Source organism: Hemiscyllium ocellatum (assembly GCF_020745735.1).
Source record: "Hemiscyllium ocellatum isolate sHemOce1 chromosome 27 unlocalized genomic scaffold, sHemOce1.pat.X.cur. SUPER_27_unloc_1, whole genome shotgun sequence".
NCBI classification, from domain to species: Eukaryota; Metazoa; Chordata; class Chondrichthyes; order Orectolobiformes; family Hemiscylliidae; genus Hemiscyllium; species Hemiscyllium ocellatum.
In genome coordinates, this window is record NW_026867476.1 from 3,262,402 (window position 1) to 3,334,490 (window position 72,089).

General features: G+C 45.1%; 1 protein-coding gene and 1 long non-coding RNA gene across 8 annotated transcripts; one reads left to right on the plus strand and one right to left on the minus strand.

Annotated features, from left to right (window-relative positions):
• Window positions 1-3,434: 3,434 nt before the first annotated feature.
• Window positions 3,435-20,421, plus strand: LOC132807029 (uncharacterized). Its single transcript, XR_009641916.1, has 5 exons — window positions 3,435-4,073; window positions 6,909-7,899; window positions 14,032-14,227; window positions 17,544-17,668; window positions 18,136-20,421. It is a non-coding gene; the product is annotated as an uncharacterized LOC132807029 (long non-coding RNA).
• LOC132807021 (zinc finger protein 271-like) lies at window positions 8,587-34,501 on the minus strand. Of its 7 annotated transcripts, none has more exons than XM_060821321.1 (3): window positions 28,379-28,589; window positions 27,236-27,320; window positions 8,587-11,815 (listed from the first exon to the last, which is right to left on the minus strand). In XM_060821321.1, the coding sequence occupies exon 3, from the start codon at window positions 11,447-11,449 to the stop codon at window positions 9,998-10,000; it is 1,452 nt and encodes a 483-aa protein (XP_060677304.1). In that variant the 5' UTR covers window positions 11,450-11,815; window positions 27,236-27,320; window positions 28,379-28,589; the 3' UTR covers window positions 8,587-9,997. The 7 variants fall into 7 exon arrangements, 4 of the variants coding, with proteins under 4 accessions (XP_060677304.1, XP_060677303.1, XP_060677305.1 ...); XM_060821320.1 differs by having other exon boundaries at window positions 28,265-28,589; XM_060821322.1 differs by lacking the exons at window positions 27,236-27,320; window positions 28,379-28,589 and adding an exon at window positions 34,344-34,501.
• Between the last annotated feature and the right edge of the window lie 37,588 nt (window positions 34,502-72,089).

The window sequence follows — 72,089 nt, forward strand, 5'->3', positions numbered from 1 at the left end:
ATTGGGGATATGTGAATTGATCCTTCCATAACAGCGGGTGGGTGAGATGTACTGTGCGCCCGGACAATCGAAACACTGCTGTTCTCGCAAGGGGCCCTTGCGGACTGTCCAGTATTCCTGACTGGCCTCAGCCACTCTCGGAGGCCACTGACCATGCTACTGAGCTGCCCACGTCTGTCCTTGTGGCGGTGACATGGATGTCGCCATCTATTACTCAATTCAGCACGACTGGTTAGCCAATGACGGGTAAGATCCCTCGGCCGAGGGACAACCTAAGACAGGCACAGTCGCGCATTGACATCGGAACGGGTGGCCTCCGTTCGTCTCCAATTGATGAGATTTCTGCCTGCTTGCATCCGTGTCGGACGGTTGGACAGCGCTGCTGCTCTCTGGAGCATACTGATCTACGGGACCACCGGGGCACAGTACAGTTTCACACTGGGTTTCAGATCTCTGGCGGGTACCTAACTGCTGGTACCAGGCTGTTCCTACTCCCTTTCCAAACTTACAACGCCTATTTACATTTGCCGGCTCCTTGGACTACAGACTTGCGTTTACTAAATGGCTTACTCATTCTAATGCACTCGCGTACATTTCGCCAGCTCTGAATGACTTATTGCAATGCTTGTCTAATCCTGTGCTTTTCGTTATTTCTGCAGACACTGCCTCAATTACTTCAATTATTAGTTTAGCTTACCATGCAGCTGAGACTATCTATTGCTTAATTGTGTAGCGGCGCGTTTTTCAGGGCACCCTTCATCCCCACATGACTGTCTCCTTAGAACCGGTGAGTCTGGTCGATACAACACCGGACACCGGTCGCCTTGTGGGGTTGCGTTCCTTACGGGATAAGGGGGTGTGGCCTCTTTCGAGGCCAAGGGAGGGAATGTTGGGAGAATCTGCTATCGGGGTACCTACATTGGGGCTAGGGAGGGGAGCACCATTATTAAAGCAGACACTGTCAGATACCAGCTAAAACACAGCCATGTAAAGTAAACCCAGCCACTGCAGGACTGTCTGCCTGGGGCCACATTCCTGGGGGATTAGAACATGTCCGTCAGTTTCAGATCATCCTGTTACACTCTCATTGTTAATAAAGGAAACCGGTAACTATCGGATAGTGTAAATCGCACCGATACTACACTTGATTGATAAAGTACTTGCTAATGCCTCCGCTGACGTCAAACTCATTCGGGTCCTATGTTAAATGATAATAACTGTATATTCAACTATGGAGAACTATTGTGTACGCCCAGACAGCCAGACGCATGGCAATGAGGAAACCCTTCCAAACAATAAACTTTTAATTTACAAGATCGGAAACTGCCGAACCCAGGATGTCTACCCATTGTTCAGCACAGCAGGAGTTGGACAGGTATTTCGGGGCAGCCAATAGAGACACTAATCCATTCATAGACAGGTGAACCGACCAATGAAAGAGCCGAACAAGGGGAACCTGACCGGGAACTCGAGGAAGCGCGAAGTATAACTGCACCAGATCCGAAGGGAGAGGGAGAACGCCTTCTTCAACGAATTTGCATGCTTTTGAATTCGTTGTATAGTTTGCCAGTCTTGATTCTGTAATAAACGGTGTTTTTGCTCCAAACTCTAGGCGGTTTGATCTCTCCTTCCAACGAACACGTAGAGACGAGACCATTCGGTTTCCGTCTCAACAGGTCTAAGGCGCTATATTTAAAGAGTGGCACGGTGGCTCAGTGGTTAGCACCAGGGTCCCAGGTTTGATTCCAGCCTCAGGCGACTGCCTGTGTGGAGTTTGCACATTCTCCCCATGTCTGCGTGGGTTTCCTCTGAGTACTCCGATTTCCTCCCATAGGTTCAAAAATGTGCAAGTCAGGTGAATTGGCCATGCTAAATTGCCCATAGTGTTCGGTGCATTAGCCAGAGGGAAATGGGACTGGGTGGATTATTCTTCGGAGGGTCGGTATGGACTTGTTGGGCCGAAGGGCCTGTTTACACACTGTAGGGAATCTAATCTAATATCCTAAGTTAATCTAGTCCCATTTGCTAGCATTTTGCCGATGTCCCTCTAAACCTTCCTATTCACATACCTGTGAGAAACAAACTCCACTTAATCAATAATTTTCAATCTGATTCAGAGTTCTGAAGCAGCATATTTATTCGAACATCTTTAAAGATGGGTGGCTCTACGCGGAGAGACACCCCCAACAGTAAAATAGAACTTTTTATACTTTTCTGGGGGTCTCTTGACACCCCTACACTGAGCAATAAACCTATCATAAGTGTCTATTTCATTCTCTCCCCTTATTTGATTATTACTTGCACCCATTATTCCTTCACTTGGTAATTCCCTGCACCCAAGCCTAAGCCTAACATACTAATGAATTACCTCACTTGTTTTTCTTTAAATCTGCCTTATTTGGCTGTCCTTGTTCATTACAGCCTTCCTGTTATTTTGTCCAGTTCCTCTTATCTTATCTAACCTTCTGACTTCTGAGATCATCCTTTACTATCTTGATAGTCCAAAAAGCGGACCTACAAACTACGAGCTTATTGCGAAATGCCCCTCCTGCTTATTTTTTTTCTTTGTGGTCAGCTACAACACTCAAAGTAATTTCTTAACTTAAAGCTATTTCTTAAAAGACCCTCTATATTCATTAAAGTCAACATACACCTAACAACCTGAAAATTTTCTCTCTCATACCCATCCAGGTGTCTTTTAAAAGTTGTAATTGTACCAGCTTTTACTATTTTCTCTGGCAGCTCATTCAATACACAGACCAACTTATACGTGAAAATTTTGCCCCTTACGTCCCGTTTAAATCTGTCCTCTGGTTCTGGACTCCTCCATCCCAGGGAAAAGACCTTATCTGTTTATCTTATCCATGCTCCTGATGATTTTATAAATTTCCATTAGGTCACCCCTCAGCCTCTAACGCTCCAGGGAAAACAGCCCCAGCCTGTTCAGCCTCTCCCTGTAGCTCAAACCCTCCAACCCTGGCAACATCCTTGTAAATAATTTCTGAGCCCTTTTAGGTTTCACAACCTCCTTCCTCATTACTCAGTAATAGGCTGTGAACAATCTATATTGTTCAGGATCTAAGACTGGGCTTTTCTTGAGGCGAATTAACCTTCACACTTTTTTCTCTAATCCTTAGGACACTTTTAAATCTTTCCCCTCTCACCCTAAACCTGTGCCTCTAGTTTGGGATTCTCCCTTCCCCTGAGGCAAAAGGACTGAGATGTGCAGCCACAGGGAACAACAATTGTGGCTCCCGCCTTTCTCACCCCAGATTGGCAATTGGACACAGGACCTGTCAATAACACCCAGCGCCGGCTACCATTGGTCAGGTGGAGTAAAGTATGCTCTGATTGGTGGAGGCGCGGATGACGCGCGTCACAGAAGGCGGAGACGGAAAGAAGCAGAAAAACAAAGATGGCGGTGCGCGGTGAATGGAGGTGACAGGTCGGAGCGGAGGGTGAAGCCCTCTCCACCAATCCCAATCCCTGCGGTCATTGCGGACTAATCGGAGAGCGACATTCGGCGGGGTGGGGTGGGACAAACGACGACCGCAAAGCCGGCCGCCATTGGTCAGCCGGAGTAAGGTGCGCTCTGATTGGAGGGGGCGCGGATGACGCGCGTCACTGAAGGAGAAGACGGAAAGAAGAAGAAAAACAAAGATGGCGGCGCGAGGCTGCGGTTTCTGACGGAGGGAGGGGGAGAGCAGACAGGCATCGTTTACCTCAGAAAATACCTTTAAAATACATTTCACATTAAAGCCGGAATTTTCCAAACTGAAGTTGTGAAGAAAGGAAACGGTCCCCGGTGGGGGTTTTATTGTTCATTTGTGTACAATTCCCGGGAAGGGGGAGGTGACGGTTACCGGGTGAACGGGAGAAACAAATTTAAAATGTCGGCGGTGGAGGAGAGAGAGCCGGCGCCCGCGGCTCCCACTGCAGCGGGAGGTGGAGGAGCGGCGGCGGCGGCGGCGGGCGGGGGGTGAAGTCCGGCGGAGCACAAGCTGGAGGAGAGGCTGCACTCGGTGCTGTGCTGGACCGTGTCCCTGGAGCTGCCCGCGGCTTCACTCTACCAGGTACCGGGCTGGGCTGGACAGGGCTGAGGGGGACAAGGCGGATCACCATTAACCTGGAGCCACAATCACTCCCGTTCCTAAAAACAAACATAATTTATATTAAAATCACCACCTTATTCTCCATACACCTTCTATAATCCCATCCCCATCCATGCAGGAGGTCACAGGCTGCACCATCTGACTGGACTGATCCTGTATTCATTTGTGTATAATGTGTAGTCACAGCGATGTACAGCATGGAAACAGACCCTTCAGTCCATCCCAACCCAATCTAGTCCCACCTGCCAGCACCCGGCCCATATCCCTCCAAACCCTTCCTATTCATGTCCCCATCCAAATGCCTCTTAAATGTTGCAGTTGTACCAGCCCCCACCACTTCCTCTGGCAGCTCATTTCATGCACGTACCACCCTCTGCGTGACAAAGTTGCCCCTTGGGTCTTTTTTAGATTACTTACAGTGTGGAAACAGGCCCTGCGGCCCAACAAGTCCACACCGACCCGCCGAAGCGCAACCCACCCATACCCCGACATATACCCCTTACCTAACACTACGGGCAATTTAGCTTGGCCAATTCACCTGACCCGCACATCTTTGGACTGTGGGAGGAAACCGGAGCACCCGGAGGAAACCCACGCAGACACGGGGAGAATGTGCAAACTCCACACAGTCAGTCGCCTGAGGCGGGAATTGAACCCAGGTCCCTGGCGCTGTGAGGCAGCAGTGCTAACCACCGTGCCACCGTGCCGCCACCACCGGGTCTCTTTTATATCTTTCCCCCCTCACCCTCTAGTTCTGGACTCCCCGACCCCGGGGAAAAGACTTTGCCTGTTCACCCTATCCATGCCCCTCAGAACTTTGTAAACCTCTGTCAGGTCACTCTTCAGCCTCCGACGTTCCAGGGAAAACAGCCCCAAGTCTGTTCAGCCTCTCTCCGTGGCTCAAATCCTCCACAACCCTGGTAACATCCTTGTCAATTTTTTTCCAAACCCTTTCAAGTTTCGCAACGTCCTTCTGATAGGAAGGAGACCAAAATTGCACACAACATTCCAAGAGGTCTAACCCTTTTTAAAAATATACAATGTTATTTATTACATTAGATTACTTACAGTGTGGAAACAGGCCCTTCGGCCCAACAAGTCCACACCATAGCGCAACCCACCCAGACCCATTCCCCTACATTTACCCCTTCACCTAACACTACGGGCAATTTAGCATAGCCAATTCACCGAACCTGCACATTTTTGGACTGTGGGAGGAAACCGGAGCACCTGGAGGAAACCCACGCGACATGGGGAGAATGTGCAAACTCCACATATTAGATATAAAATATTGCAATACTTCACAGTGCTGTAGAAAGTCACAGGCAATATAGTGTGCGAGAGCCTGTGTAAACCTCTGTGGTTATGTTTTATAAATGTGATTTGAGGTAATCACATTCAAAATGTGGTCACATGCAATCATTGGTTAGGTTTTTTTAATGTGTGTCTGATCATATGTTTTGTTCTCCCTGCATGGCAAATTGGACGTGTTTGATTTTTCTTTTCTTACAAGTATTGTGAAACGTAAGTTCTTCATAGATAACAGATCAATGTTTGTGAGTTGTGAGCGGGTTGTGAGTTCATGGAATGCCTTGTCAGTAGCAGTGGTGAACTCTCCCTCTTTATGGTCATTTAAGCGGGCATTGGATAAGCATATGGAGGTTATTGGGCTAGTGTAGGTTAGGTAGACTTTGGTCGGCGCAACATCGAGGGCCGAAGGGCCTCTACTGCGCTGTATTTTTCTATGTTCTATGAGTCAGACTGCTGGCCATCATGTCCTGCTCCAGCTTTGCAGTCTGCCGGTTGTTTGGCTCTGCACCCATCTGAAGAAGGGCTTATGCCCAAAACGTCAATTCTCCTGCTCTTTGGATGCTGCCTGGCCTGCTGTGTTTTTCCAGCACCACATTTTTCAACTCTGCACCCATCTTCCAGTCCGCTGGCTGTTAGTTCCGCTCTGAGTTTTCAGAATTACCATAATTTTTTTTTATTATTCAGTTGGGCTTCTGCTCAGGACAGGGTATGAATTTTGACAGGCACAAATTTCAGCCCCTCAAAAGTAGTATCCATGTAATAGTCGACTCCCTAAATTTATCCTTAAAAAGTAGTCAAAAAATTACTATTACTCGAGTATACATGGGATAAATTAATTGATGTTAATTGCTTCTTTGTTTTACGCTATTTCGGCTTATGAAAGGTTTCATGGGAAAGCACTACTTATGGATAGTGGGGGAAACCTGTATCAATACAATACAGCAGAGTCACTGGCCCTTCTTATTTGGTTTAGGCACCCCCACCACCAAGCTTGTGCCAATTCTTAATCCTTACTTAGACCCACTATTTATTGCCCATGCACAGTTTCTGTTCAGCTCCCATTCATGTATCAATCAAGATACGCTTGATAGTCATGATTTTGAGATGCTGGTGTTGGACTGGGGTGTACAGTTAAAAATCATACAATACCAGGTTATAGTCACGAATCCATGTAAGACTTTGTTAGCTCACGTTTTAGATTAGAATCAGTCTAAACATTATGGCACAGACAGGGAACACAGGGGGCTCACACCATCACCATCTTATCTGGCTGACACCAATTGTTACAGTTACATTCTAACTTTTTAAAAAAAGTTTTGTGATTTACATATGAAAGAAGTGAAACTATCATGGTCATTCTAACAGATGACAGACTCAACAAACAAATATTTTTCAATGTATTATTTCAGTTACATTATACTGTAAACTTTTGCTATAAATTCTGTGTCTTACAATTGTGTTTCTCCTTATCTCTGTTCCCTTTAGTCTAAGGCTGTGCCCTTGGGTCCTAGTCTCTCCTACCAATGGAAACAACTTTCCAACATGAATTCTATCTGGGCAGTTCAGTATCTTGCAGATTTCAATTGCATCTTCTCTCATCCTTCCAAACTCCATCAGGTATAGGCCCAGAGTCCTCAAACGTTCCTCATATGTTAAGCTTTTCATTCCTGGGACCATCCTCTTGAACCTCCTCCGAATGTGTTCTAAGGCCAGTACATCCTTGCTGAGATATGGGGCCCAAAACTGTGCACAATACTCCAAATGTGGCCTGACCAGAGCATCAGAAGAACATCCCTGCTTTTATATTCGTCTTGTCAAAATAAATGTCATTGTTGCATTTGCCTTCCGAACTCCTGACTCAGGAGAAAGTGAGGACTGCAGATGCTTGAGATCAGAGCTTTTCCAGCAACACATTTTTTAACTCCTGACTCAACCTGCATGTTTACCTTGAGACAATCCTGGACTGGAACTCCCAAGTCTCTTTGCGGTTTGGATTTCTTAATTTTCTCCCCATAATCCTTCTGTTCCAAGGGCGAGGATCTGGTGTCAGGGCAGCACCAGAGATTTCTCGACACACAGATTGTATTTGGGGATACCAAGGGATCTGAGGAACTGCCAGTATCTCAGGAAGAATTGTTATTCCTGGAGGAGGCAGAGAGGAAAATGGTATGGTCCTGTAAACTCCAGAACTTTCCTAACTTCACGAGTCAGCAATAACTCTTCCTGGGCCAAGAAATGAAAAGGCCAATGAGAAACTGCTACAAAGGAGTTACAAAACAAAATGCTAGTTAACCATCCCTGGGAAAGAGGAGACAAAACAACAAGCTGTTTCTTGCGACAGACAAGATAACTGTGTTTAATAACCTCATGACACAAGGACAAATAAGTCTGCCTGTAGAAAGGAGGTCCTGACATAAAGGGGTTAATTGCAGGACAGGCTGTTTCAAACACACAGCTAACCCTCAAGGATAAAAAGGTAAGCTACAGACCCAAGGTCTCCAGAAATATGGGGAGGTAGTGGTAGAATCTAAAGAAACATCACATCACAAATTTGAAAGTGAGGAAACCACCAGAATTCAACTCCAACAACAATGCAGCAGTAGTACTTGGAAGAAGTATTTCCAAATTCTGCATGTTTTGGTGGAAACCCAGCTAAATTCTGCCATCAATTGGGTGATAGCCAAGTTGGTGGGTGAGGCTAAACTTGTTTACTTGAGAGGTTTTAGTTTTGATTGCAATGTGCAAATAAAGTGTAAATCATAGTTTCAGCAGTCGAGTCTCTGTGTGGTTTCTGAGACAGTAGCCAAATAAAAGCGATTCACCCACAACCAGAGCGAGGGGCTGGGATTAATATTGACTCCATTGCATTCAGCAGGACGTCATGTCAATACTGTTATAAAGCAAAGGCTGACCTCCATCCTCCGCCACCTCCCCCCCCCCCCCCCCCCCCCCCCAACCACCAAGATCTTAAAGCGAAACACCCAAAGAGAAGCACATTGCCCTATAATCTTTGAAATTAGCATGAAAAATAGTGTAATCTGCTCTAGTGATAAAAAAAAATTGTTGACACTTTAAAATCAACAAAAAGCAATTTATTTATCCAACTATAAATGGTGAACAAATGGACTAAACTATTAACAAACCAAACAAATCCCTTCTAACTACTGACTATACCTGAATGAAATAAGATTCTTGTGGTATGTTATTCCAATAAATAAGAGTCCCAATGATACAACAAAAATATAGAATTTAGTCTCTCAGATTACAGCCATGTTACACGAGTTCTGGAATATTCAGCACCTTGTTCAATGGAGTATTCTGTCAGGAATGCCGTTGTCTTTTTTTTAAAAACGATGCTTTCTCTAATACGCAGATGACTGAAAGCCAACTTCTTTCTCTCGAGCTGAGGACTCTTAGCTCTAGCGATTTGGGGCTCTGTACAAATGCCCCTTTCTTTTCTACATTGATAAATCGATTTTTTTTTCAGTTGGGGGCTGTAAAAGATAGAGGTTCCAATTCATCTGGGATTGGGGACTTCGCAAATGGCTAACAGGTAATGACTGGGGCAATAATCAGGGAAAAGGTTTTTGAAGTTTCTTTTCTAAAAAGACTTGTATAATGAAAGGGCAGTTCTCCCTTTTTTCCCCTCGTCTGAAGCTGCTGGGGAAGAAAGGTTCCCTGATTCAACAGGTGTTTCTGCCTAACTCTCCTGTAAGAACCGGTGTTTGAACTGACCTTTTTTTTTAACCATAAACACACCCCTTTGGCAATGTTGCAGGAAATTGGAACAGTTCCTTTCTCGGTGGCATGTAAATAAATATTAGTTTTCCTGGAAGCCAAGTGGTTTAACCAACTGTTTGGGTCTGGGCTACCTGTTTTGAGGAGGTCAGGCCTGGTCCATATCACTGTAAACCTGCAAATTGTCTCCAGGAAGGATGTTGTGAAACTTGAAAAGGTTCACAAAAGATTTACAAGGATGTTGCTGGGGTTGGAGAGTGTTGAGTTATAGAGGCTGAATAAGTTGCAGGTATTTTCCCTGGAGCATCAGAGGTTGAGGGATAACCTTATAAGAGATTTATAAAATCACAAGAGGGGCACAGATAGGTGGAGGAATCCAAAACTAGAGGTTTAAGATGAGAGGGGAAAGATTTAAAAGGGACCTAAGGGGCAGCTTTTTTCATGCAGAGGGTAGTGTGTATATTGAATGAGCTGCCAGAGGAAGTGGTAGATATAACACATCCAGCCCCATTCTCCTACCCTATTAATCTATATTTACCCTTGACTAATGCATCACACCTACACATCCACTATGGGACAATTTAGCTTGACCAATTAACGCTAACCTGTACAGCTTTGAACTGTGGGAGGAAACCCATGCAAATAAGGGGTGAGAATGGGTGTGACTGCGTGGAGTTTGCACAGAGTGGAATAGAACCCAGGTATGCGAGCTGTGAGCCACTGTGCCACCCCTGAACCGTTGTGGGGGGTGGGCTGGGCTGGGTGTAGTCCAGCAGAAACCAAAAAAAAACCCACCGACTCTGCCACCACACCCACTGTCAGAACAGGCAGGAGGTTCAGTCTGGGGGGTGACCCAGAGCATTGTCACTGGCAGAAACTGATCTTTGGGAGCGCTGGTGTCCCTGCTGGTGCTTCCGCAAGTTGCAGGACAATGTGAACCTCCGCCCGCACTCGGGGCAGGCAAACGGCCTCTCCCCGGTGTGGACCCGCTGGTGCCTCAGCAGGTCAGAGGAATTGCTGAAGGCTTTCCTGCACTCCGGGCAGGGGAAGGGCCGCTCGCCAGTGTGGACCCGCTGGTGGGCCAGGAGGGCGGAGGCCTGGGTGAAGCCCTTCCTGCATTTGGGGCAGCTGTAGGGCTTCTCGCCCGTGTGGACCCGCCGGTGGGTCAGTAGGTTAGAGAAGCGGGTAAAGCCCTTCCCGCACTCAGGGCAGGAGAACGGCCTCTCCCCAGTGTGGACGTGCTGGTGCCTCAGCAGGCTGGAGGAATTGCTGAACGCCTTCCCGCACACGGAACAGCTGAAGGGCCTCTCCCCAGTGTGGACCCGCTGGTGGGTCTGGAGGTGGGAGGACTGGGTGAAGGCCTTCCCACACTCAGGGCAGCTGAAGGGCCTCTCCCCAGTGTGGACCCGACGGTGTCGCAGTAGGTGGGAGGAGACAGCAAAGCCCTTCCCACACTCGAGGCAGGGGAATGGCTTCTTGCCTGTGTGGACCCGCCAGTGGGTCTGGAGGTGGGAGGCCTGGCTGAAGCCCTTCCTGCACTCGGGGCATGAGAACAGCATCACCCTGGTGTGGACCCGACCATGCGCCACAAGGGTGGAGGCATGGGTAAACCCCTTCCCGCACTCAGGGCAATGGAAGGGCCTCTCCTCCACATGGACCCGCCAGTGCCTGAGCAGGCCTGAGGACTTGCTGAAGGCCTTCCCGCACTTGGGGCAGGAGAATGGGCTCTCCCCAGTGTGGATCCGCTGGTGGGTCAGCAGGATGGAGGAATCACTGAAGGCCTTCCCGCACTTAGGGTGGGAGAACGGCTTCTTGCCCATGTGGACCTGCCGGTGTCTCAGCAGATTGGAGGAATTGTTGAAGGCCTTCCTGCACTCAGGACAGTGGAAGGGCCTCTCCCCCGTGTGGATCCGCCGGTGGGCTAGTAGGTCGGAGGAATTGCTGAAGGTCTTCTTGCATTTGGGGCAAGAGAACGGCCTCTCCCCTGTGTGGACCCGCATGTGCCTCAGCAGGTTGGAGGAATCGCTGAAGGCCTTTCTGCACTCAGGGCAGCTGAAGGGCCTCTCCCCAGTGTGGACCCGCTGGTGGTCCAGCAGGTGGGAGGAGCGTGTAAAGCCTTTCCCACACTCAGGGCACGAGAATGGCCTCTCCCCAGTGTGACTGCGCCGATGAGTCTCCAGGGCAGATGGCACACAGAAGCCTTTCCCGCAGTCACCACACTTCCACGGTTTCTCCATGGGGCGGGATTCCTCGGGTTTCTCCATGGCTGAAGCTTCAGCTGCACACATACGTGTGTACAGCCCCTCCCCGCTGTGAATTCCTCTTAGACTGTATAACTGTTTCAGGCTCCACACTCAGGGCACTGCAATGGTAGGGTCCCACTGATGCTGGGAACGTACTGAAACAGGAACCATAGATCCTTGCTCCTTTTCTCTCAGAATCAGATGAAAATCGTTGCAGTCTTGATGGATTGAGTGACTGTCAAACATTGACATGAAAATGAGGACTGCAGACACTGGAGAGTCCGAGTTGAAAAATGCGGTGCTGGAAAAGCACAGCAGGTCAGGTAGCATCCGAGGAAGAGAGTCAACATTTTGGGCATAAACCCTTCATCTGTTGATTTTGAAACTTGCGTCTTCAGATCTTCAAATGTTCTGTAAAAAGAGGTTAAAAATGTCTCTGTCAGTCCAGGATAGAAATTCAGAACAAGCAATTCTACTTTCTGCGGAACATTCTTTTCTTTTGTTATTCCACAAAATTGAAAGCAACTCTCCCTCTATTCTCACTCCACTCGAACTAATTCTGCTGAAGGTCTTGTAGGGACAGAAAGGCAAAAATGACAAACTGACATCTTTTGAATTTTGGATAACTCCACCTGAAAGTTAATATCTTTCACGACATTTGGGATACTGCTGAGAGTGAGCAGGTCTGATTGTGGGAAGCAAAAAAAGTGTCAATTCAGGATGAACCTGCAACACAGCTTCAAAATCAAACAGACACAAAATGGAAATGAGACATCAAGGCACTGGCACCAGAGAGAAACTGAACATACAGATGTGACAAACGTTAGTGGCAAGCCAGAGTCAGAAATATACAGCACACAGTTCAATTCATCCATGCCGATTAGTTGCCTAACTAATCTATTCCCATTTGCCAGTACTTGGCCCATATGCCTCTAAACCCTTCCTATTCATCCACCCAGCCGGATGCCTTTTATGTCACTATTTTATGAGCCTCCACCCAGCGTATGCATGGGTTTCCTCCAGGTGCTCCAGTTTCCTCCCACATTCCAAAGATGTGCTAAATTGCCCATAATGTTAGGTGCATTATTCCAGGGTATGTATAGGGAAGAGGAATGGGTCTGGGTGGGTTACTCTTCGGAGCGTCTGTGTGGACTTGTTGGGAGGAAGGGCCTGTTTCCACACTGTAAGTAATCTAATCCACCACTTCCTCTGGCAGCTCATTCCTTTAGACACCACCCTCTGCATGAAAAAGCTGTCCCTTAGTTCCCTTTTACCCTTTCCCCGGCATCACACTAAACCTATTACCTTCAATGCCCGAAACGTCGATTCTCCTGTTCCTTGGATGCTTACCTGACCTGCTGGGCTTTTCCAGCAACACATTTTTAAGCTCTAGCATCTGCAGTTCTCACTTTCTCCTATTACCTTCTAGATCTGGACTCCCCCATCCCAAAAAAAAGACCTTATCTGTTTACCCTACCTGTCCCCCTCATGATTTTATAAACAATTTTATAAAGGTCACCCCTTGGCCTCCGGTACGCTCGGGAAAACAGCCCCAGCTTATTCTGCTCAAATCCTGGCAACATGCTTGTAAACCTTTTCTGAACATTTCAATTTTCACAAATCCTTCTGATAGGAGAAAGGCCAGAATTGCAAACAATATTCCAAAAGTGGCCTAACCAATGTTCTGTATAGCTGCAACATATCCTCCCAACTCCTATACTCAGAGGATTGGGAATGTTTTCTAAAACCCTCAAAAGGCAACCAGGAAAGAATGGAGGGACAAACCGAATTTTTGAGTGTCAGCTTGGAAGCATCAACATCTCGGGGCGGGAGTGGGATGGGGTAGGAAGCCAAATGCTCTGGAGCCAAGGTGGAAGAAGAACAGAGGATGCAAAAGCTTTGCAGCCGGCTTGAAGCTGCAATGAGGAATATTGCATGTGGTGTACTTGTACCTGTTGCATTTATTTATGGGAATCGGGTACATTTCAAAAATAAAAACAGAAAAGATTTCTCCCCCTCCCCAATCTCTATTATAACAAGAAATCAGAGCCATTATAACACCATGGGATTTAGCAGCATAAAATAGGCCATTCGGTCCATCAAGTTTGCTCCGCCATTCAATTATGGCTAACACATTTTTCAACTCCATTCTCCCGCTTGATCCCCTTGACAATCAAGAACTTATCTATCTCTGTTTTAAATATACTCAATGACCTGGCCTCCACCGCCTTCTGTGGTAATGAATTCCGCAGATTTACCGCTCTCTGGCTGCAGACGTTTCTCCTTACTTCTGTTCCAAAAGTGTTCCCTTTACTCTAAGGCAGTGCCCTTAAGTCCTAGTCTTTCCGGCCATTTGAGACATCTTCCCAATGGCCATTCTGTCCAGTAATCTGCAAGTTTTAATTATATTCCACCATCTTCCTTCATTGAGCATAGTCCCAGAGTCCTCAAACATTCCACATCTCTTCATCCCTGGGAACATTCTCGTGAATCTCCTCTAGATCTGCTTCCAGGCCAGGACATCCTGCCTGAGGTATGGGGCCCAAACTTGCTCACAATATTTTAAATGTGGTCTGAACCCCAGCTTTAATAGACCTCAAAAGTACATTCTTGCTTTTATATTCCAGCCCTCTCAAGATGAATGACAACATTGTGTCTGCCTTCCTAATCACCGACTCAGCCTGCAAGCCCGCTCTGAGAGAGAAACCTGGACTGGGATTTGCAAATCCATTGGCACTTCAGGTTTCTAAAGGGGAAGAAATTCAGAAAATAGTCCATGCCTCTATTCCTCCTACCCAAGTGCAGGATGAGTTAGAGTGAAAGGTAAGGCTGGTATGATTAAAGAACTGTGGATGAATAAAGATATTGAGGCGCTAGTGAAGAATGAAAAAAAATTCATATATTCTTGGATTCAAATGAATGTCTTATGGGGGATTTCTTCAGAGGGAGATCTGGAAGGCAAAAGACGATATGAGATAGCCTGATCTACAAAGGTTAAGGATAATCCAAAGAAATTCTCCAAATACATATGGAGCAAGAGAGCAATATGAGAGAGAGAAAGAGAGGGAGGGAGGGAGGGAGAGAGAGAGAGAGAGAGTGTGTGTGTGTGTGTTAGGCACCTTAAAGATTAAGGAGGTTATCTGTGTTGAAATGCAGCAGATGGGAGAGATATTAAATAAATATTTCACATCAGCTTTCAGGCCCCTACACTGCACCTTCTCTGGATGACCAGCGGGCTGGCCCGCACTGCCCTGCAGCAGAAAGGGAGGAGAACACAGTTTGCAAAAATCCTTTCCCTTCATAGAATCCCTGCAATGTGGAAGCAGACCACTCGGCCCAATGGGTCCACACTGACCCTCCAAAAGGGTAATCCATCCAGATCCATTCTCCTACCCCTATTGCTCTACATTTACCCCTGACTCATGCACCTAACCTGCACATCACTGGACACTGTGGGTAAATTAGCATTGCCAATCCACACATCCCTGGGCACCATGGGGCAACTTAGCACAGTCAATTCACCACTAACCTGCAAACCCTTGGAAAGCATGGGATAATTCAGCACAGCCAATTCACCCGAACCGACACATCCCTGGACACGATGGGGCAATTTAGCATGGCCAACTCATCCTGACCTGCACTTCTGAAAAGAGATATGTCCCCTGGCCCGGATGGGATTTATCCTGGGATTCATCCTGGGATTCTCTGGGAAGCCAGGGAGGAGATCGCCCAGCCTTTAATCTTTGTGTTATCGTTGTCTATAGGAGTAGTGCCAGAAGACTGGAGGATAGTAAATGTTATCCCCTTGTTCAAGATGAGGAGTAGAGACAATCCTGCTAATTACAGACCAGTGAGCTTTACTTCGGTTGTGGGTCAAGTGTTGGGTAGGTTATGAGATAGGATTTATAATCACCTAGAGAGGAATAAGTTGATTAGGGATAACCAACATGATTTTGTGAAGGGTAGGTTATGCCTCACAAACCTTAGAGTTGTTTAAGATTGTGACTGAACAGGTGGATGAGGATAAAGCGGTTGATGTGGTGTATTTGGATTTCAGTCAGACATTTGATAATGTTCCTCAGGGTAGGCTATTGCACAAAATACAGAGGCATGAGATTGAGGGTGATTTAGCAGTTTGGATCAGAAATTGGTGGTGGTTGATGGGTAATGTTCATCCTGGGGTACACCAAGGATCTGTTTTGGGGCCACTGTTGTTTGTCTATGAGTGCATGGAAGGTTAGTAAATTTGCAGATGACATTAAGGTCGGTGAAGTTGTGGATAGTGCTGAAGGATGTTGTAGGTTACAGAGAGACATAGATAAGCTGTCGAACTGGGCTGAGAGGTGGCAAATGGAATTTAATGCAGAAAATTGTGAGGTGATTCACTTTGGAAGGAGCAACAGGAATGCAGAGTACTGGGCTAATGTTAAGGTTCTTGGTGGTGTAGATGAGCAGAGAGATCGCAGTGTCCACCTACATAGATCCCTGAAAGTTGCCACCCAAGTTGATCGGGTTGTTAAGGTATATGGTGGGTTAGCTTTTATTGGTTGAGGGATTGAATTTTGGAGCTGCGAGGTTATGCTGCATCTGGAGAAAACTCTGGTGCGGCAGTACACGGAGTATTGTGTACAGTTCTGGTCACCGCATTATAGGAAGGATGTGGAAGCTTTGGAAAGGGTTCAGAGGAGATTTACCAGGATGTTGCCTGGTATGGAGGGAAGGTCTTATGAGAAAAGGCTGAGGGACTTGATGCTCTTTTCATGAGAGAGAAGAAGGAAGAGAGGTGACTTAATTGAGATATATAAGATAATCAAGATAAGGTTAGATAGGGTGGACATTGGTGAGAGCTTTTTTCCTCAGATGGTGATGACTAGCATGAGGGAACATAGCTTTAAATTGAGGGGTGATAGATACAGGATAGATGTCAGAGGTAGTTTCTTTACTCAGTAGTAGGGGGCATGGAACTCACCAATGTTAATGGCATTTAAATGGTCATTGGATAAATATATGGATGAAAATGGAATAGTGTAGGATAGGCAGGCTTCAGACTGGTTCCACATCAAGGTCAGCACAACATCAAGGACCAAAAGGGTCTGTACTGTGCTGTAATGTTTTAGTTTTGGATTGAGAGGGGAAACTGGAGGAAACCCACGCATTAATAATGTATTATGGTTTGGTTAATGTGACAATTAAATGCATCTATCTTTTCCAATGTGGCTGGACAGGCCACCCGAAATAATGAACTAATAATGCACAATGATAACCTTACCAGGGAGTGCCAAAAGATAGATAATGATCAGAGCGTGCTGGGAAACAGAACCCAACCTTGTCTAAACTGTCAATCCACATGCTGCAGAATGTAGACAGGCAAACTGGACAGCTGCAGACCCTGCAACACACACCTGAAGTTGGACTTGAATGGGACAATGGAGCATTGCCCTCGGGACAATCGGGAGCATTGAGTCATTCGCTAGTCACTGAGGCACCGAGTACCCTTATTTCGAGCAGGCTATGTGCATCCAGCACCAACATAATGGACACCTAAGAGCCACCTGCCATCAGTGTGCCAACACCTGACCGAGTCTGATCGATCAGGGTAATCAAACCTGACCAATCCATTGGCAGATCCTCAAGACCCTCCCAAAAGGGCACGAAGACTCGGAAGGAGAAGAATCGTCATAAAACCCCACTCAGCGCGGTGACTTGAGAATACCCACCCCCAAGGCCATTGGAACAAGAAAACATCGTCAACACCTGGAGCCCGGCTAAGGTCTAGTGTGGTGGTATCCAATCATACAAAGTTGAGTTAAAGCATAATGTAGTTTATTGTTAGTTGACAGCGTACTTTATTGTTCTGATATTAATTGTGTTCAATAAATGAATATTATTGTTTATGAGTCAACTCGTAGTTCTTTGCTTGGAGTATGAGTTCAAACACACAGTGTGGTAGGTATGACACCAAGAAGCAGGTGTAACCCTGGCCATAGTGATAAAGATGGAAAATAAGCCAAAACGTATTAGAAGTGATAATGAATGAATTGTCAGTACTTAGAGCTGACTAAAGCATTCACTTACTTTCTCTCACTACAGACACAGCTTAACTTGCTGAATTATTTGAGCATGTCCTGTTTTTTTTCAGATTTCAGCTGCTCCAGTATTTTGCTATTATTTTGTTGTTGGCATTTCTCACATCACGGAGTCTGGAAGCACAGATGCACCAACAATGAGCTGCTTCATACCAGGGGCAAGTGTTAGATACAGAAGGTAATCTCTAGCCTCCAGCATAAGTCCACTTTGAAATGGAGTCACAGAATTTGGATAATTTAGCCGAAGGGTAAATGCTCTATAAGGGTAGATCAGCTCACTCCACTCCCCAGCCCTTTCACGAACAATACTGGCAGATATTGTCAATCTCCAGTTGCCTGTGGAGAAGATGATGTTTGATCTTCTTGAACTGCTGCAGTCCATGTAGTGAAGCTGGTCCCAGGTTACTGCTCAGTGAGGAATGACAGGTTATTCACCTCGCAATGATGAGCAAATTGTCCAAATCAACAACAACAAATTGTATTTGTACAGCATCTTCACTATAACAGAATGCCCAAGATGATTGACAGGAGTGTGAAAAGTGATATTTGACACGGAGCCACTTAGAGATGTTTAGGCAGCTAACCAAGCATGTTTTTGCGGTTCTCTCTCAATTACTTATTTTATGTTTTAAATCAATTTTACAGGCGATTAGAAGGATTGATCTACAATCAGGAGATCTGGATCAAAGATCACAGCAAAGTCTGACAGAGTCAGTTCATTTTATCACAATCTGAACATCATGACGTTTTGAACATGAAAGGAAAAAACACCATTCAAAGTGGAGAGAAACTCTATACATGTTGTGACATCAGGCCTGGCAAGACAACTGGAATCACAAGGAGAAATGCTGGAAATGTTCAGGACTGTGGAAAGGGATTTAGATTTCCATCTGAATTGGAAACTCAACATCGCAGTCATACTGGAAACCTTTCACTTGCTCTGAATGTGGGAGGGGATTTACAAATTCTTCTGACCTGCAGACACCAGTAAATTCACATTGGCGAGAGACCATTCACCTGCTGTCTGTGGGAAGGGATTCACTGATTCCTTCGACCTGCAGATGTATTCGCGGGTTGACAGTGGGGAGACCCTATTCATTTGCTCTCAACGTGGGAAGGGATTCAGAGATTCCTCCATCTTATGTCCCATCAATGTGTTCACACTTATAGGGGACCATTCACATGCTCCCACTTTGGCATGAGGTTCAGGTGTTTTGCTGACCTCAGCAGACACAAGTGGACCCACACACCAGAGAGACCTGCCAAGAATATAGGAAGGGGTTCACTCAGTCAGTCATCTAGTCTGCTGACACCGGCGAATTCACGCGCCAGAGAGGCCATTCACCTGCTGTAAATGTGGGAAAGGATTCACTGATTCATCCAACCTCCGCACTCATCAGCAAGATCCCAGTGATGAGAGACCATTCAGATGCTCCCACTGTGGGTCTTGCTTCAAATGTTTATTTGAACTCACCAGTCACCAGCAGACTCACATTAGGGAGAGACCATTCACCTGACCTTAGTGTGGGAAGCAGTTCACCCAGTTATCCAGCCCACTGAGACACCAGGGAAACAGATTTTACTTGCTCTGAGTGTGGAGAGGGTTTACTCAGCTATCCAGGCTGCTGACACTGCAGGGAGTTCATACTGACGAGCGATTATTTAAATGCCCAGACTGTGGAAAGTGTCAAAGATTCCAGGGCATTGATGTCCCATCAATGTATTTACACTTATGAGAGACCGTTAAGGTGCTCTTACTGCGGGACTGTAGTCACACGGTCATTTCAATACATTAAACATCAGCAAATACACATTTGGGGAGAGGCCATTTAACTAAACATGTCTGAAGGAAGGGATTCATTCTATTATCCAACATGCTGAACCGTCAGTGATTTCATCAGTAATGACAGTGTTTGGATTTTGCTGTTAATCTCATACAAGATGGAGCCTTGTTCACTATGTCTGTATTAATGTTAATGAACCCCAGCCCAGTTATAGTTCAACTCACTGAAATCAGTCAACTGAAAGTTGTTCACAAACAGCACCTGGGTATTGCTGCAAACAGACGTATGTTGCAGATATTTTCTCTTACATTCATCGGGAGAATTTGTAAGAGTATAAATTTAACTACAGAACCAATGTTTATACTGTATGAGAAAAGAGCAAGAGTACTCTGGTGGAGGCATTGCCATGAAGGATGCTTCAGCTAACAATGATTGACATTTAACTGCCAGGGGTTGAAATGGGTGGAGTGCATATACATGCCCTCTCTGTCCATGATGAACAGAATTAATGATGTATATGTGGGCACAAATTCAGGTTGACTTATTTGATCGTGCTAATGTTTTAACGCATCTGCATATGTACAGACTGCCTTAGACACAACTAAAGCAGTCTCCCTTTTATGTTCTATTTCATTTTTGACCAGTTCTATATCACATAAAGGTGCATAAAGTGGTTGCACAAATTGCTGCAACCAATTGTCACCAAATTTTCCATTTCCACAGGGAAAACTTCTTCCCCTTTTGCAAAGCCCATATGTGATGTCAGTATATCTAGTAATGTAATGACCATGTGCTGAGTTGATATTGTGAGGCTATTCACCAATGAGCCATCGGCATCTGCACTGCAGCACCAGATTGAGGTGTTCTTGACACAGCAGCACCGTAAGAATCAGAAGTCATTGAATTTACAAGCTCGCAAATTGGCAGGACCAATTCTGGGTTTACCCTGTCAAACCTCTAAGAACCTGAAATTTTCAGCCTGATCTTCTGTCATTCTTCTAAACTCCAATGAGTACAGGCTCAGCCTGCTCCATCTCCTCTCCAAAGGATATCCTCTCATATCCAGGATCAATCGCCTGAACATTCTCGGAACTGCATTTCTTAAAAATAAGGAGACTAAAGCTGTTCACAGTATTCCAAGTGTAATCTTACTAGTACCTTGTACAGTTTTAGCAACACATTCCTATTTTTTACCTCATTCTCTTTAAATAAATGTCAAAAGATCTCTGATTACCTGCTGAGCTTGGGTGTGAGATTTTTGTCTTTCAAGCGCAAAGACTCACAATTTTGTCTGATTTGGAACTTCAGTGTTTTTCTTCGTTTAAATAATAGTCTCCGCTCCTAATCTTATGGTTAAAGTGCATAAGCTCCAGTTTTTCCCCACATTATAATCCAAGAGCTGAGTTTTTGTCCACTTGCTTATCCAGTCTCCTATCCCTCTGTGGTCTCCTTGTGCCACCCTCACTACTTGCCTCCATCTTTGTGTGTCATCTGCAAATTAGGCAACAGTACATTGACTTTGGTCATCTAAGTCGTTCATATAGATTGTAGATAACTTGGCCCCAGTATCGACACCTGTGGGACTCCACAAGTTACAATGTGTCATCATGAAAATACCCTTTTTATCTCAACTCTTGCCTTCAACTCATTACCTAATCCTTGATCAACGTTAATATATACCCCAAACAGTATGGGTTCAAAAGTTCTTATCTTCTGAAGTAGTCTTGTTATACAATACCTTACTGATCACATCTTGGCAAACCACATATTATGCCTTCTGGTTCCCTTTTATTTGTCTTGCTTGTTACCTCAAAATATTTTAACAAACTTGTCAGCTATGATTTCCTCTTCATAAAACCACAGTGACTCTGCTTGATTGTATAAATGTATTTGTAAATGCTCTGTTATTTCAATTTCTATAAGAGATCGCTAACATTTCGCCAATGACAGAGCAAATTGTGAAATTGAGTTAACTTAATTTGATAGTTTGTGTGGCTGGGCATTCAGAAAATGTGACTATGAAAGCTACCAATTGTCATTAAAAACCCAACTGGTTTATTTACACCCTTCAGGGATGGAACCTGCCACCGGTCTGGTCATAGACACTCTGACCTCCATGGAATGGTGGGGATTGGGGTGGGTGCAGGGGGAAAGAGAGAGGAGTGTGAGGAGGTTGTGGATGGGAGGGGTATTCACCAATAACTCAAATCATACTTTCACTAACCTTCCCAAAACTGCCACTTCCACCGCCACAAATGACTAGGGAGCAGGCGAATGTGACCATGACTACCTCGACGCTCCCTCCAAGTCACACAATGTCCCGCCATCTAATGCTGGATTAATAGAAATTTCCTCCAATCCAGTCTAGAACTAGGGGGCTTTGTCTGAAAATCAGGGCTGGACTGTTCAGGAGATGTTAGGAAGCAATGCCACTCACAAAAGAGTGGTGTTGGTTTGGATCTTTCCTCCAAAAAAAAACTGCAGTTGATACTTAGTTGTTTGTTTTAAATCTGAGATAGATAAACTTTTATTCAGTAAAAGTTGTTCAGGGATATGGGCCAAAAGGTGGCTTTATGCAATTAGGCCACAGATGAGCCGTGATTTTATTAAATGGTGGGACAGGCTCAAGGGACTGGAAAGTTAGGCAGGAATTTAGAAAGGAGGCCCTCAAGGGTAGTAATATCTGGATTGCTCCCAGTGCTTTGAGCTAGTGAGTATAGCGCAGATGAATGCGTGGCTGAGGAGCTAGTGCAGGGGAGAAGGTTTCACATTTTTGGATATTTGGAATCTCTTCTGGGGTAGAAGTGACCTGTACAAGAAGGACACATTACACTTAAATTGGATGGGGACTAATATACAGGCAGGGAGATTTGAGAGAGCTGCTCAGAAGGATGTAAACTAGTAAGGTGAGGGGGAAGGGAGGGAGGAGAGGCAACCTAGGGAAATAGATTCGTACAGCTGAGAAAAGAAGCAAGTCAAACAGTCAGGGACAAAGCAGAGAACCAGGTAGGACTGATGCATTGAAATAAATGCAGTTGAATGTAAGAGGCCTAACAGGGAAGGCAGACGAACTCAGGGCATGGTTAGGACCATGGGACTGGGATATCATAGCAATTACAAAAACATGGCTCAAGGATGGACAGGACAGGCAGCTTAATGTTCCAGGATACAAATGCTACAGGAAGGACAGAAAGGGAGGGAAGAGAGGAGTGCAGAGTGGTATTTTTGATAAGGGATAGCATTACAGCTATAATTAGAGACAATATTCCTGGAAATACATCCAGGGAAGTTACTTGGGTGGAACTGAGAAATAAAAAAGTGATGATCACCTTATTGGGAATGTATTATAGTCAGCAGAAAATTGAGAAATGAATTTGCAAGGAGATTCCAGTTATTTGTAAGAATAATAGAGTAGTTATGGTAGAGGATTTTAACTTTCCAAACATTGACTGATACTGCCATAGTGTTAAGAATTTAGATGGAGAGAAATTTGTTAAGTGTGTACAAGAAAATTTTCTGATTCATTGTGTGGGTGTACCTACGACAAAAAGGTGCAAAACATGACCAACTCTTGGGAAATTTGGCAGGGCAGGTGACTGAGTGGGGGAGCACTTTGGGGCCAGTGACCATAATTCTATCAGTTTTAAAGTAGTGATGGAAAAGGATAGACCAGATCTAAACAATGAAGTTCGAAATTGGAGGAAGGCTAATTTTGACAGTATTAGGAAAGAACTTTCAAAAGCGACCCTGATGGCAGATGTTTGAGATGTGGGGCAGAACATGGGGGTTGCATCTGTGGGCCAGGGGACCATACTGATACATCTTGGGGGTTTGGTGCAATTGGATGTAAGTCATGCGGGTCAAGGCGGCACGGTGGCACAGTGGTTAGCACTGCTGCCTCACAGCGCCTGAGACCCGGGTTCAATTCCCGACTCAGGCGACTGACTGTGTGGAGTTTGCACGTTCTCCCCATGTCTGCGTGGGTTTCCTCCGGGTGCTCCGGTTTCCTCCCACAGTCCAAAGATGTGCGGGTCAGGTGAATTGGCCATGCTAAATTGCCCGTAGTGTTAGGTAAGGGGTAAATGTGGGGGTATGGGTGGGTTGCGCTTCGGTGTGGACTTGTTGAGCCTAAGGGCCTGTTTCCATACTGTGAGTAATCTAATCTAAAGCAGTGTGGGGGAGCAGGCATCAAGGTAGGGGAATAAGTGTGCTGCCAGAGGAAGTGGAGGAGGATGGTACAATTACAGCACTTAAAAGTCACCTGGATGGGTATATGAGGGATATGCGCCAAGTGCTGTCAAATGGGACGAGATTAGGTTAGAATATCAGGTCGGCATGGACCAAAGTGTCTGGTTCCATGCTGTACATCTCTTATGATTCCATATCTTCGATCTGAGATGGGTACAGCTGAGAACAGAAGCAAGTCAAACAGCTAGGGCAGGCAGGGACAAGGTAGGACTAATAAATTAAGCTGCATTTATTTCAATGCAAGGGGTCTAACAGGGAAGGCAGATGAACTCAGGGCATGGTTAGGAACATGGGACTGGGATATCATAGCAATTACGGAAACATGGCTCAGGGATGGGCAGCACTGGCAGCTGAATGTTCCAGGATACAAATGCTACAGGAAGGACAGAAAGGGAGGCAAAATAGGAGGGGAAGTGGCATTTTTGATAAGGGATAGCAATATAGCTGTGCTAAGGAAGGATATTCCCGGAAATACATCCAGGGAAGTTATTTGGGTGGAACTGAGAAATAAGAAAGGGATGATCACCTTATTGGGATTGTATTATAGACCCCCCAATAGTCAGAGGGAAATTGAGAAACCGACTTGTTTGGAGATCTCAGCTATCTGTAAGAATAATATGGTAGGGGATTTTAACTTTCCAAACATCGACTGGGACTGGAGAGGAATTTCTTAATTGTGTACAAGACAATTTCCTGATTCAGTATGTGGATGTACCTACGGGAGAAGGAGCAAAACTTGACCTACTCTTGGGGAATAAGGCAGGGCAGGTGACTGAGGTGTCAGTGGGGGAGCACTTTGGGGCCAGCGACCATAATTCTATTTATTTTAAAATAGTGACGGAAAAGGATATACCAGATCCAGAAGTTGAAGTTCTAAATTGGAGAAAAGCCAATTTTGACGGTATTAGGCAAGAACTTTCGAAAACTGAATGGAGGCAGATATTTGCAGGTAAAGGGACAGCTGGAAAATGGGAAACCTTCAGAAATAACAAGAATCCAGAGAAGGTATATTCCTGGCAGGGTGAAAGGGAAGGCTGGCAGCTATAGGAAATGCTGGATGACTGAAGAAATTGAAGGTTTGGTTAAGAAAAAGGAAGCATATGTCAGGTATAGACAGGATAGATCGAGTGAATCCTTAGAAGAGTATAAAGGAAGTAGGAGTATACTTAAGAGGGAAATCAGGAGGGCAAAAAGGGGACATGAGATAGCTTTGGCGAATAGAATTAAGGTGAATCCAAAGGCGTTTTACAAATATTTTTAGGACAAAAGGGTAACTAGGGAGAGAATAGGGCTCCACAAAGATCAGCAAAATGGCCTTTGTGTGGAGCCACAGAAATGGGGGAGATACAAAATGAATATTTTGCATCAGTATTTACTGTGGAAAAGGACATGGAAGATATAGACTGTAGGGAAAGATATAGACTGTATAGACTAGATGGTGACATCTTGCAAAATATTCAGATTACAGAGGAGGAAGTGCTGGATGTCTTGAAACGATTATAGGTGGATAAAGCCCCAGGACCTGATCAGGTGTACCCGAGAACTCTATGGGAAGCTAGAGAAGTGATTGCTGGGCCTCTTGCTGATACCAATATTGGTATCAGCGATAGTCACAGGTGAGGTGCTGGAAGACTGGAGGTTGGCAAACGTGTTGCCACTGTTTAAGAAGGGCGGTAAAGACAAGCCAGGGAACTATAGACCAGTAGCCTGACCTCGGTGGTGGGCAAGTTGTTGGAGGGAATCCTGAGGTACAGGATGTACATGTATTTGGAAAGGCAAGGACTTATTAGGGATAGTCAACATGGCTTTGTGCGTGGGAAATCATGTCTCACAAATTTGATTGAGGTTTTTGAAGAAGCAACAAAGAAGATTGATGAGGGCAGAGCAGTAGATGTGATCTATATGGACTTCAGTAAGGTGTTTGACAAGGTTCCCATAGGAGACTGATTAGCAAGGTTAGATCTCATGGAATACAGGGAGAACTAGTCATTTGGATATAGGATTGGCTGAAAGGTAGAAGTCAGAGGGTGGTGATGGAGGGTTGTTTTTCAGACTGGAGGCCTGTGACCAGTGGAGTGCCACAAGGATCGGTGCTGGGCCCTGTACTTTTTGATATTTAGATAAGTGATTTGGATGCGAGCATAAGAGGTACAGTTAGTAAGTTTGTAGATGACACCAAAATTGGAGGTGTAGTGGACAGCAAAGAGGGTTACCTCAGATTACAACAGGATCTGGACCAGGTGGGCCAATGGGCTGAGAGGTGGCAGATGGTGTTTAATTCAGATAAATGCAAGGTGCTGCATTTTGGGAAAGCAAATCTTTGCAGGACTTATACGCTTAATGGTAAGGTCCTTGGGAGTGTTGCTGAACAAAGAGACCTTGGAGGTTCATAGTTTCTTGACAATGGAGTCGCAGGTAGATAGGATAGTAAAGAAGGCGTTTGGTATGCTGTCCTTTATTGGTCACAGTATTGAGTACAGGCGTTGGGAGGTCATGTTGCAGCTGTACAGGACATTGGCTAGGCCACTTTTGGAATATTGCGTGCAATTCTGGTCCCCTTCCTATCGGAAAGATGTTGTGAAACTTGAAAGGATTCAGAAAAGATTTACAAGGATGTTGCCAGGGTTGGAGGATCTGAGCTACAGGGAGAGGCTGAACAGGCTGGGGCTGTTTTCCCTGGAGGGTCGGAGGCTGAGGGGTGACCTTATAGAGTTCTACAAAATTATGAGGGGCATGGATAGGATAAATAGACAAAGTCTTTTCCCTGGGTGTGGGAGTCCAGAACTATAGGGCATGGGTTTAGGGTGAGAGGGCAAAGATATAAGAGAGACCAAAGGAGCAACTTTGTCACGCAGAGGGTGGTTCATCTATGGAATTAGCTGCCAGAGGATGTGGTGGAGGCTGGTACAATTGCAATATTTAAGAGGCATTTGGATGGGTTTATGATTAGGAAGAGTTTGGAGGGATATGGACCAAGCACTGGCAGGTGGGACTAGATTGGGTTGGGATATCTGGTCGACACGGACAGGTTGGACCGAAGGTTCTGTTTACGTGCTGTACATCTCTACGACTGTGACTCTAACTGCAACAGTTGTTCCTTCCTGTCTGAAAAAAAAGGTGGCCCAGCCATGGCTAACAAAAGGATATTATTGATAGTACTGGATCCAATGAAGTGGCATATAAATTGGCTAAATAGTAGCAGTAGATCTGAAGACTGGGAGCAGTTCAGGCTTCAACTAAAGTATTGACTAAAAGGTGAAAATGGGGGATATGAAGAAAAAAAAGGATTAGTGAAAACAATTACAATTAGAAACAGGCAAAGTTCTAATGTGGAACAAAAAGACGGCAGACCAATTAACCACATATTTTGCTTCTATCATTACAAAGGAGGACACAAGTAACATCTCCAAAATGCTGGGGAAACCATGGTCCATTGAGAGCAGAACTGAAGGAAGTGAGTAGTTATAGGAAATGGTGTCAGGAAATTGATGGGATTAAACGTTTACAAATCCCCAGCACCTGGTAATCCAAATCCCAGTCTACGGCCTGAGATAAGGCATGCAATTATTAAATTTCAAACTTGTGACATCCTATAAAAGAAATGTATAAAAGACATCACTGGGAGTACAAGGCTAAAAGCTCAGTAGACAGTTCTACTTTCTATGGAACGCTTTTCCGATCTACAAACTGAAAGTATTAAATTTGAATCCTACACATTATCCCTCCTCCTGCAATGAAATTCAAATCCATCTTCATCATGTCTTTCCCCCGCTCCCGGTGTCCTCGCTTTTTTCCTGTCTACAAAGTGAGAATAACATTAACATTGAGGAAAAAGTGAAGACTGCAGATCAGAGCTGAAAATGTGTTGCTGGAAAAGCGCAGCAGGTCAGGCAGCATCCAAGGGACAGGAGAACTGATGTTTCGGGCATGTTTTTTCTTCAGGAATTGACCAGAATTCCTGAAGAAGGGCTCATGCCCGAAACGTCGATTCTCCTGCTCCTTGGATGCTGTCTGACCTGCTGCGCTTTTCCAGCAACACATTTTCAGCAATAACATCAACACCTCGATGATTTGCTCTCCTGGTCACTGCGATCTTGAAACTACCCATTTCCTGTTCCAGCGCCACAAAGTATCAGATTCAGTCACTTCAAAAATCACAGCCTGCCTTCGTATTTTTACTGCTTCTCTCCCTTTTCCTGTTTTTTTTAGATTAGATTACTTACAGTGTGGAAACAGGCCCTTTGGCCCAACAAGTCCACACCGACCCGCCGCAGCGCAACCCACCCATACCCCCTACATTTACCCCTTACCTAACACTGTGGTCAATTTAGCATGGCCAATTCACCTGACCCGCACATCTTTGGACTGTGGGAGGAAACCGGAGCACCCGGAGGAAACCCACGCAGACACGGGGAGAACGTGCAAACTCCACACAGTCAGTCGCCTGAGTCGGGAATTGAACCCGGGTCTCAGGCGCTGTGAGGTAGCAGTGCTAACCACTGTGCCACCCACAACCAGAATGCACAAGCCCAGATGCAGAGCAAGGATTAACGCTCCTTGAGTCAGGCGCCTTAGACCACTCGGCCATCCTGACAAGGACACACAGACCAAGCTCAGAGCCAGGTGTCTCAGAGTGAAATGAGGAAATTCTAGCTGTCACAATGGGCTGCCACGAGGTTGGAATTCTCTCCCAGAAATGACAGGGGACGGTGCCTTCACCAAGATGGCGACATGCACCTTACCCTCACAAAGATGGCGGCCAGTTATCCGCGAGGTCCTTCCCCAGTCAAACAAACACGGGGGCTCGTATTCGAGGCCTCAGGCCTCCCCCAGTCTCCCGCGGTTTCCAATCCTACCCTGTCTCACTGTCTCCTCTGCCCGGGGGCAGGAGCAGGGTCTTGGCGCTGGGGCCCGGCGACCTCCCCGGGATGTTTACCAGACATGTCGGATGTCTGTCGACAGGCGCCGCCCGGGCCCGCTCAGCTTCTCCAGCGGTTTCTGTTCTTGCTCCCTCAGCCGCCGGCGCCAATCCCCGCCCACACTCCGTCACACCGCCTTTGTCCCGCGGCAGAACACACACTGCACATGCGCTGGTCCGCAAGGGGCGGGGCCTCGGCGTTGCGTCACCACTGAAGGTAGCCTGGTTGGTGGAGATATCCGACCAATCGGAGGCAACGGGGCGGGGCGATCGTTCCCGCCACCCTTCCAGAAAGCTCAGAAGTGCTTGTTTTTGAAGTTAGAACGTAGTTTTTAAAAGACATTTTTCAGCCTGTTCAGAAATATTACTCCCCGAACCTGGGAAGGCTGAAACGTTGGGAAAATTCCAGACACTAACAAAGGGATACTAAAAAAAAGAATAAAAATACGTACGGCAAATCACAAAAGAAACCTAGCACAAAATATCAAAAAGTACAGAACAAAGCTTCTGTTGATATGCTAAAGGGAACTGAGTCGCTCAGGTAAGCGTTGGCCCCTTGGAAGATGAAACCGGTGAGTTCATAAGGGAAACACTGAAATGGCAGAGATGCTAAATCTTTTCCTCGGTTTTCAAGTTGGAGGACAATAGTGCCATTGCTATTGGAACGGGCAAGTCAGAGGCTATAGAAAGGGTAGAACATTAACAATCAACGTCGAAAGGGAAAAGCAAACTATGATAATTGAGGGTAGACAAGTCGCCTGGGCCTAATGGCCTACACCCTGGAGGACTGAAGATAGTGGATTCAATATTTACAATATTCCAAAAATCCATGGACATGGGAAAGATTAATTGAGTTTATTTAAGACTGAGGTAGATCGGTTCTTGATTGTCAAGTGGATCAATGATTATGGGGAAAAAGCGGTAGAATGCATTTGAGAAACTTCTCAGCCATGATCGAATGGTGGAGCAGATTCAATGGGCCGATTGGTCTAATTTCTGCTCCTATATCTCATGATCTTTTGGTTCCAGTGGAGTGGAATAATACTGATGTAACACCTGTATTCAAAAAGGGAGTGAGGCAACATGTTGGAAATTGCAGACCAGTTAGTTTAACATCTGTGGTTGGGAATGTGTTAGAATCTGTAATCAAGGAAGCAATATCAGGATGTTTGGAAAGTCAAAACTCTATCCATCAGAATCAGCATAGTTTTATGAAGGGCAAATCATAATTGACTAATTTGCTAGAGTTCTTCAAAGATTTAACAACCAAAGTGGATACTATGGATCCTGCAGATATAATATACCTGGACTTCCAGAAGGCATTTGCTAAAGTGCCACACAAAAGATTAGTTGACAAGGTTGGATCATATGGGATTAGGGGTGATTTATCAGCTTGGATAGGTGGCTAGCTGATGGGCAGAAGACAGACAGTCTGAATCAATGGCTTTTTTTCTGGATGGCAAGATGTAACTAGTGAGGTGCCATGAGGTTCAGTCCTTGGACCCCAGCTTTTTACAATCTACATTTGCAACTTGGACACAAAGATAAAAGGCTCGATGTCCAAATTTGTGGATGACAGAAAGATAGGCGGGATGGTAAATTGCAATGAGGAAATAACAACTTTAGAAATAGTTTAGGAGAGTTTAGGTGAGTAGGCCAAAATGTGGCAGATGGAGTTTAATGTGGATAAGTGTGAGGTCATGCATTTTGGTTGAAAAAAACATAAGGCAACCTCTTATCTAAATGGGAAGAGACTTCGGGGTAGTCTGGTGCTGATGGATCTGGGTATCCTCACTCATGTGTCATAGAAAACTAGCATGCAGGTACAGCAGATAATAAAGAAAGTGAATGGAACATTGGCTTTTATCACAAAAGGAATAGAATATAAAGGTAACTGTACATGGCAGTGCTGACTGCACCTTTAATCCCATTTTTTGAAAAGATGTGATATTGGAGCAGTTCACGGGAGTTTCACTAGGTTGATCCCAGAGATGAGGGGCTTGTGTATAAAGATAGGTTGAACAGTTCAGGACTATATGCTCTATAATTTATAAGAATTGGGAGCAGATCAAATTGAGGTGTTCCAGATGATAAAAGATGTGGATAAAATAAACATGGAGTGGATGCTTCTTCTTGTGGGGTATTATGGGATGAGAGGTCATAGATTTAGATTAAGGAGGAGCAAATTTAAAACAGAGTTGAGGGGAAATTACTTCTCCCAAAGGGTTGTGAATCTGTGGCATTCACTACCACAACGTGGTACATGCTGGGACTGTGAGTAAATTTAAAGAGGAGATAGACAGATTTTTAATTAATGATGGGTTGAAGGGTTATGGGGAGAAGGAAGGAAAATGGGAGTGAGGAGCATACCGAATGGCGGAACAGACTCGATGGGCCGAATGGCCTAATTCTGCTCCTATATCTTATGAACTCCGGAGCAGGCAGGAATTGAACCCGTTCCAGGTTTAGGTCACTACCTCTGGGCTACAAGACATCCATAAAAATATCAAATCCTTCCCCAGCGGGGAATTGTACCCCCCCCGTCTCATTAGTTGCAGGTGGGGATACTAGCCACTACACTATCGAGGACGCTGGTCAGTTGTAAAATGATGGAGATAGGGGTGGAAAATGGGTGGGTGTTTCAGGAACTATTATGGACACCATAGGCTGAATGGCCTCCTCATATATAGTAACATTCTAAAACATTCTAATTCAGCCAATGATCTGAACACAAGTTCAGTCCCCTTCGGGAGATACCAGAAGTATATATGGGCTGTAGCAAGGGATCCAATTCCCTGTTTGACCTGGAAAGTAATCCTCAATGCAGGCCAGGGAGAGGTGATCCACTTGCTCCACATATGGGAAGGGATTCTCTTCGTCATCCAATCCCAAATATATCAGTGACTTCCGACTGGACAGAAAGGATTGAACTTCTCAGCTTTATAAAAAGTTCAATTTTTATAGTTGTAGTGAGAATCACAAGTTTTCCCTACTGTGTGGCAGTTCTAGTGACGTTGAGAGACCAGGTTTTGAATGGATGCTGTGGGGCTAAGTGATGACAGAGGAGCCATCCCTTCAGATGCTCGGTTATTTCTTTGTTGTTGCTGGGCTTGGCCTAGTTGACTGCTCTCTGAGGCTGGATTGCTTCTGCAAAAAAAAAAGTGCCAGTGAGAGGAAGGTCTGTTTCTTCTTGAAAAGAATTGATTTCTTCAGTAATTACGGCTATCTTGCAGCAATAACCAGCATTCACTGTAATTCACAGAAGTTTACTAAGCCTCTTGAGATAGCTCCTTTCAAACTACTGCCATTAAGAAGGGCAAGAGCAGCAATTACCTGCAAGTTCTCTTCCAAGCCACTCACCATCCAGACTTGGAAATAGTTTGCTGTTTGTGTGTTGGGCCAGATCCTGGAATAGCAGAGTGGGTGTACTTATGGCACATGGACTGCAGCATTTCCAGGAGGTAACTCACAGGAAAGGAATTCCAGGCCTTATGGCTGAGCCACCAATGCTGAAGCAATCAAAACTGGGAATCTGTAAAAGGCCAGCACTGGAGCAGCCCATACATCTCAGCACAGGGAGATTACAGAGATAAAGATGGGAGAAGCCATTGGAGGGATTTGAAGACTAAAGTGAGAATATTAAAATTTCGATATTGCCAGTAAACAGCAGCAATGTCTTAGATGATTTCAAGTTGACAGAGGGCAGAATTGAGTACAGCATTGAAGTAGTCGAGCCTGGAGGTAAGGAAGGGAGGAATCAAAGAGGGTTCCAGCAGCAGCAGCTGTTCTGAGATAGGGAAAGACCCTGATGAGATGACAGGGATGGATACAAGTATCTTCGTACTGGCACAGATCAGAAGTTCCTCTCAGAATCAAATGCAACAAGTTATGAACAACCTGGCTGAATCTCAGTGAGTTACAAATGAGAGAGAAAGAGATGGAGGCTGGAGCTCAGGAATGAAGATTGGTGCAGAGACTGGAAACAGTGGCTTAATTCTTCCCAACGTTTAATTGGAGTAGATCCATCAATATGAAGAATATCAGGAACTAGAATGGACCATGAAACTATTGAAGGTTCAAATTAGTTTCAGCTGGAGGGAAGGAACACTGGGCGGTTGAGGGAAACCACCTTCACATGAACGGTTCCAACAGTGAGAAATGTCAGCCATAACTTTAGATTGGAGACGGCTGAGAGAAGATTTAAAAGAAGTTGTGAAAATCATGAGGGGTCTACCTGGAACAGACAATGAGATATTGTTCACCATGGTCAAAGCATTGAGAATAAGAATGCAGATTTCAAATGCATTACAAAGAAGCAAATCTGATGTGAGAAAGAAATTTCGTACAGTGAGTAAATATATCTGTAACACATTGCATGGGACAGTGGTTTAAGCAGGTTCAATTAAGGTCATTGGATAATTACTTGATGACAAGCAATGTACAACTTTAAAAGGAAATATCAGGACAATGGCACAAGGTGAGAAAGTGCATTTTGGGCACTGCACGGACATAATGGGCTGAGTGGCCTGCTTCTGTGTTTTAGTAATTCAATGTTTCATAATTACTCAATCGGATCTCAGTCAGTTGTGATCATCAGGCTGACATCTGCTATTTTATATGGTCAGTCAGGGAGGATCAGTCAGATCAATGTTTTACAATGATTCATGATTGGGGAACTGCAGGGATTGGGACTGGGACCCCAGGTATTCACAATATATGTCAATGATTCAGATGAGAGAACTAAATGGAATATTTCACAATCTGCAGATGATGCAAAGCTGGGTGGAAGGATGAGCTGCAAGGAGGATGCAATGATATTTGGACAGACTGAGTGAGTGAACAAATGTATGGCAGGTGCAGTTTAGTGTAAATAAATGTGAGGTTTGGTAGAACAAAGAGAAAGGCAGATTATTTGAATAACAGTAACCTGGGAGATGGGAATGTTCACCAAGAACTAATCCAAGAAGGAAGATGGGAAAACATGTGGCTGTAAGAGCTGTTCCTTTTTTGATATATTTTAGGTGTTGATGATGATTTCATTACATTCCAGGAGCCGCAATTACTGTTGTATATGCTGTTGCATTGTTTTGGAACCTTGCAGTAAAAAAGTCAAAACAAGAGCACTTTTAATATGGAGAAAGACAACCAAAGGCAGTGAGTACATGGTCTGTAAGGGACAGAGAGAAAGAAACCTACACTGCTAACTGACGCAGCAGTGAATCTGCATAGGTACTGCCTTTGCTGTTTCAATTTATGTATCTGTGGACATCCGAGTGCATCTAGGGCAATTTAACATACAGCAAAATTCACAGCTGACCTCAAAGGAACCTCATGGTACAGGAACAAATAAGTGCATAGTTTTTAAACTTGCTGTAAGTCTACAGTAGTGAACAGAGTGGGTTCTTCCTTCAGCATGAAGTTAGCCTGGAGCACATTTATTTAAGAGCAAACAGACGATGCTATTTCCTGGGTCTGTAGATTGTGAAGGAGCAAAGCTGGCCTTTCGTCAGATGGCCAAAAATATGCTCTTCTCGTCAGATGGGGGATTGTCAGGAGAGTTTCCATGTTACTGAGCATTATGTCTGCAGGAAGTGTCTTTGGTTGCGAATCCAGATTGAATGGATCTGTTAGAGCCACAATTAGAGGCAAGAGGAATTTACAAGAGGGAGGGGTGGGGGTGTGTGATCGATGACCGTTTAAAGGAAGAGAGAAAAGTCGCAGATACAATCAGATAGATGGAAGACTCCAGGAAGGGTAGGAAGGGTAGACAGGTAGTGACCCACAAAAAGTGACATACACAAAGGCCAGGGAGTGACTTCACATCCAACCGCCACCCTGATGTAAAGCAGCTCTTTAACTAATCCGGGTTAGTTAGACTGGGTTATGGGATTCCACTCACTGACCTTTGGTCTTCAATAACCAGCCGCTCCAAGGTGCTCCTCACTTCCCGGGATCTAGCCGCTTGTCTCCCGCTGGAGGCCGCTCTGACTCGGGCTCTGGGACCTGCCGAGACTCGGTGTCACTGAGGCTGTCCGATGCTTCCAGGAGCAGCACTGCGCATATGCTGCATGGACAGTCGGTCTTCGGAGACAAGGCAACATTGCGTTTGCGCAGTACCGCCCCTGAGCGGAGATAGACCGTATTCATTTCCGCGGAGGATTCTGGTCCTCCGTGTACCCAGAATCCTCAGTAAACATGCACATGAAGGTAACCCATGAAATCTGCAGCAGCTCTTCTGCAGAGAAACATTCCAGTGATCGCACTGACGTATGGACAGAAACTGGTTTGTTCAGGACTATATTCACCGGAGGTTCGGAGAATGACGGGGATTGCAGAATAATTTCAATAATTCTGACAGGTCTGGGCAGGATGTTACAGGAATGTGTTCCAGATGACTGGGGTGTCCTGAAAAAAATTATTCAGATGGAGATGAGTGAACCTGTGGAATTTTCTGTCGTAGTAAGCGGTTGAAGCTATTACATTGAAAGTTTTACATGCAGTTTTTAACGCTAAAGGGTCAAAAGGTATGGAAAAATCGGGAATAGAGCACTGAATTCGCGGGCATGATAATATTAAACAGTGGACCAGGCTTAAAATGCCCAAATTACCTACTCCTGCTCCTAGTTTCTACGTTTCCTCTCAACCTCAAGGCAGAAACAAACTACCCTGAAACTAGAAACTAGAAATAAAGGCAGAAAATGCTGGAAATACTGAGAACAGCAGCAATTCTGGAGGGAAGCAGAGTTAAATGTTAAGGTCATCATCTTTTCCTCGGAACTGATAGAAGTTTTTTTCAGCAAGTAAGTGAGGAAGTAGATGGAAAAGGTTACGAAAGCTCTCCACTGTTGGGGATCATTTGAGAAAAGTATTCATCACTATAGAAACAAAGGTCACTGCACCCTTGCACATCTTTGGCGGAGCTCCTTTATTTTATACTGTCCCTGCAATAATCCTCCACATTGTTTCAAACAGCATGAAAAGTGGGGGACATGAAAAGTCATGAATGATGAGGTCGTCGTTCATAATTTCCTGCACAAGACTGATTCTGTCCGTTCTACTCCTTCCCTCTTCCAATGTTTAAGAGGGAATTGCAGAGCGTATACCATCTCCCAGCACTGCCTGCAGTGGATGGAAAAGGTTTAATCTATCTGCCAATGGAAAGAGCCGATCCCGCGAGGAAGGGACAAATAACACCGTCCCAGGAGCAGGGAGACAGAATAGAAAGAAACTGTTCATTGCTGCTTTCACTGCCCCAGACAACGGGATTTAATTTTCTAATCAATCCGTTCAGATATGTTATTAATCACCACTGGAGCAGATGGAACTTGAACACGGTCTCCCACATCCGAGTAAGGGAGACTACCTCTGTGTATGTGCCATCTGGTTTAGTGGTAAATAGCGCTCCCTGGTGGCGGCTGGTTGGTCTAGCGGTATGATTCATGCTTCAGGTGAATACCGAGAATGCAAGAGGTCGCGGTTCAAGCCCTTGTTTGTTCAACTCGGCCCTTTATTCATTTTTTAAAACAAATCGTTGAGACTGCGTGAAGGTGGCTTTTAAAAAATATTTAGCCCCTCTGATTCTAGAGCCCGAGCTAGAAATGACCAGGGGTTTCTCGCTGATTGTGTTCAGAGTCTAGTCTCGAAGACACCATGACTCATAATTTGAAAGTCCTTTTCACTGGAATGGGTTATGAAATAGTGCAGTGACTGTGAGTAAAACATGGGAAGTTCAGGCAGAGAAGGAGGCGACCCTGAAGCAGGAACCTGAGGACAAATGTGTTTCCTTTGCCAGTGAAAGGCACTGCTTCACAAAATGGGGACTATTGAAGTGAAGAAGTGACGGTGGTTATCTTCGCTGGTTGTTCACCTTGTGAATGTTGCAGATCAGAACTCTGCAGCGAGGCGGCCCGAACTGTGCATGGGGCCAGTGTCTGACCACACATCAGCAGATTGTAGGGTTAATTCCTACTTCACCTGAGTGCAGGTCATGACTTCGTTATATATCCAAACTCATGTTTCTCATTGTCCTGAAGCCGAGATGCAGTTTGAATTCCCGATGGGCCGCAACGAGAATCCTTCCACTGTCTCACATCAGTAAATGTCTCCGAGAACATCAGAGTCAATCTCACAGCGCTGTTAGAGGAGGGGAAGCTGAAATAGTCCCACATGTTGCTCATGGGCACCATTCCATTTCCCAAACCCACCGACCCAACCACTGCAGCTCATGGGAATGGAAAGAAAATAAAACAGCAAACCTAGTCTCCAACTTTGTGAGTGTTTAGAAACTCTTTGGGAAGCGGATTCAGAGGGAAATGAGGGATGAACTGAGCAGAGAGAGCCAAGGCAGCTTCCCTTCACTTCAGAGGCTGCGACATTGACTCTCATGTTGTCGGGGACGTTCGTGTCAGAGCTGTTCCGCTACTGTTACCGTTAGGAACAATAAACCCAGAATCCCTGAACAGGGATTGAACCCAGACCTTTTTTTAATTTCAAAATATACTTTATTCATAGAAATAAATCTTTGGTACCTGTACAATTTGTAATGTCGTTCATAGATATATACATTGCTTCTCTTAACATTACAAAGAACAGATTGAATTAATCAAATTTACAGTTATCCTATTTACAGTTCCCTTTATTAACCATCCAGTCTCTTATTATTTAGCTGTGGCTTCAACGGAACCCACCTAGTGAGTGGGTGCCCTGTTATACGATAGCAAAGGAACCTTCTTTAATCCCCAGTTTATGGGGTTACCATTGTCCATTTGACTGTCCTGTCTCTAGGGTAGCTGTCTGCATCCCCATGGTGAGCACGAACTGCTGGACCTTCGCTGGGCTGAGGTAGCTATCCAGCTCCTCACTGGGGTCATTTACCCACTCTGGTGTCATTGAGCCAAGGCAAGGGTCCGCACCGTCCAGTTCTGTGTCTGACAATGGGACTGTCAGAGGATCACAGCTTTCAGTTACCTGTAGTTGTGGGGCAGTGGGTACCCCCTGGTTCTCACTGGGTGGAGGGTGGACTTCAGGGGGTCTGTTGTTTCCTGGTTGGGAGGAAATGCTCTCCTCTTTATCTATGGCGCTTTGTCTCTTCTTCTGGTGGTGGTGACCTTCTTTGCACCCATCTTCCCCATCCGAAGCGCTGGCCGTCTCTCCCTCATGCAGCTGTCTTTTCCCCATTTGCTGGGAGGCTTTGGGGGCCTGGCAGGATTTTCTCTTCCTGTTTTTAACAGGTATCCACTCCTCTGCCTTCTCGATTACCTCCTCCTCCATTGCTTCCATCTGCCCAGCTAGAGCTAGGATCAGTTGCTGTGTCTCTCCGCTGGCTGCTGCCTCCTCCACTCCAGTCTGTTCTTCTTTCTGGGTGCCACCAGTCTCCGTTTCCCTGCTGTCTGGGTGGACCCTGCTGGGCTTTGGGGGTCCACGGCTCACATTGCCGCCTCCAGCCATCTGTGCGTAAGTGGGGCCCCCCGTGTTGGGCAGGTCTTGTACATGTGGCCCGCCTCTCCACTCAGGTTGCAGCTCTTTGCTTCCTGACGTCCTTAGTCAGGTGACCCTCCTGTTTGCAATTCCTGCAGATGGTCACCTTACAATCCGCCACCACGTGTCCCACCTTCCCACAGGTTCAGCACACTTTCGGCTGCCCTGCATATGTCAGGTAGCCTCTGCTCCCTCCAATTGCGAAGCTCGAGGGTGGGTGGAGAATTTTCCCATTATCATCGACCCTCAGAGTTACCCTGACCTGCCGCTTACTGGTCCAGATCCCAAAGGGGTCGATCACATCGGTGGCTTCTCCCTCAACTTGAACGTACCTTCCCAGAAAGGTCAGGACATCAGCCGCTGGAACATAGGATTGTAACAACCCGACTCCTCTGTGCAGGAAGCACACACAATGGGATCGCCGACAAGATGGAGAAGAGCGGCTCCCCTTCCTTCTCCTTGAAGACCTTCAGGAGCTGCTCGCACTGCTTCACACTTCTGAAGGTCACATCAAAGTAGCCTGCCCCAGGGAAATCCTGCAGGCAGCACACTTCCTTTTTTTAAATTTCAAAATATACTTTATTCATAGAAATAAATTGTGCCTGTACAATTTGTCATGTCGTTCATAGATATATACATTGCATGTCTTAACATTACAAAGAACAGATTGAATTAATCAACTTTACAGTTATCCTATTTACAGTTCCCTTTATTAACTATTCAGTCTCTTATTATTTAGCTGTGGCTTCAGTGGAACCCATCTAGTGAGTGGGTGCCCTGTTATAAGATAGGAACCTTCTTTAATCCCCAGTTTATGGGGTTACCATTGTCCATTTGACTGTCCTGTCTCTGGGGTAGCTGTCTGCATCCCCATGGTGAGCACGAACTGCTGGACCTTCGCTGGGCTGAGGTAGCTATCCAGCTCCTCACTGGGGTCATTTACCCGCTCTGGTGTCATTGAGCCATGGCAAGGGTCCGCACCGTCCAGTTCTGTGTCTGACAATGGGACTGTCAGAGGATCACAGCTTTCAGTTACCTGTAGTTGTGGGGCAGTGGGTACCCCCTGGTTCTCACTGGGTGGAGGGTGGAGGGTGGACTTCAGGGGTCTGTTGTTTCCTGGTTGGGAGGAAATGCCCTCTTCTTTATCTACAGCGCTTTGTCTCTTCTGGTGGTGATGACCTTCTTTGCGCCCATTTTTCCCATCCGAAGCGCCCCTGCAGTGAACCCACTGCATCCCAACAGCACTTTCTTAATGAGTAGGATGCAATCGACCGGTGTACGACCCTCTACCTTCTTCACAGTCACCCTGACTGTGTTTCGAACTCCCTGTCCAGGACTGCGGGCAGCTGTTGAGGCCATAGCTCTTGAGGTTGGCTGGTCCCTGAATTGGCGTTAGGCCGAAGCCAGCATGAAGATCCACTAAAAGCAGGTCAGTACAACCAAACGATCCTCCAACGTCCAATCACGATCCAGAGATGATCTCCACTAGCTCTGATGACTCGCAACTCGACACCTGTCCTGATAAGAAGATTAAGTGCCTGCAGGCAGTACACGTCCGCAGCTTCAAACCCACAGCACTCCAGCAAAATCTTCAACAGGGATTGAACCCAGACCGCAGTGGTGCAATGCCGAAGCCTAACCACTAGGCCACCAACAATAAAAGTGATAGCACGCGCAATATTTTTTAATGTCACAGCTTTTGACTTGTGTTGACTGGAGATAAGTTTATCCTTCAAAATGCTCGAGGCATGGAGCTTTTACAGCACGGAAAGGGGCCCATCATCCCAGTTTGCCAGCATTTGTCCTATAGTGAGCATGCTCTGACGTTTCAAGTGTTCATCTCAATGATAAGTTCCCTATAATGTTTTAATCTCAAACGACACAACGAATGGGACTGAAGTTTGAGATGGGAAAGCGCCCCCTCGGGGAATTGTGCCTCATTTTCACCCACAGGATGAAACACACTGACACATGCCCCTGAAACTGACAAAGGCCTCAGGAGAGACCAACCCGCAGTAAAATAGGATTTCACCAACTTGGCTTATACTGCTCGATTTCAAAACCAAAGTCTGGTTACAGCAAAGAAGGGAAGCATTCAGCCATTCCCCTGTCCGTATTCCTCCCCAATATAATCACTGAGCTACCGAGGCAGTACTGTGTGTTTTGAGAGAGGGGCTCTCATGCACTGGAAGCTGCAATGATTGGACAGTTTGTATATTTAAAACATGTTCCAACAAAACGGAAACAGAATCGAGGGGATCATATGCAGAAGGATGGGAGAATGCAATGCCGAATTAGACAGTGTCCAGAGTGATATAAACAGAGATCATCCCGGGTAGTCTCGTCATTCGGATTCAGTCCTTTCACTGCCATGGTCTGTAAATGGATAACATTTATAGTAATCAATCTGAAATACTGCCTGATCTTTCGAAGCAGTATTATGTTGTGGACATACACACATAGGTTGTGAAATTGAGAAAAAAATAATCTGATCCTTTGTAGATCCCCTACTTGGGCTGAAATATTACCATCTAAACTCTTGGATTATCATTCAAATCCAATATTAAAGACTGTTTTCACGACAGGACAAATAAAGGGACAGAGGTGGAAGATACAGGACTGAAGGAGGCAATTGATCCTGCTTTCCCCCCACACCTTTTGATCTATTCTGCCCTCAGAACAAGGTGGAAACCTGATGCAAACAAAAGCAGAAAATGCTGGTAAGCCCCATCAGGTCTGGCAGCTTCTGAAAATGTGATAGAGGTCAACACCAACACAACCTGATTATCTTTACTTTGCACTCACGATATCTAATGCCTTATTCACAACTCATTCGGACACATCACGTTGCCTTTACATCTCCATTACTACACCGCTCCTCGGATGCTGCCTGAACTCTGTGCTTTTCCAGCACCACACTAATCTAGACTCTGGTTTCCAGCATCTGCAGTCCTTGTTTTTATCCTTTTATTTTGCCATGGGAAACCTTGTGTTAATTATTTCGGCACAGACTGGACAGTCATTTAAACCTGAGTGCTACGAAACATGTTAGAAACGGTCATATCGGACAAAATGAGGAGCCACTTCAAGAAATATAGAACATAGAAAAATACAGCGCAGTACAGGCCCTTCGGCCCTCGATGTTGCGCCGACCGAAGCCTACCTAACCTACACTAGCCCAATAACCTCCATATGCTTATCCAATGCCCGCTTAAATGACCATAAAGAGGGACAGTCCACCACTGCTACTGGCAGGGCATTCTATGAACTCACGACTCGCTGAGTAAAGAATCTACCCCAACATCTGTCCTATGCCTACCACCCCTTAATTTAAAGCTGTGTCCCCTAGTGACAGCTGACTCCATTAGCGGAAAAAGGTTCTCACTGTCAACCCTATCTAAACCCCTAATCATCTTGTACACCTCTATCAAATCTCCCCTAAACCTTCTTTTCTCCAATGAGAACAGCCCCAAGTGCCTCAGCCTTTCCTCATACGATCTTCCTACCATGCCAGGCAACATCCTGGTAAACCTCCTCTGCACTCGTTCCAATGCCTCCACATCCTTCCTATAGTATGGCGACCAAAACTGCACACAATACTCCAGATGCGGCCGCACCAGAGTCTTATACAACTGCAACATGACCTCAGGACTCTGGAACTCAATTCCTCTATCAATAAAGCCCAGTACGCCATATGCCTTCTTCACAGCACTATTAACCTGGGTGGCAACTTTCAGAGATCTGTGTACATGGACACCAAGATCCCTCTGCTCATCCACACTACTAAGTAGCCTACCATTAGCCCAGTAATCCATCTTCTTGTTACTCCTACCAAAGTGAATGACTTCACACTTAGCTACATTGAACTCCATTTGCCACCTTTCTGCCCAACTCTGCAACTTATATATATCCCGCTGTAACCTGCCACATCCTTCTTCGCTGTCCACGACTCCACCAACTTTCGTATCACCGGCAAACTTGCTCACCCAGCCTTCAAGCCCCTCCTCCAGGTCATTTATAAAAATGACAAACAGCAATGGTCCCAAAACAGATCCTTGCGGAACACTGCTAGTAACTGCACTCCAAGATGAACCTATACCATCAACTGCTACCCTCTGTCTCCTTCCAGCCAGCCAATTCCTAATCCAAACCTCTAATGCACCCTCAATATCATACCTCCGTAATTTTTGCAGTAGCCTACCATGGGGTACCTTATCGAACGCCTTGCTAAAATCCATGTACACTACATCTACTGCTTTACCCTCGTCCTCTTCCTTGGTCACCTTCTCAAAGAACTCAATAAGGTTTGTGAGGCACGACCTGCCCTGCACAAAACCATGCTGACTATCCTTGATCACATTATTCCTGTCCAGATGTTCATAAATCCTATCCCTTACAATTCTCTCTAAGACTTTGCCCACAACTAAGACTTTGCCCACAACTCCATTCTAATCACTTGTGACTCAATATTCACATCAGCAACAATGAGTGAATACTGACGAAAAGTATTGATTTAGTGTCTCCAATCTCCTCCTCCTCCACGCACAACTTCCCTCTACTATCCTTGACTGGACCAATACCTACCCTAGTCATCCTTTTATTCCTGACATACCTATAGAAAGCCCTTGGGTTTTCCCTAATCCTACCAACTAAGGACTTTTCATGTCCCCTTCTCGCTGCTCTTAGCTCTCTCTTTAGATCCTTCCTGGCTACCTTATAACTCTCAATCGCCCCAACTGAACCTTCACGCCTTAGTTTGAGGTTCATTCACTAAAACTAAAGTAGAATTGTTCACAGAAAATTGTGATAAAACGTCTCTCGAGTTTTGTTTGATAGGATGTGTTGATGATTCTAATCCAATCGATAGGATGAACATAGATTGGTAACTGTATTCCGTAACTGTTCTGTAATAGCCCTGTGAGCGAAATCTAGATCTGAAGGACAGTATCAACATCGATCTGAAACTGACTCTGGAAACAGAGGCATCATTAACAGCTGGCTTTTGAACAGGAGGAATGTTTCTCATGAAATTAGTTTGAGGTAAGCAAGATCAAGATAATTTACGTAAAACAAAGAAATGGTATTCTCTTTAGCAGACAGTGAAAGGATTACAAGACACAGATTAACCATTTTCAGCAAGCGATTCAGGGGACTGGGAAGACAAGTATTACAAACTGTGAACAACAAAGTTCTGGAGCACAACACATACATTCAAAGGCCGAAAACATCCAGGTCCTGAATAATCAAGTGTCCCTGTCAGATTGTATTGTGATGATTTTTGCAAAACATCCACTTGCAAAATCCTCCAAAAGGAATAACAAAAATCCTCCTTGTCAGCCCAGGATAGAAAATCCGAAGGGGTGAACAGTTTCCTTATTTTCTGAAGATTTACAAAGCTGAGACTGGATTTTGGTGTTTGTTTCCTCTCCACTCCCAGGAGCCGCAGTGGTTGGGGAAAGTGGAATGTGCCCGTGAGCAGCCTGTGGGGCTATTTCAGCTTCCCCTCCTCTGACAGCGCTGTGATTTGACTCTGATGTTCTCAGGGACATTTACTGATGCGAGGCAGTGAAAGGATTCTCGTTCCTGCAGATCAGGAATTCAAACCGCATCCTGGCTCCAGAGCAATGAGAAAGATTGGGAGTTATGGGATGTGTGTAGACTGTGAGCTGCATTTCAAACAGGGAGGTGGAGTCAGATGCGTCGTCCATTGCGCCCCTGGCCCCGTGCGGACCCAACCCCGCCTCACTGCAGAGTTCTGATGTTAACACGGACATGCGCAGCAATGGTAGCATTCACAAGGTGAACAACCAGCAAAGATAACCACCGTCACTGCTTCACTTTAATAGTCCCCATTTTGTGAAGCAGTACCTTTCACTGGCAAAGGAAACACACTTGTCCTCAGGTTCCTGCTTCAGAGTCGCCTCCTTCTCTGCTGGAAGTTTCCATGTTTTATTCGCAGTCACTGCATTGTCTCATGAGCGACTCCAGTGAAATGTACTTTCATATCGTGAGTTATGGTCTGTTCAAATCAAGGCCCTGAACCAAATTCAGCGAGAAACCTCTGGTCATTTCTAGCTCGGGCTATAGTTTCAGACGAGTTGAACGATGCCTTTATTGGTGCCGCCCCTCCACCGCAGCTCAGCGCCTCAAAACGAGCCCCTGTCAGCATCAGCCTATTCTGTACCTTCCTGCAGTACATCTGCTGAACAACATCAAATTATCACAGCTCCGCTTTCTTCGCACTGAAACCCAAGGCGATAATATGAACTGCAAACATGGGGAGAGAAACATTGCTGCTGAAGGTGGTTATGACGTGAAGAACAGGCACAAGAGTGTGTACAAGTCAGGTCACTGTCAGCATCACTGGGGTTCCCTACTAAGGAGCCCGAGTTTGCTTCGCCCAGACCTGGATACAATTCCCAATCAGGAAATGAAGATTTATTTCTCTTCTTGTGATTTATCTGAATGAAAACGGATTCCTTGTTACACACAGACTCCTGCCGGAGTCACTCCAGTGATTGTTAGCATCCATCTCGATGGACAATGGCAGCAGATACACGGGAAAACTCCCATTTCAAATCCCCCTCCAATCATCTCACCATTCTGAGTTGGAAATATATCACTGTTCCTTCAGTGTCATTGGGTCTAAATCCTGCAACTCCCTTCCTGGCGACGTCATGACTGTACCTCCGTGCTCAGGAGTTCAAGGGTCCAGGAAAGTAACTCATGCCCTCCATCTCTGGGGTAAGTAGGGATGGTAAGTAGTGAATTCTATCCCATTGAATGGATTCCATATCCCAGGAATCCATTTCTGAAAGTTGCAGTTTCTAACCGAACACCTGCAATCGGTCGGGAACAAGTTGAGAAGCGGAGTGGGAGAGTGAAATAAAAGTGAAAGGCAATGGGCGACATGGCGCAGGAAGTGAGTGTGGAGCTGGTGGTGCAAGGCTCAGTGTCCGGGCGAATGAGTTAGCCTTTGCTGCCCACTGTTTACAGTGACCCACACACCACGCCTGGTCAATTTACCACATTGACCCAGTTCCTCTTGGTGTGAGGTTCTCTCTGGGTGTATTAATGGGGTTCATGGGCCCCAGGAGGACGAACGCATCCTGTTTTTCCTGACAGTTTAAAATGAGTTTGAAACCAATGCAAGAGGAGGTTATCTATCTGCGCTTTTTCAGTGGAGAGTATTCAACGGAGAACTGTCTGTTTTTGCAAAAGCGAGGGTTGATTGCAATTCTCACTGAGCAACATTGTTACAGAAATAATATCTTCGAGTTACTGTGATTGATTCATTAAGGAAATGCACATATCGATGAGATAAGCCTGTCATATTGTGGTGCCATAGGTCGGTTGGATAAAGTGCCTGTCTAGGAGAGGCTGGATTCAAATACTGGTGGTGCCAGATCCTACTATAAGAAGCAAAGTGTTTTCAGTTCCCGCATATGCTGTGTTGTTGATCCAGCCTTCATTTTAAATGAAATAACTCAGCATTATTCCTGTGGTTGAACTTAGCCAGTTACCATTTGATGTGACTCACCCCTGTCGCCTGCTTTGGTCCCATCAGTGAATGTTCTTTCTTGCTAACCAGTAATTCCAACAGGAGTTTCTTTCCTCTGCTTCCCCTCTTCTTTTATTCTCCTTCCTTCATTCCCAGTTTGTTGGGAATAATGAGGTGATGCAGGAGACACTGCAGACTTGCTGCGGAATGTTGTGGTAACGCCAGAGACATTACAAGCTGATCCCCCTCATTCTTTAGGGTGGCATGGTGGCCCAGTGGTTAGCACTGCTGCCTCACAGCGCCAGCGACCTGGGTTTGATTCTCGATTGTTCTGGTTTCCTCCCACAGTCCAGAGGTATACAGGTTAGGTGAATTGGCCAAGCTGGTATGTGTCGGTTAGGTGCATCCGTCAGTGGAAATGTGGGGTCAGGGTGGGATACTCCTCCAAAGGGTTGGTGTGGGCTTGATGGCCCGAAGGGCCTGTTTCCACAATGTAGGAATTCTAATTCTCTGCTGTCACCATTCATTCATTTCACACCAGCAGTAAAGGGATCATTGTAATCAATCCTGTCATCGTGGTAGAGTTGCGTTTTTTTCTGATGGATTATGATTTCTATTTAGAATTCTAAACGCTCATACTATTTTGAGGGAAGAAATGTCTCCTTACCGCAGATTATCCAGAGAATGTTCCACACACTCCAGCCAGGGGGAAGAAAGCCTCTCAGCAGCTCTGCTCTCAGACTGTCTCCAAATATCAGGCTTTTCAAAGAGCAGAAATGGAAAATGAGGGACAGAGAGTGGGAGATTGGGAAAGAGGGTCAGATGGATACACAGAGACAAAGATAGACAAATGGTGACATATATTGAGGGAGATACTGAAAGGACGAATTCTCCATTCGACATGGATGCTAACTGACAGTAAGGAAAATAAAAAAAGACAACCATTTAAGCACAGCCTTGCACCAGCACAGGGCAAAAGAAACAGCATTAGACCCAATAATGTCCTTTAATGTTGTGGTTCTGTTCACCGAGCTGGGAATTTGTGTTGCAGACGTTTCATCCCCTGTCGAGGTGACATCCTCAGTGCTTGGGAGCCTCCTGTGAAGCGCTTCTGTGATCTTTCCTCCGGCATTTGTAGTGATTTGTACCTGCCGCTTCCGGTCGTCAGTTCCAGCTGTCTGCTGCAGTGGTCGATAAGTGGTCCAGGTCGATGTGCTTATTGATAGAATCTGTGGATGAGTGCCATGCCTCTAGGAATTCCCTAGCTGTTCTCTGTTTGGCTTGTCCTATAATAGCAATGTTGTCCCAGTCGCACTCATGTTGCTTGTCATCTGAGTGTGTGGCTACTAAGGAGAGCTGGTCATGTAATTTCGAGGCTAGTTGGTGTTCATGTATGCGGACCGTTAGCTGTCTTCCTGTTTGTCCTATGTAGTGTTTTGCGCAGTCCTTGCATGGGATTTTGTACACTACATTGGTTTTGCTCGTGTTGGGTATCGGGTCCTTCGTCCTGGTGAGTTGTTGTCTGAGAGTGGCTGTTGGTTTGTGTTCTGTTATGAGTCCTAGTGGTCGCAGTAGTCTGGCTGTCAGTTCAGAAATGTTTTTGATGTATGGTAGTGTGGCTAGTCCTTTGAGTTGTGGCATGTCCTCATTGCATTGTTTTTTCCTTAGGCATCTGTTGATAAAATTGCGCAGGTATCTGTTTTTGGTGAATACATTGTCTAGGTGTTCTTCTTCCTCTTTTTGCAGTCCTGGTGTACTGCAGTGTGTTGTGTCCCTTTTGAGCAGTGTCTTGATGCAACTTCTTTTGGGTGTTGGGGTGGTTGCTTTCGTAGTTTAGGACTTGGTCTCTGTGTATGGCTTTCCTGTATACCTTTGTGGTGAAATCTCCATTCGGTGTTCTCTGTACCATCACGTCTAGGAATGGGAGTTGGTTGGCCTTTTCTTCCTCTTTAATGAATCGGATTCCTGTGAGTGTGGCGTTGATGATTCGTTGTGTGTTCTCTATTTCTGTGTTTTTAATGATTACAAAGGTATCAACTACATATCTGACCCAGAGTTTGGGTTGAATTTGCGGTAAGACTGTTTGTTCTAACCTTTGCATTACCGCTTCTGCTATGAGTCCAGAGATGGGTGAGCCCATGGGTGTGCCGTTGATTTGTTCATATATTTGGTTGTTGAATGTGAAGTGTGTTGTGAGGCACAGATCCAGTAGTTTGAGTATGCCATCTTTGTTGATAGGTTCACCGTCCTGTTGTCTGTTCTGTATGTCCAGCAGGTTGGCTATTGTTTCTTTGGCTAGAGTTTTGTTGATAGAGGTGAACAATGCCGTTACATCGAATGAGACCATAGTTTCTTCCTTGTCTATGTGTATATTTCTGATGATGTCCAAGAATTCCTGTGTTGACTGTATAGAGTGTCTGGATCCGCTGATCAGGTGTTTCAGTTTCTTCTGTAGTTCTTTAACCAGAAAAAATGGCCAAACCAACACACAACAGAGAGGACACCACAACACACTCCTGGATTAGAAACCTCTCCCACAGACAGCTCACGGACACGGAAAGAACAATACTGGCCAAGGGACAACCACAGGGACGCCAAGATAGCAGACTTCCTAGCAGCGCTAGAATGCACGCTCAGGAACAATGGACTGACAGACGAGACACAACAAACAGTGAGACAAAGTATTGTACCCCTGATAACAAGGAAAAGACAAACACATAACCTCAACGCCAAGGAGAGGGAAGCGCTAAAAGCACTAAGAAACAGTAAGAACATAATCATACTACCAGCAGACAAAGACAGAATGACGGTCATCCTAGCCAAAGCAGAGTACATCCAAAAAGCACAACAACTACTTGCAGATGCCAACACCTACCAAAAGAGGAGGTTTGACCCCACCGCACAGGTCACCAATAGGATAAACAACACACTGAGGAACCTACAAAAAAACGGACAGATAACCATGTTTGACCTACAGAGAATGAAACCTGAAAGCAACAACACCCCCACATTCTATGGACTACCTAAAGTGCACAAACCAGACATCTCACTCAGACCCATAGTATCACTACCAGGGACATCATCACACAAACTGGCTAAAGAACTACAGCAGAAACTGAAACACCTGATCAGCGGATCCAGACACTCTATACAGTCAACACAAGAATTCTTGGACAGCATCAGAAATATACACATAGACAAGGAAGAAACTATGGTCTCATTCAATGTAATGGCATTGTTCACCTCTATCGACAAAACCCTAGCCAGAGAAACAATAGCCAACCTGCTGGACATACAGAACAGACAACAGGACGGTGAGCCTATCAACAAAGATGGCATACTCAAACTACATGGATCTGTGCCTCACAACACACTTCACATTCAACAACCAAATATATGAACAAATCAACGGCACACCCATGGGCTCACCCATCTCTGGACTCATAGCAGAAGCGGTAATGCAAAGGTTAGAACAAACAATCTTACCGCAAATTCAACCCAAATCCTGGGTCAGATATGTAGATAATACCTTTGTAATCATTAAAAACACAGAAATAGAGAACACACACCAGATCATCAACACCACACTCACAGGAATCAGATTCACTAGAGAGGAAGAAAAGGCCAGCCAACTCCCATTCCTAGACGTGATGGTACAGAGAACACCAAACGGAGATTTCACACAAAGGTATACAGGAAAGCCACACACAGAGACCAAGTCCTAAACTACGAAAGCAACCACCCCAGCACACACAAAAGAACACTGTTCAAAAGGGACACCACACACTGCAGTACACCAGGACTGCAAAAAGAGGAAGAAGAACACCTATACAATGTATTCACCAAAAACAGATACCCACACAATTTCATCAACAGATGCCTAAGGAAAAGACAACAGAATGAAGACATGGCACAACTCAAAGGACTAGCCACACTACCATACATCAAAAACATTTCTGAACTGACAGCCAGACTACTGCGACCACTAGGACTCATAACAGAACACAAACCAACAGCCACTCTCAGACAACAACTCACCAGGACGAAGGACCCGATACCCAACACGAGCAAAACCAATGTAGTGTACAAAATCCCATGCAAGGACTGCGCAAAACACTACATAGGACAAACAGGAAGACAGCTAACGGTCCACATCCATGAACACCAACTAGCCTCGAAATTACATGACCAGCTCTCCTTAGTAGCCACACACTCAGATGACAAGCAACATGAGTTTGACTGGGACAACTACTATTATAGGAAAACCCAAACGGAGAATAGCTAGGGAATTCCTAGAGGCATGGCACTCATCCACAGATTTATCAATAAGCACATCGAACTAGACCCAATATACCGGCCACTGCAGCGGACAGCTGGAACTGACAACCGGAAGCGGCAGGTGCAAATCACTATAACTGCCGGAGGAAACATCACAGAAGTGCTTCACAGGAGGCTCCCAAGCACTGCGGATGTCACCTAGACAGGGGACGAAACGTCTGCAACACATATTCCCAGCTTGGTGAACAGAACCACAACAACGAGCACCTGAGCTACAAATCTTCTCCCAAACTTTGAATGTCCTTTAAGTTTGTGAAGGTGAAGTTTATAAGCAAATGAGAGATTTTGATAAACGTGCTGATTCGATAGATAAAACTGAGAATTTCCCCCGGCATTACAACATAAAAAATGCAAAACTCACCTGGTTCTGTCAATCTGAAACACTAACTCTGTTTCTCTCCACAGATGCTGCCATGCCTGCTGCGTTTCTCTATCAATTCCTCTTCTTGTTTCAGATTTCCAGCCTCTGCAGTTCTTTGTTTGATATTAACTTGAATACGTTTTGGGACAAAATCAATCCCTGCTAGGCCCAGACAGTATTTTAGGCTTCTAAATAAAATGATCAGAAATACTGCCAACATAATAAAGGAGCAGAGTAGAATTCCCATTCTTTGGCCAGGTATGGGACCTGCCAAACAGTGGGAAAAGCACAGCATCCTAACCACTTGACTACCAGTGGAGCCAGCCAAAATATACATATATATTATATACACACACACCACACACACACACACACACACACACACACAGATACACACACATACCAATTACACTGCTTTTGCCTTTTCATTTGTGATAATTTTCTCTACAGATCAGCTTCTCTCTATCTTTGAGTTTTACAGCGTGGAGAAAGACATTCGGCCCACCGTGCAGTGCGAATTATCTATTCTAGTCCCAGGTTCCACCATTTGGCCCATAGCTTTGTGTGTTCTGATGTTTCCAGGGCTAATGTCAATGAGACTCTTCTTGTGATCTCACAATGACACAGCAATGGGCCTGAAGTCTGACATGGTCACACTGTGTTGAAACCCCCTTGAGGAAATGATCCTCATTTTCACCCACAGAGGGAGACACATAGACACATCCCCGAGAGCGGCAGAGGTGTCAGGATTATACCCGCACCTTGTGCTTCATGTCTGCAAGTTTCTTCGACAAAAGACAACTGTAGGTGGAACACAAGCCACTTCTCTGGACAATGAGAGCCGTTGCGGTGAGCTGGGGTATGAAATGGACAGTGAGTTGAAATAATCCCACACGTGGCTCATGTGCAACTTTCAATTTCCCAAAACCCACTGACTCAATCCCTGCGGCTCCTGGGAATCTGACAAGACAGCGCCAGGCAGACACTCCTCACTAAAAACAGCTGACCCACGGCAAACTCTAAACACTTTCACATCGAGTCTCTTTCTGCTTCTATCCCTGTCTCACCTCCAGCACCCTCTGACCGTCCAGCTCCGAGATCAGTGAGCTGCTTGATACAAACACAGGCAGATGGTGAAAGTAATATTTGCTTGGAAAGGAGGGCCAGTGAATGCAAGACACAAGGTATTGGGAAGCGATAAGCTTGCACATGGTAAATCTGAAGTGCGAATCAAGGCAGTTTGTTTAACCAAAGGTCAAAAAAGAAAATGCTTGAAATTCTCATAACTGGCACTAGAGACACCAGTGAGTTCATACTGTTATGAAGTTGAATGTATACTGTATACTGTACATTTGAGAAAGAGTGAAAGCTGTTTTGCATTGAGAGCTTGCAGGCACCTGTCACGTGACTGACTAGCAGTCTCAGAGTATACCGAAAAATTGAAAATATGGAACATTTGGCTGTGGAACAAATACCCGAGTTTTAGTTGCTATGCTGCAACCACTCGAATTTAATCAATCACTTTAAATTATGCTTCAGGATTCTAAAACCCAATTTATTTTGAATTTACTATTTTGCTAACATTGAACCAATGCGTTTATCCAATGTTTGGGGTATAAAGAATCAGGCATTTTGAGAGTTAGCCAGAGAGACTAACTGTCACGAAGAGACACAGCCATTCAAACGTTCTTGATCAAAGGTATCTTTTCATATGAAACGTCTTTGTGATAAAAGGTAGAAGATGACCCAGGGAGATCTTCAGCTGAGAGATGCAGAATACTACAGACAGCAGCCACTGTATGGTTTTGAAATTTAGTTGATATAATTTTAATACCGGTGGTTATTGGAACACTTTATTGATATGAAGTTGGAGGCAGATAACAAGCAGCTAAGGGAGGCTTAAAGCTGTAAATAGTTGTTGATTAATATTCACATTTTGAGTTAAAGAATAAATTAATATTGGAATTTGGGAGTTCTCTGTCACTCATACTTTAACAGATTACGAGGCGAGATGACCTTTTCTTGGAGTTTGGTTTAATTAGCAGAAGGGTCACTGCTGTGTAATCATAATACCCAACCTGAGGGGTTTGTTCTGCTCTGATACATACGGTGTAGACCAGAGGGCCTAATTTTAGGGTTGCCCATTCAAGAAACAGACAAGGAGGATGTTCTCTCTTTCAACAGGTAGCAAATCTGTGGAAATCTTTATGACAGAGGGCTGTCAAGGCTGGGTATATTCAATGCTGAGATAGACAGACATTTAGTCACTTAGGGAATTGAGGACCATGGGATAAGGCAGAAAATTGGAGTTGAGGATTAACCAAATCAGCCATGATCTCATTATAAGATGAAGCTGACCTGATGGGCCAAATGGCTTCTATCTGCTCCAATATCTTGTCTGTCATTTGGAAAAAGCCATACACTATTGTAAAGGAAGAAATTGCAGGACGTTTAAAAAAAATGTTTGCAGTCAAACTGAGTCAACATTATTTGTTGGAAGTAAAGTCACGCTGGATAATTTTGTCAGAGTTCTTTGCTAATATTACAAGCAGAGCTCATAAAGGGAGTTGGTAGATGAAGTGTATTTAAATTTTTGGTGGGCACTCAATGAGGGTCATATCAAATGTCATTGCACAAGGGAGGTCACAGTGTTGGGTAATACATGAACATGGACTGCCCATTGTTTATTGAATAGAAGGTTCAGACTCGGGAATATTGGGTATTTTTCAAGTTCAAGATATGTTTTGTGAAGTGCTGGAATGATCAGTGACAGGGCTTCAATTATTTATCTCTATATTTATTACTTGAAGGAAGTGGTAGAGTGAAAAGTTTCCAATTTTGCTGACAAAACACAATAGGTGAGAAGGCATTTTGTGATGTGGATGGGGGAATCTGCAAAAGGATATCAATGGGTTGAGTGAGTGGGCAAAAACTTGACAGATGCAACTTCATTGAAACATCATTCATTCCTGATGAAGGGCTCCGGCCCGAAACGTCGATATGCCTGATCCTCAGATGCTGCCTAATCTGCTGCGCTTTTCCAGCAACACGCTCCAAACTCTGATCTCCAGCATCTACAAAACTCACTGTCTCCTAGATGCAATTCCATGTCAGGAGTGTGAGGTCTTGCACTTTGGTCGGAAGAGTCAGGAGACAGATTACTCTTAAAATCAAGAGAAACTCCAAAAGAGTGCGATGTACAGAAATCTGGGTATTCTTATGCATGAAACAAACAAAAGTTAGTGACATAGTTATTTTTCTGGATGGCCTCCTTTCATAATGCTCATAATTAAAGAGATGGTTTCCCAGGAAAATGCAGAAACAATGTAGACTGTAAATTAATTGAAGGCCAAGATATGTCTCGTGGTCTTCTATGGGGCATATTTGATGTATTGTTTATGGTTACAAAACATGTATACCTTTTTGGATTCTGTTGATAGGGTCGACTTACCAGGACAAGCAGTGGGGCCCAGGACTCTGGCACAGAACCTGTCCCTATTGCACAGAAGGGAAGGAGGGAAAGGAGGAGAGTGTTAGTCAATGGGCACTCAACACTTAGAGGCTCAGATGGGCTTATTGGGAATGAAAAAGACTCATGGTTAGTGTGTTGCCTCCCAGGTACCAGGGTCTGTGATGTCTCGGATAGTATCTTTGAGGTCCTGAAGGGAGAGGGTGACCAGCCTCAAGTCGTTGTCCATGTAGGTACCAATGATGTAGGTAGAAAAAGGGATAGGGATGTAAGGCAGGATTTTAGGGAGCGAGGTTGAAGCTGAGAGCTAGCACAAACAGAGTTGTTATCTCTGGTTTGATACCCGTGCCAGCGAGGCAATGAATAGGGAGAGATATTAGCTGAACATGTGCCTGCAAGGATGATGCAGGATAGAGGGTCTCAGGTTTTTGGATAATTGGGATTCACATATATCCTGTGTGGGGAATTTGATGGTGCTATTCGGGTGGGTTTAAACTAGCTCAGCAGGTGGATGGGAACCGGAGGTGTAGTTGCAGTGCACAGGAGGATGAGAGTATGAAGGACAGGGACAGGATTTCAGGGTCACAGGAATGTGCTGGCTGACAGCAAACTGGTTTGAAGTGTGTCAACTTCAACGCCAGAAGTATCTGAAATAAGGTAGGTGAGCTTGCAGCATGGGACTTGGATGTTGTGGCCATTTCGGACAGCTGGATAGAGCAGGGTGGGGAATGGATGTTGCAGGTACCAGGGTTTAGATGCTTCATTAAAAACAGGCAAGGCGGTAAAAGAGGGGGAGGCGTGGGCTTGTTAGTCAAAGATAGTATAACGGTGGCTGACTGAACTTTTGATGAGGACTCGTCTACTGAAGTAGTGAGGGCTGAGGTTAGAAATAGGAGAGGAGAGGTCACACTGCTTGGAGCTTTTTATAGGCCTCCACAGAGTTCCAGGGAGGTGGAAGAGAGGATTAGTAAAATTATTCTGAGTAGGAGTGAAAGGAACAGGGTGATCATTATGGGGGACTTTAACTTTCTCAACTCTGACTGGAAATGTTACAGCTCTACTACATCCGATGGATCAGTTTTTGTCCAGTGTGTACAGGAGGGTTTCCTGACACACTATGTTGAAGGGCTGACAAGAGCGGAGGCCACACTGGATCTTGAGCTTGGTAATGACCCAGACCAGATTTAGTGTAGTTGAGCACTATGGATAGAGTGACCATAATTTAGTTATGTTTAGTTAGCGATGGAAAGGGATAGGCACATGCCACAGATCAAGACCTGTCGATAGGGCAAGGGCACTTAGAATGCAGTTAGGCAAGAATTAGGATGCATAGAATGGGGTAGCAAATACAGGGGGTGCAGACAATCGAAATGTGGAGCTGATTTAAGGAACAGATATTGCGTGTCCTTGATAGGTACGTCTCTGTAAGGCAGGGAGGAAGTGATAAGGTAAGGGAACCGTGGTTTACAAAAGAAATTGCATCTCTTGTTAAGAAGAAGGAGGTTTATGTCTTGATGAGACAAGATGGTTCAGATGAGGTGATGGAGAGTTACAGATCAGCTCGGAAGGATTTAAAGAGAGAGTAAAGAGGAGCAAAAAGAGGACACGCAAATTCTATAGCAAATAGAATAAAGGAACACCCTAGGTATGTGAGGAATAAAAAGATGATTAGGGTAGGAATAGGTCCAAACACAGACAGAAGTGGGAAGTTGAGTGTGGACCCTGGAGAGATCGGAGAGGTGCTAAATGAACATTTCTTATCGGTGTTCACTCAGGAAAAGGAGAATATTGTAGATGAGAAGAATGAGATATGAGATATTAGACAGGAAAGGATTGAGGTTAGTTACGCGCAGGTGTTATCAATTCTAGAAGGAGTGAAAGTAGACAAGTCCCCTGGGTCAGATGGGATTTATCCGAGGATTCTCTGGGAAGCTAGGGAGGAGATAGCAGAGCTTTTGGCTTTGATATTTGAGTCGTCATTGTCTACAAGTTTAGTACCTGAGGACTGGAGGATTGCAAATGTTGTGCCCTTGTTCAAGAAGGGCAGCAGAGATGACCCAGGTAATTATTGATCAGTGAGCCTTACTTCTGTTGTAGGAAAGGTTTTGGAAAGGATTATAAGAGATAAGATTTATAAACATTTAGCAAGCAACATTTTGATTCCAGATAGTCAACATGGTTTTGTCAAGGGCAGGTCCTCTCTCACAAATCTCATTGAGTTTTTTGAGAAGGTGACTAAGCATGTAGATGAGGGTAGGACAGTTGACATGATGCACATGGACTTCAGTAAAGCCTTTGATAAGGCTCCACATGGTAGGCTGTTGGAGAAAATGCAGAAACATGGAAGTGGGGGTGATTTAGCACTCTGGATTAGAAACTGGATTTCTGAAAGAAGGCAGCGAGTGGTGGTTGATGGAAAATATTCAGTCTGGAGTCCAGTTACTAGTGGTATGCCGCAAGGATCTGCTTTGGGACCACTACTGTTTGTCATTTTATAAATGACTTAGCTACAGGCATAGGTGGATGGATTAATAAATTTGCAGATGACCCTAAAGTCGGTGGAATAATGGACAGTTTGGAAGAGTGTTACAGGTTGCAGGGGGACTTGGATAAACTGCAGAATTGGGCTGAGAGGTGGCAAATGGAGTTCAATGCAGCTAAATGTGAGGTGATGCACTTTGGGAAGAATAACAGGAAGGCAGAGTACTGGGTCGATGGAAAGATTCTTGGTAGTGTGGATGTGCAGGGGGATCTTGGAGTCCATGTGTATAGATCTCTGAAAGTTGCCACCAGGTGTATAGGACAGTCACTCAATTCATCAGGATCTGAATGTTCTTTCAATGTGTTCCTTGATCTATTATTGGGAAAAGATTTCAAATACCAGTGTAACTGGAAAAGCATCGACACACAGACACCTAGTGAGAGTGTTCCAGTGAACAGACTGTGGAAAGAACTTGAGACAGTTACACAGCCTTAATGTCAAATGTTTGCAAACTTTGTAGGTTACCCCTCAAGCTAATCTTTGTGAATCTTTGGTGGTTACAAATAACAGCCTGCTTTAACAGTGAATTGATTAGAATTTTCTCAGCTTCTTCATGGGCCTCCTTCTTCCAGTCAGGTTAAGGATCGTGAATGTTGCTGCTGGACAGGACGGAATCAACTAATAATATTTGCAGATGTTCTCCATCAATACCGTCTTTGCTTTCCAGACTTAGATCTCTCAGAAACAGCTCTGAAATCTGGACATACATGAACATACATGGGTCCTTCTTGGGAGCTCTTTGATTTTTCATGAGGCCGTAACTGACATTAATATTACCTTCGCCCAGACCCTTAATGTCAGTGGGGGAAGAGACCTGGGAGAGGTTGTGAGCTCGTCTCCCACCATGGTGGGCAGATCTTCTTCTTTCCATTGAATCCGTGACTTTGCCAGCCCTCTGGTTTTATTTCCTGTGACTGCACATGTGAACTCTCCTTTATCACATATGGGAGGCAGAGCAGAGACAGCAGAACTCTGAATTACAGTAGTCCAGCAGAGTCAACGGTCACCTTTCCTGGTTTTGGACACAGTAGCCACAGCTGCTCACTGTTCATTGAGGTGTTGTATCGTACATACTCTCTCTATGATTAGCTGAAATCAGAATGGTCTGTTACATTTCCTCACTTATTTTGCTATTTTCTCTCTGAGTTAGTTTCCACTTCTAGTGATCCGTTTCAAGACAGGGTTTTTTTTTCTTTGTGTAATACAATCCAACAGTACACAATACAACAGCAATTTCTTCCTGAGCATCACTCCTCCTTTACAACCGACATACTAACTGCCATAACTGTCTTTATTTAGCTGTTAAGCACACAAATCTAGACAAGAAGACTCACTTATCCCAGACTGTCCCCATCTCAATAGTTCCTTTCTGAATCTATCAGGACTGACAATCTCTATTGCACTACTCTACCAGTTTCAGTACATTCCCACTCCTGATGCTCCATCAAACTGTCTGTCAGTTTAATTCCAACACAGCACAATGTCTAACTTCCAAGTTCATTTCACAGAATCATAGAATTATTTCAGCACACAAAGTGGCCATTTAGCCCATCATGCCCGCACTACTTCTAATCTCTATTGCCAATCTTTTGCCTTTACGGCATATCCCTACATAATTTCTGTCCAAATAATCAACCAATGTTCCCAACTACACAATACTCCATCTGAGGTCAAACAAATGTCTTGTACAAGTTCAACATCACTTCCCTGCTGTTGTATTCTATCCCAGTATAAATTAAGCTAAAAATACTGGATGTTCAATGAACTTGTCACTCCTGACATGTCGTGCCACCTTCAGTGATGCACATATACGCCAACAGCCCTCTGCTCCTGCGCCATTTTAAAAATTGTACCTTCTGTTTTAGATCATCTTTCAGTAATCTTGCCACGAAAGTATATTACCTCATACTTATAGCTCGAGTTCATTAGATGGGTCGGTGTTTGTCCAATGTGTGCAGGAGGGTTTCCTGACACAATATGTAGACAGGCCAACAAGAGGTGAGGCTATACTGGATTTGGTTCTAGGTAATGAACCAGGCCAGGTGTTAGACTTGGAGGTAGATGAGCACTTCGGGGACAGTGACCACAACTCGGTGACTTTTACTTTAGTGATGGAGAGGGATAAGTGTGCGCCGCAGGGCAAGAGTTATAGCTGGGGGCAGGGAAATTATGATGCGGTGAGGCATGACTTAGGATGTGTGGATTGGAAAAACAGGCTTCAAGAGAAGAACACTAATGAGATGTGGGGATTGTTCAAGGAGCAGCTACTAAGTGTCCTCGATAAGTATGTACCAGTCAGGCATGGTGTAAAGGGCCTTGTGAGGCAGCCGTGGTTTAGTAAGGAATTGGAATCCCTTGTGAAAGGGAAGAAGGCGGCATATGTAAAGATGAGGTGTGAAGGTTCAGTTGGGGCGATAGAGAGTTATAAGGTAGCCAGGAAGGATCTAAAGAGAGAGCTAAGAGAAGCGAGAAGGGGACATGAAAAGTCTTTAGCTGGTAGGATTAGGGAAAACCCAAAGGCTTTCTATAGGTATGTCAGGAATAAAAGGATGACTAGGGTAGGTATCGGTCCAGTCAAGGATAGTAGTGGGAAGTTGTGTGTGGAGGCGGAGGAGATTGGAGAGACACTAAATCAATACTTTTCATCAGTATTCACTCAGGAACAGGACACTGTTGCTGACGTGAATATGGAGTCACAAATGATTAGAATGGATGGCCTGGAAATATGCAGGGAAGAGGTTCTGGGAATATTGGAGAGGATGAAAATAGGTAAGTCTCCTGGGCCTGATGGCATTTACCCTAGGATCCTATGGGAAGCTAGGGAGGAGATAGCAGAGCCATTGGCCTGGATTTTTATGTCGTCATTGTCAACGGGAATAGTACCAGAGGACTGGAGGATAGCGAATGTGGTCCCCTTGTTCAAGAAAGGGAGTAGGGATAGCCCTAGTAACTATAGGCCAGTGAGTCTGACTTCAGTGGTGGGCAAAGTCTTAGAGAGAATGGTAAGGGATAAGATTTATGAACATCTGGATAGGAATAACGTGATCAAGGATAGCCAGCATGGTCTTGTGAAGGGCAGGTCGTGCCTCACAAACCTTATTGAGTTCTTTGAGAAGGTGACTAAGGAAGTGGACGAGGGTAAAGCAGTAGATGTTGTGTATATGGATTTTAGTAAGGCGTTCGATAAGGTTCCCCATGGTAGGTTAATGCTAAAACTACGGAGGTATGGCATTGAGGATACATTAGAGGTTTGGATTAGGAATTGGCTGGCTGGAAGGAAGGAGACAGAGGGTAGTAGTTGATGGACTAAGTTCATCTTGGAGTGCAATTACTAGCGGTGTACCACAAGGATCTGTTTTGGGACCATTGCTTTTTGTTATCTTTATAAATGATCTAGAGGAAGGGCTTGAAAGCTGGGTAAGCAAGTTTGCGGATGACACAAAAGTCGGTGGAGTTGTGGATAGTGAGGAAGGAAGTGGTAGGTTACAGCGGGATATAGATAAGTTGCAGAGCTGGGCAGAAAGGTGGCAAATGGAATTCAATGTAGCTAAGTGTGAAGTCATTCACTTTGGTAGGAGTAACAAGATGATGGATTACTGGGCTAATGGTAGGCTACTTGGTAGTGTGGATGAGCAGAGGGATCTTGGTGTCCATGTACACAGATCTCTGAAAGTTGCCACCCAGGTAAATAGTGCTGTGAGGAAGGCATATGGTGTACTGGGCTTTATTGGTAGAGGAATTGAGTTCCGGAATCCTGAGGTCATGTTGCAACTGTATAAGACTCTGGTGCGGCCTCATCTGGAGTATTGTGTGCAGTTTTGGTCGCCACAGTATAGGAAGGATGTGGAGGCATTGGAACGAGTGCAGAGGAGGTTTACCAGGATGTTGCCTGGAATGGTAGGAAAATCTTATGAGGAAAGGCTGAGGCACTTGGGGCTGTTCTCATTGGAGAAGAGAAGGTTTAGGGGTGATTTGGTAGAGGTGTATAAGATGATTAGGGGTTTAGATAGGGTCGACACTGAGAACCTTTTACCGCTAATGGAGTCAGGTGTTACTAGGGGACACAGCTTTAAATCAAGGGGTGGTAGGTATAGGACAGATGTTAGGGGTAGATTCTTTACACAGCGGGTTGTGAGTTCATGGAATGCCCTGCCAGTAGCAGTGGTGAACTCTCCTTCTTTATGGTCATTTAAGCGGGCATTGGATAGGCATTTGGAAGTTATTGGGCTAGTGTAGGTTAGGTAGGATTCGGTCGGCGCAACATCGAGGGCCGAAGGGCCTGTACTGCGCTGTATCTTTCTATGTTCTATGTTCTACTTCCCTGCAATAACCCTCACCTGCCCACTGCTCCAACTCAGGAATGAGTTTAAATACAATCTAAGAAGTGAATGACATGGGTCTCACAAAAACAGAAAGTTATACTGAATGAAGACAAATTGGTGAGTCAACTGTTCCACAAACGTCTTTCAGGGAAGGAAAGATGTCAACTGTTCTGGACACACAATATAATCTGGCCTGGATTAGTGGATAGATAATGGGGTTACCATGGTTCAACATGAGGTATTTTATAATCAAAATCCTGAACCCCCCCCCAATAAGAGTCCAGGCAGCAGGTGTATGTTAACAACTTTATCACCAAATTCATCTCCAAGTCCCACACTGTGCTAATCCTGTGTGACATTCATTTCTAAATGAACAGAAATTTCCTCCATTTAACTGCTGAATATTGGGAAGCCTGAAGTTAGCGTCTTTAGTCCCACCTACTAACTTCACTCACAGGCCATTGATTTCATCTCTCTTCCTGATCATCATCTGAGGCTGAACGACACAGTGCACAATCATACAAAATGTGTGAGTTGTACATGCTTTGATAGTTTGGATAATACAGATCAGAAACATTCTTCTCATTAGCTGATTGGAAAACAAGTACAGGACACAATTTACAGTTATAGGCAAGCTCTCCTGGGGGAGAATCATAGTCAATGAAGGCTTCACAACATTCTCTCCTCCTGTGATTCACGATGACCACACTAATCAGCCTGTTAAACATTCTCCCTCCTTTCCATTGCCTGACCCTCTATTTGAAGATGGTGTTTACCCAGGGTCCTTAGTTTCTGCTGCCGTTCTCCACGTGACTGAACAGAGACGCATGTCTTTGGACACATGGGACTGGACAGTAGAGGGAATCAGAGTGCATGATTTGACGAAGAATGTGCACCAGACTTGAAGCATTAACTCTGTTTTTCTCCATCGACGGCGCCAGGCCTGCAGAGTTCCTGCAGCAATTTTTGTTTTTGTTGCAGAATGTGTTGCCTGTTCCTTCCTTGCTTCCTTCTTTGTCACAGCTTTGCCTCATCACCTGGATTGACAAGTTGTGACTCTCTACCGACAAAAATGGTAGTTGCGCATGCTCCCCGCTGAACACTGTCCCAATAAAGATTGATGTGGAGATGCCGGTGTTGGACTGGAGTGTACAAAGTTAAAAATCACACAATACCAGGTTATAGTCCAACTGGTTCAATTGGAAGCACACTAGATTTCGGAGCGCCGCTCCTTCATCAGGCTAAATTGCCCGTAGTGTTAGGTAAAGGGGTAAATGCAGGGGAATGGGTCTGGGTGGGTTGCGCTTCGGCGGGTCGGTGTGGACTTGTTGGGCCGAAGGGCCTGTTTCCACACTGTAAATAATCTAATCTAATCTAATCTAGGTGATTGTGGAGGGCTCAATCCTCACACACAGAATTTATAGCAAAAATTTGCAGTGTGATGTAGCTAAAATTATACATTGAAAAATTGGTTGTCTGTTAAGCCTTTCATCTGTTAGAATACAGTGATAATTTCACTTTTCATGTGTAAATCACAAAACCCTTTTTTTAAAAAGTTGCATTCTCGGGTTAACGATGGTGATAGCTAGACAATATGTTGAAGGTGCTAGCCCCCTGTGTTCTCTGTCTACAGAAATACCTGAGGAATTTCGGTTTGATGGGTCATGAACTTTAAGTGGAACAAAGGGAACTTTGTATTTCCATAAACTGATAGTGGCTGGCCATCCCAATGCTTCCCAATGCAGGGCTGCCTGACCCTCAGGGAGCTTTATTTCATAAACTGTGCGCCAGCCTCCCAGCCGCACGTCATAGGACATGCCCGGTGACGGCCTGCAGCTATTGTGACACAATAATGATGCTGGCCCCCGGAACATGAATATGAATTAGCCTCGGGTCACGTGGTACTGAATCATTCAACCGAATGTTATTCCATCTCCAGGGATTTATTTGAGGGAGGAGATAAATGGGCAGGAGTTACACCTGGGGTCCACTCTTCCTTCAGTCCCATCTCCTGCCCAAAGCCCTTTGGCACTTTGCCGTGTAATCGCCGAAGGTGTAACACCTGGCCATTTCCCTCTCCCTCCTCAGTATCCAAGGGCCCAAATATATCTTCCAGGTGAAGCAGCACTTTACCTGCACTTCCTACAACCTAGTCTATACTGCATTCGCTGCTCAGAATGTGGTCTTGTCTACATTGGAGAAATGAAGAGTAGACTGGGTGATTGCTTTGCAGAGCATCTATGTTCTGCCCGCAATGAGCTTCCAGTTGCCTGCCACTTCAGCACACCACCCTGTTCCTTGTTCGGCATCTCTGTCTCAGGCTTGCTGCAGGGTTCCAGCGAAACAATTTTGCACTTGTCTCCCCTATGTGATAAAGGAGTATTCACGTGTGCATTCACAAGAGATTAAACCACAGGATGGGCAAAGTCAGGCATTCAATGGAAAGGTGAGGATCTGCACACCATGGTCAGAGAGGAGCTCACAACCTCTCCCAGGTCCCTGCCCCCACTGACATTAAGGCTCTGGGCAAAGATAATTTTAATGTCAGTTACAGCCTCGTGAAAAATCAAAGACCTCCCAAGAAGAATTCATGTTCACGGACAGATTTCAGAGCTGTTTCTGAGAGACCTAAGACTGGAAAGCAAGAATGGAGAGCATCTGCAAATATTATTAGTTGACTCCGTCCTGTCCCCAGCAACATTCATGATCCTTACCCTGACTGTAAAAAGGAGGGCCATGAAGAAACTGAGAAAATCCAAATCAATTCACTGTTAAAGCAAATATCAAAGTTTCACAAAAATTGGCTTGAGGGGCAACCTACAAAGTTTGGAAACAATGGACATAAGACTGGGTAACTGACTCAAGAACTTTCCACAGTTTGTTCACCGGAACACTATCACTAGGTGTCCGTATATCAGTTACACCAGTTACCCTGATATTTGAAATCTTTTTCCACTAACAGATCAAGGAACACTTTGAAAGGACATTCAGGTCCTGATGAATTGAGTGACGGCCTCAGATCTTGTATGAGGTTTGATTTGAGTTTCCTATCAGCAAATCCTCTCATTCTCGACAATGCACTGGAAAGGTAACTTATAAAATTCTGTCAAAACAATTTAAGTTTCTCTCGAATGTTTTTCCTTCCTTCCCTCAATGTTATAAATCTGTGTCCCACATTCTCTCTCCTTCCTTCCGCCAAAATTCAAATTAAGCTTTGGATAATTCTGTCTGAAACTGTTTTATTTTAAAATATGAACGAGAGATAGTGATACATTTCATAATTAACATTTGCCATTCACCATCACAAAACATTTATGTGATCATGCTTGAGTAAGCAGACAAAAAGGCAGATATTAGCTTCATGTTCATAACTGATCGTGTGGATATTCAATAAGCAATTGTGATTTGCAGAAATGATACCGCAAAGAAGGAAGCCAGTGAACCCAATGTGTCAGCACGGTTCTTGGAATAAACTTCCTGACTTTGTGTCATTTCCCTGTGTTTCCCTGTAATATTACAAATTGTTTACAGTCAAATAATCATCTAATGCACTTGACTGAACCTGCTTAAACCCCAGTTCAGTGCAATGTATTCCAGGTCTAATTACCAACTGTGTGAAGTTTCTTTTTGACACCACATTTCCTTATAATGTATTTTTTCTTGCACTCTTTTTTCTCAATGTTTTGATCAATGGGAAGTTTCTCACTATCTGCTCTGTGTAGGTACCCCATGATTTTGAAAACGTCTTTTAAATTTCCTGTCAGCCTCCTCCAATCTAATTTCAGGCTGAAATTTATCATGGCTGGAGGTATTCATGTCAGGACAGTTCCTTTAAACCTCCCAGTTTTCCCTTTGTTCCTTTTCTCCAGCTTAAATTCAACTAAATCTTGAATCAGTCTGTGGTCTAGTCTGTTTTTTTTAAAAATCCTATTCATGCTGATTAATGAACTCTAATAAAGATTGGAAAGAATGAAAACACTTTCCAGTCCTTGCTCCTATTTTCATTTCTGAGCCACCGCCCCCGTCTTTCTCACTTGTAACTCACAAAGATTCAGCCAGGCTGTTCACAATTTGGTGTCACATTTTTGATTGAGAGGAGCTTCTCACCTTATATTGGTGCCATCACTTAAAATGGTTTAATCTTTCGAGCCTGTCCCTATCTTAGAGTAGCTACTTCTGCAACTCTCACTCATCCTTTACTTACCTCCATTTCAAAGCTGTGCTCAGTGATCTTGTCTCTGTAAATGTGAATCCATCTAAACCTTTGTTGTCGAGTGTCATTCCTCTTATGTTCATTGGCTTCCGCTAACTCCCATTCAAGCAAGATCTGGATTTTAAAATTCTCATCCTTATCTTAATATTTCCTGATAGCTTCAACCCTCATTATCTCTATAATACTCCAAATGTTCAGGCCTCTGGGCTGTCATTCCAGTCATCTGCACATTGCCAGCTTTCGCTGCTCTATCATTGGGAGCTGCACCTGCAGTTGCCTCATCCCCCAGGTCTGGAATTCCCTCTCTCACTGCACCTCACTTTACTCCTTAATACCTACTTCTTCACCCAAGTATTTGTTCACCCACCCCGATATCATGACATGTGGCTCTGTGGAAGAATGTATTTTACCCCCTTCCTGTGAAGTGCACTGGGATGATGTATTATATCAATGGCTGTGTATAGATGGAACTTGTTGCTGACTGCACCCGTGGCCTCCTGTTTGACCACCGCTCATCGATTTCCCAGAGATTCTGTTCCAATGGGTTCTTCATCCTCTGCTGAAGATGAGGACTGCGCATGCCTGCTCTGCTGTTCAAAATGATGATGGATGATAATCATGCACACTGCCTTGCTCCCGCTTTTGCACCAGCCAAGCTGTTGCAGTGTAACTAAATACTTAGATTGAAGCACCTTCTTGTTTGTTTTTAAAAGTGTCCAGCTACGTAGAGTCCACAAAGGCCAGACAAATCTAACCTTACTAATTATCATCCTGATAATCTATGTTCCATTAGGGAGTAATGGAATGCAGGTATATCATAGTGGAGATGACAGAGGCAGGGAGCAACACAGACAAATGTACAGACATTACAGAGAGTAAGGGATTAGAGACTACAATGATCAGGAGGGATGAAGCCATGGAGGGACTTGTAAATCAAATGTAGGTTTTGATGTTCGTTCTTCGCCTGACCAAGAGAAAATGTGATCAGTGAATGTGGAATTGGTGATTGAATTAAACAAGCAGCAGAGTTTGAGGTGATCTTATCATTCTGGGGGTGGGGAGTATGGTGAATATGAGAATCTGGACATGAATATATTGGAATAATCAAATTAAAGGTAACACAGTTGTGGTCAGGCAGCTTAGCACAGCTGCCTCACAGCGCCAGAGACCCGGGTTCAACTCCCGCCTCAGGCGATTGTCTGTGTGGAGTTTGCACATTCTCCCCGTGTCTGCGTGGGTTTCCTCTGGGTGCTCCGGTTTCCTCCCACAGTTCAAAAATGTGCAGGTTAGGTGAACTGGCCATGCTAAATTGCCCGTAGTGTTAGGTGTAGGGGAATGGGTATGGGTGGGTTGCGCTTCGGTGGGTCGGTGTGGACTCGTTGGGCCGAAGGGCCTGTTTCCACACTGTAAGTAATCTCAGAAGCAGCTGACCTGGGATGGATCGAAGCACGTGATGGTTTGAAGTTTGAAATATCTGGAGTTTGGTCAGGAGCTCATTTATGTGGTTAAACGGGAGACCCAGAGTGTGAATTGGCTGAGACGGGTTCAGCCTCAGGTCCCCTGAAGAGAGATGGACTCAGTCAACTTCAGAGAGAGTTTCAGGGAAAGAGTTCCTCACAAGGTGGAGGAGATAAAAAGGGAACACTCTTCATAAACACCCATAACTGGGCTGAAATTTATAAAGGTCGATTGAAAATCAATTCCAGCCTCCCAGCGACTGTGTGTGGAATTTCCACATCCTTCCCATGTTTGTGTGGGTTTCCTCCAGGTGCTCTGGTTTCCTCCCACAGACCAAAGATGTGCAGGTTAAGGTGAAATGACCAAGCTAAATTGCTCATAGTGATCAGGATGTGTAGGTTGGGTGCATTAGTCAGCAGAAATGTACAGTAATAAGGTAGGAGAATGCGTCTGGATGGTCGGTGTGGACTTGTTGGGCCTCATGACCTGTTTCCACAGTGTAGGGATTCCATGCTTTTATGAAAAAGTCCATAATTAATGATATTGTGTGCTGGATGTGATTAACAGCCAATTCCTTCAGCCAGAGGTAGATCACTTCAAAGAGCACTGAGAACATGAGAACTAGAAGCAGGAAGAGACCATCTGGCCCTTAGAACCTGCCCCACCATTCAATAAGATCATGGCTGATCTTTTTGTGGCCTCAGCCCCACTTACCCACCCTGTTACTGTAACCGTTAATTCACTTACTGCTCAAAAGAAATCTTAACCTTAAAAATATTTACTGAAGTAGCGTCAATTAATTCACTGGGCAGGGAATTACATAGATTTTCAAATTTTAGAGATTACAGAGATTAAAACGGCTGGCTACAATGCATTTAACACAAAGTCGATTTATTGCATTGTCACCCTGAATGGTAATCCTTTAACTGAGCTGGAGTACATTAACTTCAGCAGAAACAGATCCCAATAGACATCATTCAACCATCATTTTTTTAAAAAATAAACTAGTTGACATAGCTCCATAGCAGGTGGGATTTGAAACCAGATCTTCTGGCTGAGAGGTATGCACACGATGAAGCAAGGAGTTGCTCACAGTAAAGACCAGTCTCTGTCATGAATTTGTTGGTGTTTCAGAAGGTTGGATTTCAAAGCAAATCCCTTCCCACAGTCTGTGCAGGTGTACGGCCTTTCCCCAGTATGAGATTGCTGGTGTACAGTGAAATGGGATGATCACTTGAACCCAATCTCACAGTGAGAGAATCTAAATGGTCTCTCATCAGTGTGAGCTCATTGATGGGATATCAGGGCCCCCAGAGCTTTTATAGCATTTGGCGTAGTATGGGCATTTATGAGGTGTGAATTCGCTGGTGTTTGAGTGGGGTGGATTTCTGAGCACATTTCTTCCTAAATTGTGAGCAGGTGAACAGTCTCTCCCCAGTGAATCCATTGATGTTCAATAAGGTCAGATGATTGCTTGAATCCAGCCCCAGTGAGAGCACATGAAGCGTCTCTTGTCACTGTGAGCACATTGATGGGATATCAGTGCCCCCGAGCTTTTAAAGCACTTGCCATATTCTGGGCATTTAAAATGTCTGTACTCTGTGTGAAATTGGTGTTTCAGCAGGGTGGATGATCGAGTGATTGCTTTCCCATACTCAGAACAGATGAATGGCCTCTCCCAGTGTGTTCTGACACAGGGCAGATGATCTACTGAAGCCTTGTCCACACGTACAACCCGTGTATGGTTTCTCCCTTCAGTGAACGGTGCTTTTTCCTTCCATGTTCACAATCCAATGATACCCAGGCTACAATCAACCGGGCCACTCCTGAGGTGTTGTTTGATTTTTGGTCTCCTCACTGCAAATCTTCTTCATCTAATGTCCTGTGAAATTAGTTGAAGGAAGTAAAACAGAAGCAAGTGAGAACCCAGAAAAAGATGATAAGATAATTGAGTCTGCTGATCTGATGATGGACAGATGCACTTTCTTTTCTTATCCCCTACCCCTTAATCCTTAGATTAGATTACTTACAGTTTGTAAACAGGCACTTCGGCCCAACAAGTTCACACCAACCCTTTGGAGAGCAACCCACCCAGACCCATTCCCCTAATTTACCCTTTCACCTAACACTACGGGTAATTTAAGCATGGCCAATTCACCTAACCTGCACATTTTTGGTCTGTGGGAGGCAACTGGAGCACCCGGAGGAAACCCACGCAGACACAGGGAGAATGTGCAAACTCCTGCCTGAGGTGGGAATTGAACCTAGGTCTCTGGAGCTATGAGGCAGCAGTGTTAAACACTGTGCCACCGTGCCGCCCGTGAAATCTGTTTATTCCAGCCTTGGATACACTGAGCTGCCAGTCTCTGCAGTAAAGACTTCCACAGATTCAGTCCACCCTAAGAGAAGGAATTCCTCTACATCTGTCTTAAATAGGTGACTCCTTACTGAGATTATGTCCTCTGGCTCTCAACTCAAACCAGGACAATAATGCTCTCTGAATCTATTTGATCAAGCCTCTCAGATTCTTATGCCTTTCAGTAAGGTCTTGTCTCATTCTGCTAAATTCCAGTGAGTACAGGCCCAGTCTGCTCAATCTCATCTCCCAAGAGAATTCTCCCATTTTCGGGATCATAGAACATAGAACATAGAAAAATACAGCGCAGTACAGGCCCTTTGGCCCTCGATGTTGCGCTGACCGAAGCCTACCTAACTTACACTAGCCCAACAACCTCCATATGCTTATCCAATGCCCGCTTAAATGACCATAAAGAGGGAGAGTCCACCACTGATACTGGCAGGGCACTCCATGAACTCACAACTCGCTGAGTAAAGAATCTACCCTAACATCTGTCCTATACCTACCACCCTTTAATTTAAAGCTGTGTCCCCTAGTAACAGCTGACTCCATTAGCGGAAAAAGGTTCTCACTGTCAACCCTATCTAAATCCCTAATCATCTTGTACACCTCTATCAAGTCACCCCTAAACCTTCTTTTCTCCAATGAGAACAGCCCCAAGTGCCTCAGCCTTTCCTCATACGATCTTCCTACCATGCCAGGCAACATCCTGGTAAACCTCCTCTGCACTCGTTCCAAGGCCTCCACATCCTTCATATAGTATGGCGACCAAAACTGCACACAATACTCCAGATGAGGCCGCACCAGAGTCTTATACAACTGCAACATGACCTCAGGACTCCGGAACTCAATTCCTCTACCAATAAAGCCCAGTACACCATATGCCTTCTTCACAGCACTATTTACCTGGGTGGCAACTTTCAGAGATCTGTGTACATGGACACCAAGATCCCTCTGCTCATCCACACTACCAAGTAGTCTACCATTAGCCCAGTAATCCATCTTCTTGTTACTCCTACCAAAGTGAATGACTTCACACTTAGCTACATTGAACTCCATTTGCCACCTTTCTGCCCAGCTCCGCAACTTATCTATTTCCCGCTGTAACTTGCCACATCTTTCTTCGCTGTCCACAACTCCACCGACTTTCGTGTCATCCGCAAACTTGCTCACCCAACTTTCAAGCCCCTCCTCTAGGTCATTTATGAAAATGACAAACAGCAATGGTCCCAAAACAGATCCTTGTGGAACACTGCTAGTAACTGCACTCCAAGATGAACCTATACCATCAACTACTACCCTCTGTCTCCTTCCAGCCAGCCAATTCCTAATCCAAACCTCTAATGCACCCTCAATGCCATACCTCCGCAGTTTTTGCATTAGCCTACCATGGGGTACCTTATCGAACGCCTTGCTAAAATCCATATACACAACATCTACTGCTTTCCCCTCGTCCACCTCCTTAGTCACCTTCTCAAAGACCTCAATACGGTTTGTGAGGCACGACCTGCCCTTCACAAAACCATGTCAATCTTGTTAAAATCCTCTGGCCTGCCTTTCCTAAAATAGGGGAATGAAAATTGTTCCTGGTATATCAAGTGTGATCTGACTAATGTCGTACGTAGTTTTAACAACATATCCCCATTCCCTTTAAATAAAGGCCAGACTATTTCCCTTCCAGATCACTTGCTGAACCTAGATGCAAGCTTTTCATCTTCCAAGCACAAGGACCCACAATTCTCTCTGTGCTGCAACTTTCTGCAGTGGTTTTCCCCAGTTAAATAATATTCACTTCTCCTAGTTTTCATGCCAAAATGCATAAACCTCAATTTTGTCCTCCATTCTATTCCATCCACTGTGATTTTGTCCACTTGCTTATCCTGTTTCTATCCATTTCATTTCGTTCTGTCACCCTCACTACTTGCTTCACCATCTATTTTGTGTCATCTCCAAACTTGGCAACATTTCATTCACTGCTGAAAATGTGTTGCTGGAAAAACGCAGCAGGTCAGGCAGCATCCACGGAGCAGGAGTATCGACGTTTCGGGCGTAAGCCCTTCTTCAGGAATGAGGAAAGTGTGTCCAGCAGGCTAAGATAAAAGTTTGGGACTTGGGGGAGGGGCGTTGGAAATGCGATAGGTGGAAGGAGTTCAAGGTGAGGACAACAGGCCGGAGTGGGGGTGGGGGCGGAGAGGTCACGAAGACACACACACATCATTTACTGCATCCACTGCACCCGATTTGGCCTCCCCTATATTGGGGAGACAGGCCGCCTACTTGTGGAACGTTTCAGAGAACACCTTTGGGACACCCCCCGGACCAACCAACCCAACCACCCCGTGGCTCAACACTTCAACTCCCCCTCCCACTCCACCAAGGACATGCAGGTCCTTGGACTCCTCCATCGCCAGACTATAGCAACACGACGGCTGGAGGAAGAGTGCCTCATCTTCCGCCTAGGAACCCTCCAACCACAGGGGATGAACTCAGATTTCTCCAGTTTCCTCATTTCCCCTCCCCCCACCTTGTCTCAGTCAAATCCCTCGAACTCAGCACCGTCTTCCTAACCTGCAATCTTCTTCCTGACCTCTCCACCCCCACCCCCATTCTGGCCTATCACCCTCATCTTGACCTCCTTCCATCTGTCGTATTTCCAACGCCCCTCCCCCAAGTTCCTCCTCTGGTGATGCACACTAGGGAGGGGCCTACCAAGTTGTGTCAGGGCGGAGGGCGATTCACTCAGTCATTTATCCTGGGAAGAGACGACATTCACTTGCACAATGTTTGAGACGAGATTCATTCAATGATCAAAGTTGGTGACACATCGGCGAGTTCACACTGCTGAGACACTTTTTACGTGCCGAATCAACTTGGGATGTTCTAAATGTCGTGAGGAAGCGATGCACTATGAATGCATTCACACTGACAGGAGACAGTTAACATGCTATCACTGAGGGGATGTCTTTAACTGATCATTTTACCTGACCACAGAGATGCATTAACACTAGGCAGTAGTCAATCAGTTGGTCTGACTGTGAGAAGATGTTCTCCTAGTCATCGAACCTCTTAGAACACCAGCGTGTTCACACTCCATCTAAAAACTTCCCCTGATCCAACTATGGGAAGGGATTCAGTCAGTCATCCCATCTGCTGTGGCGTCATCACATCCACACTGGAAAGAAACTATTCACCTGTTTCAACTGGGGGTAAAGTGTCACACATAAAACATAGAACATTACAGTGCAGTCCAGGCCCTTCGTCCTTCTATGTGGCGTGGACCTGTGGAATGTACCTGAAGCCCGTCTATCCTACACTATTCCATTGTCATCCATATGTCTGTCCAATGAGCATGTCAATACCGTCAAAGTGGGGAAGTGTAATGCTGTTGCCTCCAGTGCGTTCCACGCCCCCACTACTCTCTGTGTAAAGAAACTATACCGACATCTGTTCCAAAAATATCACCTCTCAGTTTAATGCTACATTCTCTCGTGCTAGTCATCAGCATCCGAGGATAAAAGGCATTCACCATCCACTCTATAATATCCTCTGATTATCTTGTATATGTCTCAACCTTCTTCTCTCGAAAAAAAACAGCCTCAAGTCCCTCTG

Coding starts and splice junctions, on each gene's coding strand:
- LOC132807021 (XM_060821322.1), bottom strand. CDS start 11,449: ATGTGTGCAGCTGAAGCTTCAGCCATGGAGAAACCCGAGGAATCCCGC.